The sequence below is a fragment of the Vulpes lagopus genome, chromosome X (genome assembly GCF_018345385.1).
Source record: "Vulpes lagopus strain Blue_001 chromosome X, ASM1834538v1, whole genome shotgun sequence".
NCBI classification, from domain to species: Eukaryota; Metazoa; Chordata; class Mammalia; order Carnivora; family Canidae; genus Vulpes; species Vulpes lagopus.
The window spans coordinates 46181533-46252765 of record NC_054848.1 but is presented as its reverse complement, the minus strand read 5'-3'; the positions used below and the strand labels follow the sequence as shown (position 1 = coordinate 46252765).

The 71233-nt window shown below is 45.4% G+C and overlaps 2 protein-coding genes across 2 annotated transcripts; one reads left to right on the top strand and one right to left on the bottom strand.

Moving 5' to 3' along the window:
• The first annotated feature begins 21615 nt into the window (after window positions 1-21615).
• On the top strand, window positions 21616-65588 carry FGD1 (FYVE, RhoGEF and PH domain containing 1). Its single transcript, XM_041740860.1, has 18 exons — window positions 21616-22395; window positions 40520-40693; window positions 40996-41173; window positions 41290-41728; window positions 42946-43035; window positions 43719-43867; window positions 45446-45602; window positions 45708-45846; window positions 56717-56775; window positions 56913-57059; window positions 57412-57504; window positions 57670-57749; window positions 61381-61411; window positions 61923-62024; window positions 62395-62520; window positions 62697-62858; window positions 64155-64298; window positions 64834-65588. The coding sequence occupies exons 1-18, from the start codon at window positions 22089-22091 to the stop codon at window positions 65137-65139; spliced, it is 2883 nt and encodes a 960-aa protein (XP_041596794.1). The 5' UTR covers window positions 21616-22088; the 3' UTR covers window positions 65140-65588.
• A 148-nt stretch (window positions 65589-65736) lies between these two features.
• On the bottom strand, window positions 65737-70415 carry TSR2 (TSR2 ribosome maturation factor). Its single transcript, XM_041740863.1, has 5 exons — window positions 70311-70415; window positions 70060-70150; window positions 67746-67837; window positions 67012-67182; window positions 65737-66788 (listed from the first exon to the last, which is right to left on the bottom strand). Exons 1-5 carry the CDS (start codon window positions 70389-70391, stop codon window positions 66654-66656), a joined length of 570 nt encoding a protein of 189 aa, XP_041596797.1. The 5' UTR covers window positions 70392-70415; the 3' UTR covers window positions 65737-66653.
• Window positions 70416-71233: the final 818 nt, after the last annotated feature.

The following is a 71233-nucleotide window of genomic DNA, read 5'->3' as shown; positions in this document are numbered from 1 at the left end:
ATCATTTGTTGAATTCACCTTCTGTCTGTGTCCTTTATTAAGAGTTTCAAATTTTCTCTTTGGAATTATATGTTTTTACTAATTTAATTCTTAGTTGTTTTTATAGTTTTTGTTACTACTGTGAATATTTTATATTTATTTTTTAATAGATAATATACATACATTTTGAATATCAAGACCATAGAAAAATTATACTTTGAAAAGTGTCACTCTTGTCCATTTCACCCATTTGCCACCATACACATCCCCAGCAGTTACCACATTCTTTTAATTTGTTTTTTATTGAAATATAATTAATGTGCAGTCTTATATTATTTCAGGTATAATGATTCAGCAATTCTATACATTACTCAGTGCTCATCAAAATAAGTGTATGCCTAATCTCCTTTATCTATTTTACCCTTCCCCCCAGCCACGTCCCCTCTGGCAACCTCCAATTCATTCTCTGTATTTAAGAGTCTGGTATATTGTGTGTGGTTTTTTGGTTTGTTTGGTTGTTTTTTGTTTTTTTTTTTTTTTGGTCTCTTTTTTTCCTTTGCTCATTTGTCTCTTAAACATGAATGATATCATGTGGTATTGTCTTTCTCTAACTTATTTCACTTAGCATTATACCCTTTAGGTACATCCATATTGTTGCAAATGGCAAGACCTCATTCTTTTTATGGCTGCATAATATTTCCATTAGATGTGGAATATTTTATAGTTAATATTTTGTCTTGTACTTGAGTTTACTTTCAATAATCAAGACAGACTCTATGAATGAAAAGAGATTTAAAAAACTCAACCTTTTAACACGCTTTTTTTTTTCTTAAGTTTCACTTTCTTTTTTTTCCCCCCCATCTGGTACTTTTTTTTTTTAAAGATTTTATTTTATTTATTCATGAGAGACACAGAGAGAGAGAGAGAAGCAGAGACACGGGCAGAGGGAGAAGCAGGCTCCATGCAGGGAGCCCGATGTGGGACTCGATCTGGGTCCCCAGGATCAGGCCCTGGGCTGAAGGTGGCACTAAACTGATGAGCCACCCAGGCTGCCCCACTTTTTTTTTTTTAATTTAAATTCAATTTGCCAACATATAATATAACACCCAGTGTTCATCACATCATGTGCTCCCTTAAATGCCCATCACCCAATTACCCCATCCCTCTTCCACCTCCCCCCCCAAGCAACCCTCAATTTGTTTCCTATAGTTCCTCATGGTTTTTCTCCCTCTCTGATAACTTACAATTCAGTTTTTCCTCCCTTACCTTATGATCCTCTGAGCTATTTCTTATGTTCCACATATGAGTGAAACCATATAAGTGTCTTTCTCTGATTGACTTATTTAGCTCAATATAACACCCTCCAGTTTCATCCATATCACTGTAAATGGTAAGTATCCATCCTTTCTGATGGCTGAATAAAATTCCATCATGTATATATACAACATCTTCTTTATCCATTCATTGATCAATGGATATCTCGGCTCTTTACCCAGTTTGGCTATTGTGAACATTGCTGCTATGAACATTGGGAAGCAAGTGCCCCTTCAGATCACTACATTTGTATCTTTGTGGTAAACACATAGTATTGCAGTTGCAGGGTCATAGCTCTATTTTTAACTTCTTCGGGAGCCTCCATACTGTTTTCCAGAGTGGCTCTTCTCTTTTTAATAATAACCATTCTAACAGGTGTGAGGTGATATCTCATTGTGGTTTTGATTTGCATTTCCCTGATGATTAGTGATGTTGAGCATAGATTTATTGGCCACTTGTATGTCTTTTTTTGAAAAATATCTATTCAGGCCTTTTGCCCATGTTTTAATTGTATTTTTTTCTTGGTGTTGAGTTGTATAAGTTCTTTATATATTCTGGATATTGACCTTTATCAGATGTCATTTTTAAATATCATCTACCATTCAGTAGTTTGCCTTTTCACTTTATTGAATGTTTTCTTTGTCATGCAAAAGCTTTTTATTTTGGTATAGTCCCAATAGTTTAATTTTACTTTTATTTTCCTTGCCTAAGGAAACTTACCTAGAAAAATGTTTCTACAGCTGGAGTCCAAGAAATTACTGCCTATGTTTTCTTCTAGGACATATATGGTTTCAGGTCTCACATTTTAGGTCTTAATCCATTTTGAATTTACTTTTGTGTATGGTGTAAGAAAGTGGTCTAGTTTTATTCTTTTACATATAGCTGTTCAGTTTTCCCAGCACCATTTGTTGAAGAGAATATCTTTTCCCCATTATATATTCTGCCTCCTTTGTCACAGATTAAGTCACCATATAATCATTATTTCTGGGCTCTCTATTCTGTTCCACTGATCTATGTGCCTGAGTTTTATGACAGTACCATACTGTTTTGATTAAGTTACCAATTTTATTAATTTTTTATTACTCCAGTGATTTGTTTTAATTTTACAAGCATTTTTATTTTATGTTATTTTTACTCTAGTAACACAACAGAGAAACAAAATGTGCCATTTGGGAGGCCCAGGGTTATGCAGAAGAACAAGGAACACTGTCTTCTCTATCACAGGGAATATGTCAGTGGATTTGGAAAAGCTATCAAGATGCCCTTGTGGAGCTCATATACAGTACCCAAACCAGTAAGTTCCTGTGTCCCTTGATCCATGAAGGCTGGAAAAAAATCTATTCCAGTGTTTCTTTATGCAGCTACAAACAAATATAAATGTATCATATTCAATCTCCCCCTTCCTTACACATGTGTATTCTGTTATATATGTTGCTTATTTCTCTTAATAATACTTCCTGGAGGTCTTTCTATATCAGAGCATTAGAGTTTCCTGTACATAGAAAGGCACTGTATGGAAGTGTATAGAGTAGTTATTCAAAATGTCACATTATGTAGACACATAATAGTTTTTTAAATGACTGCAGTCCCCTCTTGTGGATGCTTGGGACGTTTTTAGTCCTTTGGTATTACAAATGGTTCCATAATGAATACACATTTCATACATATGCAGATAATTATGTAGGGCAAATTCAATAATTATATTTGTAACTGGTAGATATTGCCAAAATTTCCCTCCATAGGTGTACCATTTTGCACTTACCACTCATGTATGAGTTTATCTGTTTTAACAGCCTCACCAACAGAGTGTATTGTTAAAGACCTAGATTTTTTTTACAGTGTGATAGGTAAGAAATGGTATCTCATCGTATATTTAATTTACATTTCTCTTATGAGTGAGGTTGAGCATCTTTTCATATGTTTAAGGGTAAATTTTATGTCTTTTTCTGTGAATTGTCTATATCTTGTATTTTTCTATTGGGTTATTGGCCTTTCCTTGATTTCTAGAATGTTTTTCTATAATTGAGAGATTAGACCTTTGTGAATTATATCATTTGTCAGTGTTTTTCCCCAGTTTGTTATCCTTTTGACTTTGTTAATGGATTTTTTCCAGGCAAGTTTTATTTTATATAAACAAATTTATCTATGTATTCTTTTATGGATTCTAGGTTTTGAGTTGTTGTTGGTGATAGATTGCATTAATGACCCCAATTTTTTCATGTGTCTATGTATTTTATTTATTTATTTATTTATTTATTTATTTATTTGAGAGAGCACACATGGTACACACACACAAGCCAGGGAAGGGGCAGAGGGGGAGGGGCAGAGGGGGAAGGAAAGAGAATCTCAAGCCAACTCCCACTGAGCAGAGAAAAATGGTATTTTTTAATGAGTTTATACCAAATTTATAAATTAATTTGACATCTTTATAAGTCTTAATTTTCTTATTTAATAACATGGGATACCTTTCCATTTGTTCCTTCAGAGTGTTATAAATGTTTTCTCATACAGGTTTTGGACATTTCTTATTGAATTTGTTTCTAGGTATTTGCTATAGAGTAAATGTTTGTGTGCCTCCAAAATTTAGATGTTGAAACCTAATCCTCACTGGGATGGTATTTGGAGGTAGGTTATGAGACTAGAGCCTTCATGAGTGGGATTAGTGCCCTTATAAAAGAGGCCCCAGTGGACACAGCCAGAAGATTGCTATCTATGAACCAAGAAGCAACCCTCAACAGACACTGAATCTGTCTGCCTTGATCTTGGACTTTTCAGCATACAGAAATAAATTTCTGTTGTTTATAAGCCACCCAGTCTGTGGTATTCTGTTATAGCAGCCAAAACAGACTAAAACAGTATTTTACCTTTTCTGTTGCTGTAATAAATAGAAACTTCTCTTCCATATATCTTCTTTTGTGAAAAAGATTTTATTTGAGCCCCCAGTGTGGGACTCAAACTCACAACCCCAAGATCAAGAGTCACATGCTCTACCAACTGAGCCAGCCAGATGGCCCTCTTCCATATATCTTCTAACCCAAATGATTTCTATATATTAATTTTATATCCTGCTACCTGATCTTGTTTATAGTAGTTTTTCTATTGATTTGCTTGGGGGTTTGGGCTATGTAATCTTATCTATAAATAATGATAGCTTTACCTCCTCAATTCCAATTTTATACTTCTAATTTTTTTTCTTTTTTAATTACAATGCTTACGAACTCCAATATAATGTTAAATTATAGTGGAAAGAGTAGACATCTTTACCTGGTTTCTGATTTTAGCATATAAATGCTGCTAGTGTTTCCAGGTTAACTGAAATGCTGGATTGCTGGATTTGGGGAGATATACACACACATATAATTAAATCATATCGAGGAAAAAATCCCTATATTCATCTTATTGAATGTTTTTATAAAGAATGGATATTGGGGATGCCTCGGTGGCTCAGCAGGATCCTGGAGTCGGGGATCAAGTCCCACTTTGGACTCCCTGTGAGGAGCCTGCTTCTCCCTCTGACTGTGTCTCTGCCTTTCTGTGTCTCTCATGAATAAATAAATAAAATCTTAAAAAAAAGAATGGGTATTTAATTTGCCAGATGATTCTTTGGCATCTCTGAAAATGATGATATAACTTTTATCCTTAGATTTAATAATATGTTAGATTATATTAATGGATTTTGTAATATTGAACAATTCTTGTATTCCTAGGAAAAACCCCACACAGTCATGGATTTTTTTGCTAATATTTTATTTAGAATTTTACATTACTATATATAAAAAGAATTTTATATTGCTAAAAAAAGAATTTTGCATGCTATTCATAAGTGAATATTGGTCTATATCCTTTTCCTTTTCTTGTAGAATCTTTGTCAAATCTTGGTATCAATATTATACTCACCTTATAAAATGAATCTGAAAATGTTCTTCCTTTATCTAGACTCAGGAAAATAAAAATGGCATTCAAATTACCTGCTTTTTAGTGGTGGTAGACTTCCCCTGTGAAAGCATCACGATCTGATACCTTTGGGGAAAAGTAGCTCTTTATAGCTTTCTCTATTTCTTCCATGCAAATTGGCCTATATGGGTTTTTCTCTTTTAGAGTCAAATTAAAGTAAATTATATTTTCCTAGGATGTTTTCCATGTGTTCCAGGATTTTAAACAATTGGTATAGAGTTGGGCAAGGTAGTCTTTTATGTTTTAAATGTTGTCTTACTATGGTTATGTACAACTTTTCATTTCCTAATTTGTATACTTGTGCTTTCTTTTTCTTTTTTTCTTTTTTTTTTAAGACAGAGAGTGAGGGGGGCAGAGGGGGAGAGAGAATCTATTCTTTTTAAGATTTCATTTATTTATTCATGAGAGACACAGAATGAGAGAGGCAGAGGGAGAAGCAGGCTCCTTTCAGTAAGCCTGATGTGGGACTGGATCCCAGGACCCTGGGACCACGCCCTGAGCCGAAGGCAGATGGCCAACTACTAAACCACCCAGGAGTTCCATATCTCAGCTTTATGAAAGCTGCTATGCTATTTGGTACAAAAATAGTCATAACTTTATACGTCCATTGTAAATTGTGGCCTTTTGTTCAATTAATGCTTTTTTATAGCAAACTTTCTGTTTTGGAATAATTTTAGATTTACAGAACTGTTGAAAAGTTAGTGCAAAGTTTCCTTCACCTAGTTGCTCCCATGTTAATATCTTGTATGACATTTGTCAAGACTAAGTATTGGTACATTGCTATTAACTAAACTCCAGACTTTATTCAGATTCACCAGTTTTGCCACTAATATCCCTTTCTGTTCCAGACCCCAACCCAGGATCCCATATTGCATTTAGTCATATCTCCTCCAGTATATGACACTTCCTCAATCTATCCTTGTTTTACATGACCTTCACAGTCAGTTAATGCCTTTGGTTCTGAGTTCTTGACTTGTCTGATAATTAGGAGTGCAACCTATGTTTTCTTTATTTGCATTTAACTGGTATACCTTTGTCCTTTCTTGTATTTTTAACCTTTCAGAATCAATTTGTTTTCATTGATTTTCTTTTTTTAAGATTTTATTTATTTGAAAGAGAGAGAACACACACAAAGCAGGGAGGAGCAGAGGGAGAAGAACAAGCAGACTCCACCCTGAGCACAAAGCCTGTCACCAGGGCTCTATCCCAAGACCCCACTGGAGACCATGACCCTAGCCAAAATCAGAATTCTGATGCCCAAGCAAATAAGCCACCCAGGCACCCCTTAATTGATTTTCTTTAATACACCGTTTGGATTTTACTCAGTAATACAATGGAAAAAAATGTTTTTCTTAAAACAAATGAGTTAAGGCCATGTATATTTATTGATACAAAAGATGTTTGATAGTAATGTCTATTAAGTTTTCCTTTAAGTTTTCTTTTCCTTTTTCGCTATATGTTTATGTATTAAAAGTATTTTACTATGTAGTCTGTTTTGTTTAGTATTTTTATAGTTACCCTGATATTTAGAAAAGCTTACATTTTAGCCTAGTGACTAATTTTAGGTATCTTATTTTTAATTACATTTTTTCTACTTGTTTATTGCTAATATAAAGAAATACTAGAAGAAATACTCTTCTGTACCTAGAAGAGAACACAGGCAATAATTTCTGTGACATCACCTTAGCAACATTTTTCTATATATCCTAAGGCAAGCAAAACCAAAGCAAAATTAAACTGTTGGGACCATACCAAAATAAAAGACTTTTGCACACAAAAGGAAACCATTAACAAAACAAAAAGATGACCTTCTGAATTGGAGAAGATATTTACCAATGATATATCTGATGAGGGGTTAATATCCAAGTATATAAAGAACTTACACCAAACCTATGGAAAGATGCTCAACATCACTGATCATCAAAGGAATAGCAAATCAAAACCACAATCAGATATCACCTCACACCTGTCAGAATGGTTATTATCAAAAAGACAATAAATAGGGATGCCTGGGTGGCTCAGTGGCTGAGCATTTTCCTTCAGCTCAGGGTATGATCCCGGAGTCTGGGGATCGAGTCCCACATTGGGCTCTCCTCAGACAGCCTGCCTCTCCCTCTGCCTATGTCTCTGCCCCCCTCTCTGTGTCTCTCATGAATAAATAAATAAAATCATTTTTAAAAAGACAAGAAATAACAAGTGTGGAGAGGATGTGGAGAAAATGGAATCCTTGTACACTATTGGTGGGAATGCAAATTGGTACAACCACTGTGGAAAACAGTACAGAGGAATCCATCAAAATCCTAGAAAACACAGGCAGCAACCTCTTTGACCTCAGCCACCGCAACTTCTTGCTAGACACATCTCCAAAGCCAAGATAAACAAAAGCAAAAGTGAATTATTGGGACTTTATCAAGATAAAAAGCTTTTGCCCATTGGAGAAGGACAAACATTTTATGGTCATTCATTTGGGGAATAAAAAATAGTGAAAGGAAATAAAGGGGAAAAGAGAGAAAATGAGTGAGAAATATCAGTGAGGGTGACAGAACATGAGAGACTCCTAACTCTGGAAAACGAACAAGGGGTAGTGGAAAGGGAGTGGGTGGGGGGATGGGGTGACTGGGTGACAGGTACTGAGGGGGGCACTTGATGGGATGAGCACTGGGTGTTATGCTATATGTTGGCAAATAGAACTCCAATAAAAATATACAAAAAATAAAATAAAAAGCTTTTGCACAACAAAGGAAACAGCCAACAAAACTAAAAGGCAATTTATGGGATGAGAGAAGATATTTGTAACTGTCTTATTAGAGAGAACTTAAGAAACTCAACACCCAAAAAATTAAAAAATCCAGTCAAAACATGGGTAAAAGACATGAAGAGACATTTCTCCAAAGACATACAAATGACCAACTATGCATGAAGAAATGCTCAACATCACTGGGCATTAGGGAAATACAAATCAAAACTACAATGAGATACCATCTCACATCAGTCAGAATGGCTAAAATTAACAACTCAGTTAACAACAGATGTTGGTGAGGATGCAGGAAAGGGGAACACTCCTACACTGTGGGTGGGAATGCAAACTGGTTATAGCCACTCTGGAAAATAGTATGGAGGGTCCTCCAAAAGTTAAAAATAGAACTATCTTATGACCAGGCAATTGCACTACTTGTTATTTCAGCCATCAAAAAGAATTAAATCTTGCCATTTGCAATGATGTGGATGGAACTAGAGGATATTATGCTAAGCAAAATAAGTCAGTCAGAGAAAGATAAATATCACATGATTTCCCTCATATGTGGAATTTAAGAAATAAAACAGATGAAACATAGGAAAAGGGAAGAAAAAAATAAGAGGAAAACAGAGGTAAACCATAAGAGACTCTTAACTATAGGAAACAAACTGAGAGTTCCTGGAGAGGAGGGTGGGAGGATGGGGTAACTAGGTGTTGTGCATTAAGGAGGGCACTTGATGTAGTGAGCAGTAGGTGTTATATGCAACTGATAAGTCACTAAACTCTATCTTTGAAACTAATAATACACTATATGTTAATTAAATTGATTTTATTTTTTTGAAGACTTTACTTATTCATGAGAGACAGAGAGAGAGAGAGAGAGAGAGAGAGAGAGGCAGAGGGAGAAGCAGGCTCCATACAGGGAGCCCGATGTGGGACTCGATCCTGGAACTCCAGGATCATGCCCTGGGCCAAAGGCAGGCGCTCAACCACTGCACCACCCAGGCTTCCCAATTAAATTGATTTTAAATAAAAAAAAGTAAAAATACAACTACCATATGATCCATTAATTCCACTACTGGGTATTTACCCAAAGAAAAGGAAAACAGTAATCCAAAAACATATATGCACCACTATGTTTATTGTACCATTATTTACAATAGCCAATATATAGAAGCAACCTAAGTATCTATCAATGGGTTAATGCATAAGGAAGATGCGGTATATATACACAATGGAATATCATACATACAGCCACAAAAATGGATGAAATTGTGCCATTTGAGACAACATAGATGGACTCAGAGAGTATTATGCTAAGTGAAATGAGTCTGATAAAGACAAATACCACACTCATAAATGGAATCTAAAAAATGAATAAGCAAAAAGCAGAAGCAGACTTTTAAATACAGAGAACAAACCACTGGTTGCCAGAGGGGAAGGGGTGGGAGTGGGGCAAAATGGGTGAAGGGGAGAGGGGTATACAGGCTTCTAGTTATGGAATGAATAAGTCATGGGAATAAATAGCACAGCATAAGGAATACAGTCGCAGTTGGCTGGGTGGCTCAGTCTGTTGAGCATTGGTTGCTTGATCTCGGCTCAGGTCTTGATCTCATGGTCTTGAGTTCAAGTCCCATGCTGGGCTCTGTACTAGACATGGAGCCTACTTTTAAAAATTTAAAAGAAAAAGAGGAGTACAGTCAATGATATTGTTATAGCTATGTATGGGGCAGAGGGTAGCTATCTATACTTGTGGTGAACATAGAATAGTGTATAAACTAGTCAAATTACTAAGTTGTATACCTGAAACTTATGTAACATTGTCAACTATACTCAAATGAAAAACGGGGAAAAAAGAAATACTATTGATTTTTGTAAGTTGGTTTTATACCTGACCTCCTCACTGAACTTGAAAAAAATTCCAATAGTATGTCTGTTGAGTCTGTTGGTTTCTTCTCTTCCAAACTTAGACATCTTACTTCTTTTTCTCCCATTGTACTATCGGCCAAGACTTCCAGTTCTATGTTAAACAGTAGTTAGAGTAAGTATCTAGTCTTATCCTCAGTCTTCAAGGAAATGCATCTTAAGTTTCTCCATTTGGTATGAAGTATGTTGTAAGGATTTGGTATGTAACCTTCACCAAGTTAAATTTGCTTTCTGGGGTGCCTGGCTGGCTCAGTTGGTAGAGCATGTGACTCTTGATCTTGGGGTCATGAGTTCAAGCCCCAAGTTGGGCGTAGAGCTTACTTAAAGAAAAAAAAGAAGAAATCTACTTTCTCTTCCTAGTTTTCATCATAAGTGGAATGTAACATACTTATTCTATATTAATTGAGATAATCATATGAGTATTCTCCTTAAGTCTATTAATGTAGCAAATTTCCTCAATACATTTTCTGAGGTTGAACAAGTTCTCTTTGCATTCCTGGAATAAACTCCATCTGATTGTGATGTATTATTTAACATACTGTTGGATGCAATTAGCTAATATATATATTTTTTAAGATTTTATTTATTTATTTATTTATTTTTCTTATAAATTTATTTTTTATTGGTGTTCAATTTGCCAACATATAGAATAACACCCAGTGCTCATCCCGTCAAGTGCCCACCTCAGTGCCTGCCACCCAGTCACCCCCACCCCCCACCCACCTCCCCTTCCACCACCCCTAGTTCGTTTCCCAGAGTTAGGAGTCTTTCATGTTCTGTCTCCCTTTCTGATATTTCCCACTCATTTGATTTAGAATCTATGCATCTATATTTATAATTGAAATGACCCTATAATTTTCTTTTATTATCCTTGTCTAGTTTTATTTTTTTAAGATTTTATTTATTTATTCATGAGAGACACACAGAGAGAGGCAGAGACACAGACAAAGGGAGAAGCAGGCTCCATGCAGGAAGCCAGATGCGGGACTCGAGCCTGGGACTCCAGGATCATGCTCCAAGCCAAAGGCAGATGCCCAACCGCTGAGCCACCCAGGCATCCCACCTTGTCTAGTTTTAGACTCAAGGTTTGAAGATTGTACTAGATTAAGAAAATGAGCTGGGCAGCTTTCTCTTCTTTTCTATTTTCTAGAATAACTTGCATAAGAAGAGAAGTAACTATTCCTTGTGAGTCTGGCATAACAACACCTAAACTTATCTGGGCCTGGATTTGGCAGATGGGATGTCCTTGCATACCATTTCAGTCTCATTAATGGCTCTGTGTGATTCTGTCGCTTTGGATATTCATGATTATATATGAATATGTGCACTTTTATAAATGTGTGTGTTTACACATGATGCTCTGGTGTGTTTCTATTTATATGAAAATAGACCAAAAGAGAACAATTTTTCAAAGGGAAATTAGCTGGATGATTCTCTGTGGAGCTATTCTTCTGTGTCTGTTTGAATGTGTCCCTGAGCTGTGAGGGGATAATTCCTTGGGTCTCTCAGTGTCTCTGTGTATGTCTGCATCTCTGCCAGTGTTGATTCATCGTGTGTGTTTTTTCCATGTCTCAGAGTATCTGCAACTATGAGGATTTGTGATATTTTTTAAAGATTTTGTTTATTTATTCATGAGAGACACAGAAAGAGAGAGGCAGAGACATAGGCAGAGGGAGAAAGCAGGCTCCATGCAGGGAGCCCAATGCAGGACTCGATCCCAGTACTCCAGGATCACACCCTGAGCTGAAGGCAGACGTGCTCAACTGCTGAGCCACCCAGGCATCCCAGGATTTGTGATTCTATGTGCATCTTTATGTCTCTGCACACGTCTGTGTTTCTAAGTGTATGTGTGTGGGCGGATTCTGTATGCATCTTGTGTTTCACTGTAGAAATATATGCATGGAGTGCACATGCTACGTGGCAAGTTCAGACTCTCCAAGTCTGGAAGAAACATTACAACAGGAAATGCTCTGGATTCCAGCTTCCGGATGGAATTTCACTCAGAAAAATACCCCTTCCTGGTCCTCCTAATAACTGCAGCATTCTTTGTCCTTTTTCAAGAGGCTGAGTTGAGGGGGTTTATGCTAACCTTGACCTCAGAAGCCTTGTCTTTCAGGAGGATTTGGCAGAGCCATGAAATTCCACACCCTGCCACTTGCCTCTTGCCAGGCCTACTTCTTCCTCCTAAACCCTTTTATAGCTCCATATTATCTACGAGACCAATTCTGATCCAAATTGTCCAGAGAGGCCAGGGAAAGACACAGAGAGATGAGGACAAAGAAACATAATACAATTTTTTAAAGTAAATGCATAAATAAGGATTAGATTTAGGAAGAGAGGAACAGATAAAGAATAACAGGAGATAAAGACAAAGGGACAGACAAACAAGTAGGGCCTGAAAGGTGGGAACAAATAGAAATGGGGAAAAATCAGGATGGGGACAGAGAGATATACAGGGAGATGGAGTGAGCAAGGTAGAGAAAGTACAGAGAAGTGAGGCAGGAATGCAGGAAGAGAGAGAGAGATGACATCAGAGAGGCAGCTATGTAAAAGTGAGGACAGGACAGCCCTGGTGGCTAAGTGGTTTAGTGCCACCTTCAGCCCAGGGTGTGATCCTAAGACCCAGTATCAAATCCCATGTCCGGTCCCTGCATGAAGCCTGCTTTTCCCTCTGCCTGTGTCTCTGCCTCTATCTCTCTGTGTGCGTGTCTCTCATGAATAAATAAATAAATACTTTTTTAAAAAGTGAGGACAGAGAGGGACACAGAGATGATAACAACCAGATATATAGGTAGGGGGTGATTGGATTAAATAAAGACAGCAAGAGATAGGGATGAAGATGAGTAGAGAGGTTGATGATGTAGCAGCTGACATTTTTGAGCTTTTGTTATGTCTGAGGCATGGCCCTACAAACTGTGTGTGTATTTTGGCACATTTAATGCTCATAGTAATGCTGTGAAGCAGGTGCTGTTATCAACCCTATTTTACAGATGGGGACACTGAGGCACAGCAAGTCAGAAACCCAACTAAGATTTGAATTCAAACCATTTAGCACCAGGGACTTTACTCCTGACTACTCTGTCAGTGACAAAGAGAGACAGAGGAATGGGAAGCTAGGGACAAGAGAGGAAACAGAAATAGGTGAAACCCACCTAAGACAGAGATGGAGACAAGAGACAGGCCTATGAGGAAAGCAACCCAGTAAGAGAGATGGTAAGCGATAAAAAGGGGTAATAAAGGATGGGGAGAGAATCAAATAGGGAAACAAGGGCAAAAAGACCAAAATAGAAGTGTAACAGAGACAGAGAAGAAGAGTATAAATATTATGAGGAGGAGGGGAGACGAAAAAATGGCACAGGAAGGTAAGAATAGAGAAAGATAGGTGGGGATGAGAGACACATGACTGCAGCAGCACAAACAGAAAGATGAGGACTGTGAAACAACCAGAGAGAAGAAGGGACAGAGTTATGGAGACAGAAATGCAGATGGTAAAGAGGCCAAGGAGCCAAAGGAAACTGAAAGAGAAATAGAAAAGATAGAATTTCTGGAGCACCCAGAAATTCAGAAACAGATGAGGTAGAGCAATGTGGTATTTTATACATGAGGACAGAGACTCAGACCAAGATAATAACCATAAGTTAGATAGCCTATGACCGGATAAAGACAAGGCAATCCCTAACACATAAAACATGAAGAGAATGGAGCAAGAAGAGGAGAGAGATGGAGAGAGAATAGGAGAGACAGGAAAGAGAAACCATCAGAGAGATATAAACAGAGAGACAAGAGAAAGCAAAATGTAGACAGAGATGGGGATGTGTCTGAGAGGTGGATAACAGCGATGGTGAACTTGGGGGGGCAGTAAAAAATAAAAAAGAGAAGTAGAGACAAAGATAAAGTCATCTTGATCCAACTTACAAGTTTCTTGGATATATTAGGGCTGGCACTGGGCAGTGTGGTGCCCACTAGACTATGAGCTTAGGAAGGCAAGGCTTCCATATCCTCTGTCCACAATATAGTCCCAATCATATGTGGGACTACTGTTTGTTAAAGATTAGCTCCCAGAAAATGTGCATGCATTGCATGGATTTTGTCATTCAATCCTTACAACTCTGATAGAGCAGGTATTATTATCACCATCCCCAGTTTGCAGATGGGGAAACTGAGACTCAGTGTGGAGTAACTTGCCCAAGGTCACACATAGGAACTAGGAGTGAAACCCAAGCAGGGTCCAATAGCGAAATTATTTCATGAACCAAGGAATAGGATGAATCTTTTCCTGACCATGCACTTGAAGTGCAAACAAATTCTAGTCTGCCTGATTCCAAGGTCTACATGTTTGACCACCATCACAGACTGCTTCAGTGAAGACTTGCTGACACTGTCCTAACTCCTCACCCTCTGGCGCTCCCTCCATCCAGTGAAGAAGGCTAACATGGCCAGCTCAGAGACTTGAAAAAGTCCTAAGAGTGGCAGGAATAAATTTCCCGTGGAAGAACCCCAGCCTGGGGCAATCAAAGAATGCTTTCTGGAGAAGGAGGAAGTTCAAAGAGGCCAGAAGCAGATTTACACAGAAGTCAGTGAAGGTTCAGGATCCCTTCTAAGGCCCTGCTTAACAATCAGTGAAAAATCAGAGAGTACTAGGATTTGTTACTTTGCAAGAAAATTGAAATGCCCTAACATCTTACAGCTCATATATGAAAGAAACTAAGCAGAAGTTTTCCCAAATTTGACAAGCCCTAAAAATGTACATTATGAAGCTGAAACTTTTCTAAACTATCAATAGTAAAAATACATTTCTATCAACCATGCTATTAAGAAAGTCTAGGGCAGCTCCGGTGGCTCAGCGGTTTAGCGCCGCCTTCAGCCCAGGGCCTGATCCTGGAGACCAGGGATTGAGTCCCATGTCAGGCTCCCTGCATGGAGCCTGCTTTTCCCTCTGCCTGTGTCTCTGCCTCTCTCTCTCTCTCTCTCTCTCTCTCTCTCTCTGTATCTCTCATTAATAAATACATTTTTTATTTAATCTTTTTAAAAAAAGAAAGTCTAATATTTTTATTCTTTCTGTAGAAAATGGCCTTACCTCATGCCTCAGTGACAAAACAGAAGCCATTGGACATCAGGAATAGTTACTAAGCCCTCGTCTTCCCACTGCCAAATCTCTAAACCTCCCAGTGACTGTGTTCATCCTTGTCTTGCTCCTACCAGTTACAGTGAGGGGCCTGAAGACCTCTTCTCCTTTTGGAGGTTCAATGCCCCAGATCCCAACCCCTCCTTTCCCTTTCTCTTCTGCATCTTTGTTTTCTCCCTCTCTACTATTCCCAGCAGCAAACAAGCATAGTCTAGAATCTCCCATCTTTAAAAAAAAAATCATTCTTTGACTCTCCTACCATTACCTTATTTCTCTGGGCTCTGTTCCCATTCACAGCCAAGTTTCTCAGTGGAATTGCCTGTACACCTAGCCCTACTTCAATGGGGGTGAGGGAGGTGTTCTGTTCCCTCTGACCTCAGGGAGGGCCCTGTAACAATTTACACTCTCACCAGCACTCTATACAATTATTCCTGTTTGTTAAATGAATTTTATTTAATTTTCATTATATACTTCATATATTTTAGAATATACATATATAGACAGTTTGAATAAATAATAAATATCTATATACCCATCACCTAGCTTCAAAACCAGATCATTTCCAATGACAAAACCCTCTGGGTAACCCTCCCCAGTCACATTTCTTTCCCCTTCCTAAGGTAACTAGTGTTCTGAATTTTTCATTTTTCTTTTCTTTTTAAGATTTTATTTATTTATTCATGAGAGACACAGAGAGGGAGGTAGAGACATAGACAGAGGGAGAGGCAGGCTCCCTGCAGGGAGCCTGATGTGGGACTCCATCCCAGGACCCCAGCTTCACAACTTGAGCCAAAGGCAAATGCTCAACCACTGAGCCACCCAAATGCTCCAGTTTTTCATTCTTTGCTGTATAGCTTTATAACATATGACTGTATCCATATATTGCATAATTTTTCATGTTTTTCAACTATACATAAACATTTGTATAGTTTTTTCTCTTTTTTTTCTTCCATGACTTTTTGAATCAGCATTAGGTTTTCTGAGCTTCATCCATGTTGATACGTGTAAGTAGAGTTCATTCTTTATTTCTTTATAGTATTCATCATATAAATATGTCTGAATTTATTCATCCCATGCTCTTATTTCCATTTATCGATGTTACGAACAGGTTTTGGTGAATATTCTTGTAGAATTTCCCAGTACACATGTGCAAGGATTTCTCTAGGGGAGCAATTCTCAAATTTTTTGATCTCAGGACTTCCTTTACATTCTTAAAAATCACTGCAAGATAATTAAATAGATCTTTTTTAAGAAAAAGGGGGAATCATGTGGGTGGCTCAGTTGGTGAAGCACCTGACTCTTTTTTTTTATAATAAATTTATTTTTTATTGGTGTTCAATTTGCCAACATACAGAATAACACCCAGTACTCATCCCGTCAAGTGCCCCCCTCAGTGCTCGTCACCCATTCACCCCCACCCCCCGCCCTCCTCCCCTTCCACCACCCCTAGTTCATTTCCCAGAGTTAGGAGTGTTTATGTTCTGTCTCCCTTTCTGACATTTCCCACACATTTCTTCTCCCTTCCCTTATATTCCCTTTCATTATTATTTATATTCCCCAAATGAATGAGAACATATAATGTTTGTCCTTCTCCGATTGACTTACTTCACTCAGCATAATACCCTCCAGTTCCATCCATGTTGAAGCAAATGGTGGGTATTTGTCATTTCTTTTTTTTCTTTTTTCTTTTTTTTGTATTTGTCATTTCTAATGGCTGAGTAATATTCCATTGTATACATAGACCACATCTTCTTTATCCATTCATCTTTCGATGGACACCGAGGCTCCTTCCACAGTTTGGCTATTGTGGACATTGCTGCTATAAACATCGGGGTGCAGGTGTCCCGGCGTTTCATTGCATCTGTATCTTTGGGGTAAATCCCCAACAGTGCAATTGCTGGGTCGTAGGGCAGGTCTATTTTTAACTCTTTGAGGAACCTCCACACAGTTTTCCAGAGTGGCTGCACCATTTCACAATCCCACCAACAGTGTAAGATGGTTCCCTTTTCTCCGCATCCTCTCCAACATTTGTGGTTTCCTGCCTTGTTAATTTTCCCCATTCAAGCACCTGACTCTTGATTTAGGCTCAGGTCATGATTTCAGGATTGTGAGATCAAGCCCTCTTGAGATTCTCTCTCTCCTCCTCTCCCCGTCACTCACTTGATCCTACTCTCTCTCTCTCTGAAATAAATAAATCTTTTTTTAAAAAATCACTGCAAGACCTCAGAGAGTTTTCATGAATGTGGGTTATGTCAATCGATACTTGCTGCATTAGATATTAAAACTGCAAAAGCTTAAATATATTAATTTTAAAATAATAAATTCATCATAGTCAAATAAATAACATAGATTATGAAAGATAACTATTTTCCAAAACAAAAATAATTCAGTGAGAAGAGTGGCATGGTTTTACGTTTTTGCACATCTCTTTACTATATGGCTTAATAGAAGACAGCTGGATTCTCATATCTACTTCTGCATTCAATCTGTTGTGATATCCAGAAAACACCACTCTACAATCTCAAGATAATGAGAGTAAAAGAAGCAAATAACACCTTACTAGTATTATGGTTTTGCTCCCTGCTCCTCACTTCTCCCCCCAGGATAACCCAGACCACACAGTGAGAAGCAATGCTCTAGGATATATACCTTAAAAGCCTGGGTCATAGAGTATATGCATCATTCAGCTTTATTAGAAAATGTCCAGCCTTTTCTAGAGCTGTTGTATCAATTTACACTCCTACCAATTGTGTACCCATTCCCTCTTCGTTCATCCTGGTGTTCACCCCTAATATTCCACCAAAACTACTATCAAGGTGACTACCAATATCCATGTTGCCATTTCCAATAAACCCTTTTCAGTCTTCATCTTACTTGACTTCTCAGTACTCTTTTTAAAAATTTCCAACACAACCCTAGTTATGTACCTATCTCTTTATTTCTTTCTCAGTCTCCTTGCCACCTCCTGTTCCTTCACCCAATCTCTAGAGTTGGAGTTCCTTGGAGCTTAGTCAAGGATCCTCTTCCTTTCTCTTTGCTCTGCTTCAGACTGACCTCTTCTCTCATGGCTTTTAATGCCAGCTCTATACTGACAACTCTCATTTATATCTGAAACCCAGACCTCTCCCCTGGGGTGTATTACCTGCTTTGACTTCTCCATTTGATTATCTTAAGGGAGTGTAGGACTGAATCCTTGACATTTCCCCTGAAAACCTGTTCTTTCTGTCTTCCACATCTCAGTAATGGACCTAACCCACATCAGCTCCCTCCTACCCCCAAGCCACAACACCAACCCCTTTCAATTCTAAATATCTCTCAAATCTATGTCTCTCCATCTCCACAGCCACTTACCATTATCTCTGACTGCAGCAGGCTTCTAATCTGGCTTACCTCCAATCCAATCCACAGAAACCAAAGTACTCTTTTTAAATCATACCAATTTGGGATTGATGATCCCAAATTAAAAACGTTTCAACATAGCATATTTCAGTATTTGGGAAATTTGAGTTATCTACAAAAGAGATACCATTTCATCATGTTTCAGTTCATATGATATAACCTGAAACAAAAGTTTCATGAAACAAACTTACCCTTCCTACATATTCTATGATACATCGATATTTTCTATTCTTTTCTCAACTTGATTTCAATACCTTCTGCAGTGTGACTCACACTTAAAAGCACTGCTTCAATACCTTTGCATTGCTCATAGAATAAGACCAATTCTCCTTACCGTGGCCTTCTCCGATTGACTTACTTCACTCAGTAAAGCCTACGTATAAAGTATACGCCCTACGTAGTATGGCTTCTGCCTACCTCTTTGACCTCATATCCCACTCCTCTCGCTCTCAGCTCACTATGCTCCAGCCACAGTGGCCTTCCAGCAGTATACCATTTCCCCTTCTCCCCAGGGCCTTCCTACTTGCTGTGTCCTCTGTGTGAAATACTTTTGCCTCCACTCATCATCTGCTAATTCCCACTCCTTCACATCTCAGCTTAAATGTCAGGCCTTGCCTGACCCCTCAGACTTAATTGCCCCCACCCATTATTCTCCTTCCTATCACCTTGTTTTATCTCTTTATATAGCCTTATCACAATTTGTAATTATGTGTGTATGTGTTGTAATTATATGTTTGTTTATTTACTTCATGCCCTTTCCAGCACCAGACCATAAACTCATGGTCTTGTTCACATCTGTCTTATTCACTGCTGCATAGCTAGTGCCTTAGGTGGTGCCTGGTCCGTGGTATGTGCTCAAAAAGAAATTCATCAAATGAGCAGAGATCTGAAGAACAAATGAAGTGGGATTGAGGAAATGCAGAGTTTCACACAGAGGCAAGAACATATGCAAAGACTCAGAGGCTAGAGAGACTTAAGGAATGGTCTAAGACTTTCAACTTAGGCTCCAGAATGAAGTCTGGAGAGGCTGTCAGGGGTCAAATAAACAATCGAGGGCGCAGCTTAATCTTCTTTGTTGAAGAAGGTAGGTTTCCTGTTGAGCCAGTGGGGACTCATTGAAGGGTTCTAAACATGAGAGAAATATGAGTTGATTTACCTTTTTTTCAAAAAGACCATACTGACTATGGTGTGGAAAAGGGATTCCAGGGAAGAAGACTAAAACAGGGAGGCTGTGACAGTATTGCAGTTTAGATGGGTGCTGACCTACACTAGGGTCATGTCAGCAGAAATGAAGAGACTAAATAAATAAATTTGGGAGATATTCGGGAAGTAAAAATGACGAGATTTGGTGATTGCATGGGGGTGGAGGAGAGAGAAGAGTCAGGGGTGTAACTCCGGTTTCTGCTTCGACTGAGATCACAAAAGTAAATGTACAAAGAAGGACACACAGGTTGAGAGGAGGATGCCTGGAGGTGGTAAAAAGCTGAGGTTTTAGGTGCTTCTGGAGTGCTCGGGTAGAGCTGCCTAATAACCAGTTGAATGCATGGGTCAGGAGAAGTATCTGGACTTGAGCTATCAATTTGGGAGTCATCAGCAAAGAGATGATAATTGAAGCCATGGGAGCGAATGTAATAATTGAAGGAAAGAGTATAGAGAGAGAAGACAAGAGAGCTCAGGCCAAACCCCTAAGGAGCACCAACATTTAAGAATTGGACAAAGGGGAGCCTGGATAATAAAGAAGAATTTAACCAAGGCAGTAGGAGAAAAATGAGAGTGTGGTGTCATGGAAGTGATTTAAGGAGGAGGGAGTGGTCACAAGTGCCAAATACTACCAAGAAGTCAAGCTGGATAACCTCTGAAAAGATTCTATTAGATTTTGTGACATAGGACATGGCAGACCTTGATGAGAGAACAGTATTAGGCAAGTACTGGAGGCAGATTGGAATAGGTTGAAAAATAAGTGCAAAGTGGGAAAATGAAGACAGTCAAGTATAGGCAACACTTTTGAGAAGTTTACAGAGAGGAGAAGAGAAGGTACCTGGTTGGAGAAGGAGACTTTTAGGCAATTGTTTACTTGTTTTCAGATGGAAGAGATCTGGATGTGTTTAGATGATGATGGGAAGGGGCAAGGACCCTGTAGGTTGGGTGGCAAGAAGTCCAGAACTTCCTTTTAGTGACTTCTGTTTACTCTGTAAAGTAGGAGGTCAGGTCATCTGCTGAAGTTTGGGGGCTGATGGAGAAGTTGGAACTTTGAGGAAAGGGCAGGTTTGAAAGGGCTGTTGTGGAGCATGGGGGAAAGAGCAGCCAAGGGACACAGTAGAGTTGTGGGTCAGTACCGAGGGCCTCATAGATGCTGGGGACCATGAGTTTATAGTGGCACAAATCTGCGAGAGTGAATAGTTTTCTCCAGCGGTGTTTAGCTGCCTTTGTGCAGGCATGGAAAAGGCGGACAGTTGGACTGATCCAAGGTTGGGATGTTGCCAAGCGGATGCAACAATCCTGAGAACTGAGGCTATTGGCAAGAGAGTGGCGAAGTTAAGGACCATAAGGTCTGGTCGGAGCAGAATGAAGTGTATCAAAGACAAGTCTTCTATGAGCCAAGCACTAGGGAGACTCTGGAACCTGTGGAAAGGTTTCTGGAAAAGAGACTGCAGGGCGAGCAGACAGAGGACGACCTGGGAGAGGGACGGAAAGGCAGATGAGGGATTTGGGCCCAGAGACTTGCCTGTATGGGACCACGGAGGGATGGGGAACGAAGGCCGAGGGGAATGTTTAAGGGGGAGGAGGGCCTTTGAAGGCTGTCGCAGGGAGAAGCGAAGCGGGTCCGAGTCAGGGGGCGTGGCCAAGCGCAAATCCCGGGCGAGGGGGCGGGCCCGAGGAACTGGGTCCCAGCGCCGCTGTGGCTGCGGCTGTCTCAGCAACGGCTCCCGCCTCCCCACCCCCCTTCTCCGGCTCCTTCCTGCCCGCCGCCGCGGAGACCTAGGCCTTAGCTGTTACCCTGCCCCCGCGGCTGAAGCACGGTCCAGAGGGATTGGCTGAGGGCGAGCCCCGCAGCCCAAGCGCGCGACGCACACGCGCGCCCCCCGCCAGAGCCATCCCCTCCTCCCTCCCTCCCCTGCCCTGCCCTCTCTTTCCCCTCCCCTCCGCCCCCCCAGCCTCCGCTGCGGCGGGAGGAAGAACCCTTTCCGACCAGTCAGAAGAGCCCAGATCGATTCCCATTCGGGGAGAAAGAGACCCCGCTCACCGAACAGACTGACCGCTAGCCCCGGGGCCACGGAAGTGGCTCGCCTCCTAGGAGAGATCCCGCGCGGAGCGCAGCCCCCCGACTCTAACCCAGCCGCTACCGCTTAGACAGCGCTCCTCAGCGGGCCCCCGGCCCCGCCGAGCCCATTCCCCGCGCAGGGCCCGGGCCGGCGATGCCTGGCACGGCAGCGGCGGTGGCTGCGGCTGCTGCTGGTGCTGCCACTGCTGCCACGGCTGCTGGCCCGGGCCCGGGCCGGGGGCTTGAATCTCCGCAGTGGGGCTGAGCCCGCAGCCCCGCCCCCCGAGCCTGAGGCCGCTGCTCCGCCGGGCGCCGGGCCTCCTCCGCCCGCGCCTCCGCCCCAGGATCTGGAGCCAAGCGGGGAGCCCGAGCCCCGCGCCCAGGCCCGGAGCATGCATGGCCACCGAGCCCCGGGGGGCGCCGGGCCTTCCGAGCCCGAACACTCAACCACGAATGCCCCCGGCGCCGCTCCACCGGTCAGTGCCGACACGGACACTGGAGTCTCCGAGCCAGGACTGCCGGTGCTTAGGGGCTCAGGCTCGGCTCTCGGCGGCACCCTGGATCCTCAGTTTGCCGGACCCTCGGACGCCAGCCTGGGCGCTCCTCCAGGCCCCCGGGTCTTACCCTGCGGCCCCAGTCCACAGCACCACCGGGCCCTGCGCTTCTCCTACCACCTGGAGGGCTCACAGCCCCGGCCTGGTGAGTGATCCAGAGAGCATGGGAGCCCGGGCCACGGGCCTGGTACTGGAAGCGGGTTCTTGTTTTCGGGCCCTCTAAGCCCCACCTCGGAGCCGGCCCTCTCACCGTCGGCCCTTCTAGTCTTCTCAACCCCCACCCCCTTCGCTCGCTTCTCTTCCGTCCAGTCCTTCCAACCCCTGTCCGCGGTCTCTCTCTCTGTCCCTTTGCCCCCTCAACCCTTCCCACCCCCTTCTCTTCTATCTGCTGAGACTAATGGGAGAGGGAGAACGCCCAGAAAAACGGGCAGAATTGCAAGGCAGTAAGGGGAATTTGGTTGGGGGAAAGGAGTTTGTTTGGGGAAAGAAAGTCTCTCATTTGCCAAGCGCCTACATTGTGTCAGGCACTGGACTGGATGCTTTATGTGGATTCTCATTTCATCTTCAGGAACCTTGTGAAGTAGGTATCATTAGCCCCATTTTGTAGGGTGGGAAACTGAAGCCCAGAGAAGTTAAATAACTTGCTCAAGGTCCCACAGCTAGAACGGAGCCAGGATTCAAAACCAGATATATTTGAGTCCAAAGTCTGTGGTCTTTCTCCTTCCCCAAACTGAGGTTGGAGACCATAAAAGTAATGCCAAGCCTTCTGCTTATGTGATTTTCTTCTCTACTGTTCAGCAGCTCTGGAGTATGAGTGGAAAAAAAAAAAAAAAGAGGGACGGTGGATTGATCCAAGGCTGGGGTTTTGCCAAGGTGTGTGTGGCGGGAGGACAAGGGAAGGAGGGAGTAGAAGGTGCTGATGAGTGAGATAGGTGGAGGAGGTGGGCCTTGGGGGTCAAGCTGGAGAGGAGGGCTGGAAGGGCTGATAGGTAGGGAGACAGCAGAAAGGGTGGGGGCCAGAAGCCAGTTGTAGCGGAGCTGTAGAGCTGTAGGACTGCAAGGATGGTTGTGAAGAGAAATCAGGATTCTTGAATTTGGATTTGCAGAGGTGGAGCAACTCTATGTCAGTTTGGGGCCACAGACTGCTGCCTGGAGAGGCATTTGCATTGCACAGGCCTGCGTGTATGAGGAGTCCAGCAGGGCCACCCCCATCTGAGGACATACCTATGTGGACCTGAGCCCAGGAGCCACGGAGAAAGAGCAATGTATTTCTGGTCTGCCTTGCACTGGGCAATGCTGACAGAACTGTTGAGCCTCTAGGACACCCCGCCCCCCACTCCTAAGTGGGGCTCATATCCCCAAGATCCATAGGTCTCTGGGACTGTGACCTAGCACAGTTAGCAGTAGTGAATCATAAAGTCCTGGCAACATGTGCACCTTACTGCTATTGTGACTTTGGGCTAGTCATGGAACCTCTGGAAATTTTCAGGGGCTCCCTCAGTGTGGGCTGTAGATATCCAGCTGACAAGAGGCCTTTAACACCCTGCTCTGCATGTTGCTCCTGAAGGCTTTCCAAACACCCCTTGACAGACACTGTGTGGAGCAGGCTACTTGCACACCTTACTGCAGCACCTTCTCTCAAATCCCAAAACATGCCTCAAGGACTCTCACCTCAAGGTCTTTACATCTGCTTTTCTCTCTGCCTGGCAGCTCTTCCCCTGCTCTCCACTTGACTTGTTCCTCATCTTTCAGGTCTCAGCTCGGATGACACCTCCTCCAAGAGACCTTCCCTGACCACTTTGGAGTGGGGGAGGGCCACTTGTGAGTCTCCGTCACAGCTTCCATCCTGGCCCTTAGTACAGTCTGAAATTATCTTATTGTATGTGTCTACTTGTTTATTGCCCATCTTCCTCCACTAGAATGTGAACTCTGTGAGGGCAAGGGTATTGTACCTGTTTTGTTCCCTGTTGTATCCTCAGTACCACAGTGCCTAGCACACAATAGGTGCTTAATAAATTCTTACAGAACAAATGCTTGAATGGATACAAAGGGAGCACATAGTGGCATCCCAGTAACTATTGTCTAAGAGAAGGACAACTGAATTCCTGCCCTCCAGATGCTCTTGGTCTGAGTCAGTAGCTGGGCATTGTCTCCACCCCTGGTCTCTAGCATCTGATTGATTACATGGTAGTACTGCCACTGCTGCTACCCCCATGCTAGTGATTCTGAGTTGCCTTCCCACTCTACCAATCCTTACAAATTACCAATCACAATACCTATCCTGAACTACTCCCCTACTCCCCAAAAAAACAAATCAAAGTTCCCAGGATCCTTTTTGCAAAGTCCCTTTGTCTGTAATTGATGGCTGTCTTTTTAAATATGCATTTTTGTATATATACTCCAAGATAGGGATTAGGAATAAGAAGAGTGTGAGGGAAAGACCTGGCTTCCTGTCCAACCATTCCTAGCTGACTCACTGTGTGACCGTGGGTGAGCGACTTCCCTTCTCTGAGCCTCAATTTCCTCATCTAGAGAATGCCATGAGGAGTCTATGAGATACTGCTGGTGAGAAGCATGCAGAATAAAACAAAATATTTTTAAAAATAAAGGAAAAACCCTCTGAAGAGGAGGTGGAGGAATTACTCAGGCCCTGGCAAAGCAGGCACTGGGCGGTGTGATTCACAGCAGCATGGGAAGTAAGAGGCCCGCCTCCCCCACTGCCCAGCCAGCCCAGGGGTAGGCACAGTGACTTGCTTCTCTCTCCACAGGACTTGCCTATAATTGGCCCAAAGAGGGCAGGGTTGGTGGTTGTAGGGTGTGTGTATGTGTATCTGTGTGTGAAAGAGAGAGAGAGAGAGACAGAGAGAAAGAGAGTCCTCTCAATTAAAGGGTTGAAACATTTTACTCCACATGTTAAAATTGTTGTGTGCCTGCTGACTTCCTCCCTCAGACTGATGAGGCCTTTATTGAATCACCATCCTTAGGGACCAGTGGCCCATCCTGGTTGGGGGGGGGTACTTTTTAAAATAGTACAGTTAATACTTGAACAATGGGGGAGTTAGGGGTATGAACACCCATGCCCCTACTTGCACAAAAATCTGAGTATAACTTTCAACTCCCCCAAAACTAACTACTAATAGGCTACTTTTGACCAGAATCCTTACCAGTAACAAACAGTCAGTTAACAAATCATTTTGCATGTGTAAATATACTTTATTCTTAAAGTAAGCTAGAGAAAAGAAAATTTTGTTAAGGCAATCATAAGGAAGAAAAGGGATGCCTGGGTGGCTCCGTCAGTTAAGTGACCTTGATTTCAGCTCAGTTTGTGATCTCAGGGTGCGGAGATTGAGCCCCACGCTCATGCAGAATCTGTTTAAGGTTCTCTCTCTCTCAAAAAAAAAAAAAAGATTCTCTCTCTCCCTCTGCCCCTCCCCTCACTTGCATACTCACTCTCTCTCTCACTCTGTCTCTAAAATAAATAAACAAATATTTTATTTTTTTAAGATTTTATTTATTTATTCATGAGAGACACCGAGAGAGGCAGAGACACAGGCAGAGTGAGAAGCAGGCACCCCACAGGGAGAAGCAGGCACCCCACAGGGAGCCCGATGTGGGACTCATCCGAACTGAGATCACGCCCTGAGCCAAAGGCAGATGCTCAACTGCTGAACCATCCAGGCATCCCATAAACAAATCTTTTTTTAAAAAGAAAGAAAATCATAAGGAAAAGGAAATACATTTATGGTATTATACTATATTTATCGAAAAAAAACACACATATAAGTGAACCTGTGCAGTTTATACCGTGTTGTTCAAGGGTCCACTGTAGTTATATACTATCCATGTGAAAACCCTTCAGTTGCTTCAGAGTGTTTTCTCTTTTAGTTACCTTGATTTCTGCTGAGGGGTGCGATCCTTTTTATACCCATTTTCCAGTTTGATAAAACCTGGAAAGCGATGCCAGAGAGGGCTTTGAGAGAGTCAGAAAGGAGTACCCAGCTGTAAGTTTGCTCATAGAGATTTGAGGGAAACCCTATTCTATTTCTCAGTTTTGAGGCCTAGAATATCTTTCCAGATGCTGGATGGGGAGTAGCCTGGGGCCTGTCTCAGTCGAAATAGTTGTACCTGACATAAGAGTCTTTTCATGGGTAGTAGGAGAACTGAGCCAATTGAGGAGGCAGCAAGAGGGCTGGGTCCCTCTAATTTGGAGCCTAGGGCATCATCAGATACTTCAAGAGTTAGAATGGGAGCTGGAAAGGGCCCTAGACACCATCTGGTTCTGGGTTTCCCAAACTGGGTGAACATCAGAATCCCCTGTTGACTTTGAAAAAAGCAAGTGTGGGCAGTCCCGGTGGCTCAGCAGTTTAGTGCCACCTTCCACCCAGGGCATGATCCTGGAGACCCGGGATCGAGTCCCGCTTGGGGCTCCCTGCATGGAGCTTGCTTCTCCCTCTGCCTGTGTCTCTGCCTCTCTCTGTGTGTCTCTCATGAATAAATAAATAAAATCTTTTTTAAAAAATGAAAAAAGTGTGATTCCCAACTCCACCTTGGAGCTCCAGAATCTTGGGGTTGCAATCCAGGAATCCCCAGGTGGTTCTGATGCACAGCCTAGAATGGGAACTGATTTTTAGTTGGGGTAGTGGAGGCTCAGAGAAACAGTTTACTCATGGTCCTACAGTGAGCCAGCCTGATTAGAGCCAGGAGAATACATAGGCCTCCACTCTAAGGCCCTCTCCTCAGGACCCTATGTGGGCCTACCACCCTCTCTCCCAACCCCAAAGGAAGGCATGAGAATCTAAACTAAAGGGAGCAAGTCATCCCCTCACTCACATATGCACAATCACTGGCTGCCTCAATTTACCATCTATGCCTAGCTCTTGTTAATGGCTGCCATTTGGCACTTCAAGTTGGAAAGCAATTGCAACTCTGGGACTCTAGGCAGAGGACACCCTGGCATCAGTAGCACCCACCACAGGGCCTGGCCCAAAGCAAGGGTTCTAAAGGGTGTCAGCAAGCTTTAAATGCTAGGAGGAACATGGAGTGTGGTTCAGGTAAGAATTTCTGTGGGAGCAAGGGCACTGAGACATGGGACATCCTGGGAACTGGGAGTGGTTTTGAGAGGAGTAAGGGAGAAGGCTGGGAAAGGGACTTTATCCTGAGGGCAAAGGGGTAACTATTGAAGGGTTTATTAAGCAGAGGAATGATGTGCCCAGATGTGAGTATTTGGGAGATCCCCGTAGCTACATGTGGAGAGTGGATGGTGGGGATTCAAGAATAGGAGCAGGGACACAGGCGGGTCGAGGTCATGGTCTTCCCAGTGACAGGTGATCATAGCTTGGGTTACAGTGATGGCAGTAGGTGAGGATAATAAGATCTGAGAGATATTTAGGGGCTAACATGGACGGGCCTTGGTGGTGGCTTGGATGTAGAGGCCAAGGAAGAAGGAATAGTCCGGGATGAGTTTGGGTTGTTGTCTGAAACCAACTACAGTGACCCAGTGGATGGCGGTGGGACCATCTACCTGCAAGAGAAGGAGCAGGTTTGAAGGAGGATACTGAGTTTGAAAGGCCTTGGGGGACATCCAGGTGGAAGTGGCCAGCAGGCATCTGGATGTAGGGTTGGAAAGCTCAGAAGAGAGCTCTCTGGGCCAGAGATGCTTCGGAATTCTCACCACCAGTGCATGTCAGGGGTCACAAAGCAGCTCATGGGGAGAAGTTGTATGTGGTTCTGGGGGCCAGTCCCATCCCTGAAGACATAGATAGTGAGGTCAGCAGAGTCACACTCAGGTGGATCATTCATGATCTGCCCAAACTTTTCCTTAGAAATGCCTTGGGGAGGGAGGGCAGTTTTTTTTTAATTTATTAATTTAAGAGAGAGCACAAGTAGGGGGAGGAGGAGGAGCAGAGGGAGAGGGAGAAGCAGGCTCCCCACTGAGCAGGGAGCCCGACATGAGACTCAGTCCCAGGACCCTGGGATCATGACCCAAGCTGAAGGCAGACACTTAACCCACTGAGCCATGCAGGCACCTCTGAGGGAGGGCAGTTTTTAAAGCACATTTGCATAAAGCTGAGACCCATTTTACATATACCCGGGGTAGTGGCTGATGCCAAGAACCAAAGCAATCCTCCTGAAAAGCAAATCAAACATTAGTAAAGTAAATTCTTGTGGCTCCCTCAATGTTCTCCCTTTTGAGGGCATCCCAGAGAGGTCATAGAGGGAGGTCACTCATGGAAAGAAAAGGGGGCTCATGACAGGAGAGGGTGGTGGGCTCTGCCGGGGACTTTTGGAGAGCAGCACTTTGAGATCCTGAGGGAATGTCTGGGAAAAGACCCAGATTTTGTTCAGTCAGTTGGGGCCCTCCAAACAAACACAACAGCATAGAAAGACTCTGGTTAGTGGGGGGGGAAAGGACTTTCCCACACAGGACTAAAGGAATGGAAGTTTCCAAGTTGCAGATGGCTGGCACCCCTGATACTGAGCCCTTTCAGGTGCCTCTGTCCCTGTGGGAGGGCCTGGTTGGAGCTACCTGCTTCCTCAAGGGTGAGTGGTAGCTGTATCCCAGACAGACTCCAAGCATGGCTTTCTGGGGGCCAGTTAGCTAAATGCCTTAGGCAGATGTGGAACTGGCCAGATCCTGGCTGGGTGGGGCCAGGACCTGTCTGGAATGAGGGCAGGAAGCACAGTCTGCCATTGGCTGGCCCTGCAGAGTTATGTTCCCTCCTCTGGGAGAGAGCAGACATCCTTGGAGCAGTGAGCCCAGCCTCTCTGGGCTCCAATACTCAGTTTGTTGGACTTGGGAGGCATCACATCTCCCAAAGGTGCTTCAAAACATGCATGGAACTGGAGACTAGGATGCAAGGCAGTAGCTGCAGGAGCCTCGGTGCTCCTGGCTCTGCCACTGGCTCACTGTGCCCCCAGGCCTACTTTCCCCTCTCAGGGCCTTAGTTTCTTCCATTTATAACACTGGGACCTGATCATCACCTTTGTCTGGCATATAACATGGCATCAATAAATACTTGGAAACAAATCCTTGGCAGATAAGGGAAGGGAAAAGGGGAAGAAGAAAGGCATTTCTTTATTCAATGAATGTTTATTGAGGACATACCCTGTGGTTGGTCCTGTGCAAGGTGCTTGGTGTGCAACAAGACAGGCACAACCCTGCTCACGGAGCTTCTTTCTAGCAGGCAAGAGCTGCATGGAGAAATTCTAAGCACAGATGCAGCAGGAACATACAAGGAGGGGGGTAAGTAGGGAAAAAAGGACACTTGAGTTGAGACTCCGGAGATGAATAGGAGCCCAGAGGTAAGGCAAAGCGGAAGAGCCATTCAGGCCATGGGAACAGCATGTGCCAAAGCCCCAGGCGGAAGAGAGCACTTTCGAGGAACAGACAAGAGGCCATTGTGGCTGGAGGGTGGGGGCAGGGAAGTGTTCTTGAGCTGGGCCTCCCTTATTCCCAAGCTCAGGAGGTTGGAGTTCACCCTGGAAGCAAGGGGAGCCCTTCGCAGGGCTGCAGGAATTGAAGCCAACTGTGTTTTCATAAGCTGGTTGTGGTGTGGAGAACACCTTGTAGAGAGGATTGGAGGGAAACCAGTTAGAAGCTGGAGAATGGGAGAGAGCCTATGGATTCTAAAGCTAAGAAAGTCTAGTGTGCGAGAGCTTGGGGTCTGGCTGGATGTGTGATTTGAGGGACAGGGAGGAGACATCAGAGAAAACCCAGCCTCTGGCTTGGGGGACTGCAAAGATGGATGTGCCACTCTTGGGATGGGGAAAGAAGGAGGAAGGAGGAGCCACTAGGCCCTGGATGTGGCTTGGGATGCACTGAATCTGAGGAGTCTGAAGACAGGGGATGGGGTATTCACCTGGCTGTGCCCAGTAGGCAGGCATCAGCTGTGCCCACCTTGGCCCCAAAGTTAAGAGCAGGAGGGCGAAGGGCACAGGTGTGTGGTTGAGGTCCAGAGGGAATGGGAGGCTCTTCCTCATGCTGACACCTTTAGGCCCTCTGTGGTGCTTTCCTGTGGAGCCCGCTCATGGAAGGGGTTAAGTCACAGAGGGAAGGTGCTTGTAGAAAGCGGGGAAAGGCGGGACTGGCCTCAGGGAGCTGCAGCAGCCTTAGAAGCCCTTCATTTGGACCTGGTAGGCACACAGCAGCTGCCCACACTGCTACCTTTGCCTTCCCCTTCACCTTCCCTGCTCCCCCCCCCCAACTTCTTCCCAGTTCCCCTAGGTAGGGCCTCCCTGCCTAATGCATTCCAGGTGTTGACACAGCCCCAGGGGTGGCAGGGAGTAGGGCAAGGAAGGTGTGGGTCTTCCTTACTGTGCATTTCTTAGGGGCTCCAGTCTCTTAGCCTCTCTGCTTCTGTTCTCTGGAGAATTCCTTCAGGGATCTCTGGGTCCTGAGTCTCCTCCTGCAAGGTCATGCAGTGGGGAAAACACTGCCCCCCACCCACAGACCCAGCTTTGCCTCTTTTTAGTTCTGTGTGACCTTGGGCAAGTTTCTTCACCTCCCTGAGCCTCTGTTTCCTCATCTGTAAAATGGGGTTATCATGCCCACCTCTTAGTGTTGTCTTAAGAATTTGCCACAGGTAAAGAAATCCTCACAGCACTCATTGTAGCCAACATTCCACAAATGGTTCTGCCCTTTTTGTTTCTGCCCTTTTGCCTCTCTGGGGCTGCATCCCTTGCTGTCCCTGGCTCCCTTCTGCCGCGCCCCCCTTTTACAGCTTCCCTCTCCAGCTGTCCAGCTCTCTGCAGTCTTCATTTCAGTCTTCTCCCTCCTAGTCTTGGTTTCTCTCTCTCTCTCTCTCTCTCTCTCTCTCTCTCTCCCCTTGCCTTTTTCCCTCATGATCTCTCTGTTACTAACTCTCAAATTTGACCAGGCTTCTGGTAAAAGGGGAAGGGACATGGGTAGATGTTGGGGTCCTTGGGGTCACATACAGCAGGGGTCAGAGGGGCCATCCCCTACTGGCTTTGTCCTCACAGAAGGGAAATCCCAGCCAGCGTGGCAGCCCCAGCACTGGGTAATTATGCCCCAGTGCTCCCAGCTGCAGCTCCACTCCCTTCCCTTCCTGTCCTCTGAAGTCCCCAGCCCCTCCTGGAGGTGGAGCAACCACCCTCATCTTTCTCTGGCCTCAGGTCCAGAGACACAAGGAGGAGGTGGCCAGACCCTTCCAGCAATCCAGCAACTGCAAGAGGGATGGGCTGCCTGTGCTCCCATGTGGCTGTGTGGTGTGTGTGTACATGTGTGTGCATGTGTGTACGTGCATGCGTGCACATGTGCCTGACTGCTTGGCTGTCTTTGTCCCCAAGGGTATGTTCTGTATATATCGTAATGTTCTTCTTTTGGTGTATCTGTGTGTGTTTGAGTGAGTGTCTGTATATATCTGCGTGTGTCTGTGTGTGTTTTTGGGTCTGCATTTGTTTTATGTGCCTGTTTGCCTGCTTGTGTGTCACCTTGATTCTGTCTAAGCCCCTGGGAGTTTCTAGATGTGGATTGCTGTACGGAGGTCTTGTGTGTGCGTATGCGTGCATTGTGTGTGTGTGTGTGTGTGTGTGTGTGTGTGTGTTCCTGTGCCAATGTCTGTCTCTACTCCCTGTGAGTTCTGTATCTTAGTTGTGGTGGTGGCTGATGTGTGTGTGGGCGGGGGTGCCTGTCTGTCTTTTGGCCCTTCCTGCCCGTTGCTCCTGTTCTGGAACGTTTTTACAAACCCAGGACTCTGTTCATTGTGCCCTTCATTTTTCCACCTAGTATTCACACCTTTGCTCATTTTCTTCCCCTGCCTGCAGGACCATGCCATTCTGGATGGCTGAACTCAAAAACCACCTCCTTTAGAAAGTCATCCCCACTCCTCCCTGCAAATGTGATTTCTTTCCCAACTCAGCAAACATTGGCTGAGGATATGCTGCTCTGTAACTCTGGACACAGACATGCTTGGGATCCAGTCCCAGCTCTAACTGTGTATCCTCAGACAAGTGATTTTGCTTCTCTGTGTCTCAGTTTTGTGGCCTATAAGGTGGAGCTAATAGTACACAGAGTTGTTAGGAAGATGCCATACAGGAAAGCATCAACACAATGCTCAGCCCAGAGTAGGTGCTTAACAAACAGTTAAACCCCACATACTTTATATCCTCCACTAAACAGTGAACACCTTGAGTTCCAGAGAGTTCTGAAGGTTCTTGAAATCCCCTAGTCTCTTCTCCAGGTGTCTTGCACAGGGCAAAGTGTGAACTGGAGCAGGTGGAACAAAAGGCAGATTCTGGTTCAGGGAACTGCTGACAAGTATTGCATGAGCCTGCTCAGGCCTAGAGAAGATTGGGCCCTAGCAGTGGGGGTGGAAGAAGGGACCTCCAGGGCTGCCACCCAAAGGCAAGAGCATGTCAGATAGGACAGAAGGTAAATGGCGGAGGTGGAAGGGGCCTTAAGGACCATTTACTTCAGATACCACAAAGTAGTGGCCCATAAGTTGAATTTGACTCACAAATTTTGTTTGGCCTACCCACCATTTTCAAAATTAGGGGATTCCACGTAGAATTCTGCATTTCTGATTCTCTTGAAATATTGGAAGATCTGAAAACACAGGGCCCTGTTCCTGCAAAGTGACCATTAGATACAAGGGAGGAGCTACTACCCCTACTTCAGGTGAGACATGTGGTCTCCAGTTTACCCCAGTTCTTACCATTCCCTCATGCCTAATGCTGTCCCAATTTACAGAAAGGTCCTTACTTTACATGAGGGTACACATGTTATAGAAACATCCCTCACTTTACAGAAGGGGACTCACTCTACAAGAGACTTCTTCCATTTTACAAAAGAGTCTTCTGTTTGGCAGAGTCCTTCATTTACAGACAGGTCATCCATTTTACAAAAAGGTGTTTATAGAACTCTCCTCACTTTATAGAATGTCCCTCCATTTTGAAGAAGTCTCCTCTGCTTTGTAGAAATTTCTTCCCTTTACAGAAAGGGTATTCTTTTTGTCAAAGAGACCTCCATTTTATAGAAAGCTTCTCTATTTTGCAGGACAGAACATTCTAGGAAACTCCTTACTTGCCAAAATGGTTTCTACTTTCAAAAATGCCTTCACTCTGCACAAGGTGCCTCTGTTTTTCTGCAGAGTCCTTATGTTCAGAAGACCAGTCCAGTTCAGGGAAGGAACTTTCAAATCTACCCACAGGGTTCCTGTAGACAGCTCCTCCTGCATCTCTCACCCTTGACTGAGCTTTGTGTTTGAACTTTCTGAGAGAACATCTGTCAGGCCAAGCAAGGCCTGAGTTAGTCTGACCCCAAAGGTGTAGGCCAGGCAGCCCGGGTAGCTCAGCGGTTTAGCGCCACCTTCAGCCCAGGGTATGATCCTGGAGCCCGAGATTGAGACCCACAGTCAGGCTCCCTGCATGGAGCCTGCTTCTCCCTCTGCCGGTTTCTGCCTGCCTCTCTTTCTGTGTCTCTCATGAATAAATAAATAAAATCTTAAAATAAAGGTGTAAGCTGGACCTCACATTCAAGGGGGAGATGGGAAGAAGTGGAGCAGTTAGGCCTTTATCCCCTGCTTTTTTCTCAAACTGAGGTACACCCCTCCCCCTCTGCCCGCCCTCCCCTCACCCCTCACCCCTCCTCTCCCAACAGAGCTGGCTTTCCAAAAGACACTTTCTCATTTGCCTGTTGTTTTTTCTTTCTACTCTCTCTGTTCCCTTTCTCTACCCCACACCACCCCACCCCACCCCCAGGAATTCCAACTGTCCCTGGGGCCTACCTCTTAGCCTAGAGAGACTGAGGTCTAGGGGTTATAGGGAGAAGCATGCAGTGGGGGTCTGGAGGATTGAGTGCTGGGACCAGCTTCTGCCCCCCCTAGCATCTCACCAGGTCCTCCAAATGATGAGCACACACATATTCTCCCCCATTTTGCAGATGGGGAAATTGGGGTCCAGAGTTGTGAAGCAACTGCCCAGGTCACCATGGAGTTAATGGCTGAGGTCCAGTCCGAGGCCCTATTAGCTGACTTGAGGTTAAGCCAAGGCTACAACTAGGAGGTGGGAGACAGGGTGTTGCTGGCCAGGGAGGGGAATGCTGGAAGCTGAAATTACCAGAAAGAGGGGAAGGAGAGGCAGGGTCATTCCAGTGGAAATGGACAAATGAAGGAGTCCTTATCTTCCAACAGCTAGAGGACAGACCTGCTCTGCCAGGGGCCCCAAAGCATGTACTCAGGGCACCTGCCAAGTAGGGGCATGTAGCAACCAGAAACAATTTTTGGAATGATTTTTTTATTTCAATAACAGTAAGTTGTCATGGAAAAATCCAAAACTCTATTATGCTTCTTAACCTTTATTTTACAGTTTTGTATTTTCTTTTTTTTTTAATTTATTTATGATAGTTACAGAGAGAGAGAGGGAGAGGCAGAGACATAGGCAGAGAGAGGAGCAAGCTCCATGCACCGGGAGCCCGATGTGGGAGCCCGATGTGGGACTCGATCCCGGGTCTCCAGGATCGCCCTGGGCCAAAGGCAGGCGCCAAACCGCTGCGCCACCCAGGGATTCCTGATTTGTATTTTCAATTGAATTTGAATTGAGTGTGAATTGCGGGTTGGGGCACCATTGTCTTTTCTTTGCCATGCCAGCTCTAGTAGGAATCCTGCCCTGATCTGAGGAGCTGTTGATGAGAGTGGAGCTGGATTCTGTGTCCATCTCTGGCTGGGCTAGCTATGTTTCTTGGTGTGCCAATAGCTTTGTGTTAGATTACAGCCTGTGGCCTGTGGGTTTATGTATCTGTGTGCACAGTTTTGTATCTTTGTGGATGTGTGGTTCTGTTGGCTTTCAAGTTTAACTCACATTGCTGTGTTTGGTGGGGGGCATTATGCTCTTTCCCTTCTTTGTTTTACTGGCTCCCCAAAATCTGGGGGCTATGATTACTATCCAATTTTACAGACAAGGGAACTGGGGTTCAGATAGATACAGAGGTTTGCCCAGGTCACACAACTAGTAGGGGGGGGTGTTGACTCTGCATGACTCCTGAGCCAGATCTTCCTTCTTTTTTTAAGAGAGGGAGAGAGCAGAGGAGGGACAGAGCAAGAGGGAGAGAGAACCTCAAGGAGGCTCCACACCCAGCCTGGAGTCCATTTCAGGGCTTGATCTCACAACCTTGAGATCATGACCCAAGCCAAAATCAAGAGTCAGACACCCAACCGACTGACCCACCCAGGCACCCCCAAACCCACTCTTCCTAAGGAGGGTGCCACAACACCTCAATACACACAGTCCAGTCAATGAGTGCAGCAATCCCACCCCTCTTTGGGATAGTCATATACCACAGATTCTAAATGATTGACCTTGTTTTTTAATAAATAAGACCAGATCCAAGGTTATCCCTGAAATAATGTCACTGTCATGAGCATTTATGTGCTCATTGCAGGGAAATTGGGTAGAGCCCACAGCTTGCCAGAGGCTTAAATGGACAAGAGACTAGGGGGCTCTCGTTGCCAGGTGCCGCCTCAGCGGTCCGGCTCTGCCTCATTCACTCTAAGCCCTCCTTGACTTAGGTTGTGAAAATTTGCTCAAATAAAGTACAGGTAGATTTGAATTTCAGATATTCAACCAACAGTCTTTTAGTATGGTGTAATAAATTTTTAGTATAAGTATGCATAAGACATGCTTATACTAAGAAATTATTCATTGTTAATCTGAAATTCAAATTTAACTGGGCATTCTGTATTTTATCTGGTCACCCTGTCCCCAGCCTCCCCTCCCACCCTGAGCTTCTCCAGTACCAACAGGCTGACCCCCTTGTACTTCCTGAGCCCCACTTAGCTTTTCCTGAATGACACTTTCTTGTCTTTGAGACTGGGAGCTCCCTGAGGGTTAAAATGAGATTACCTTTTGCCTGCTGAAGGCTTGTTGGGACTGTATACCCCCGCCCCCACAGGAAGACCTGGGACAGGTCCCAGGCACTCCTGGGGGGCCCAGGGTATGCTTCCAGTCAGTTGCAGGAGACACCAGAATGGCAGCAATGGTTGTATGCAAGCATAATATGCTGAGCGCAGGGATCCCTGGGTGGCGCAGCGGTTTGGCGCCTGCCTTTGGCCCAGGGCACGATCCTGGAGACCCAGGATCGAATCCCAGGTCGGGCTCCTGGTGCATGGAGCCTGCTTCTCCCTCTGCCTGTGTCTCTGCCTCTCTCTCTCTCTCTCCCTGTGTGACTATCATAAATAAATAAAAATTAAAAAAAATATGCTGAGCGCATTACATATGGATGTGTGAACAACTTTGCAGCTCTCACTAGGTCGTTGAGGACTATGCATTGTCAATGTGTGGCTGGGTACATTTTCACCAAGTATTATAAAATTTGGTGAAAAAAAATAAAAATACAAAATAAAGTTTGGTGGTGTGACTTTCTGTGAGTGGGGTGCTGTCCTTTGTGGCCTCTGCTCTGATGGGCACTGGGGACTCTGGTAAACCCAGTAGTGGAGGGGGCAGTGCTGGTGGAGGACTCTGTCAGATGTGCAGGTGTGAGTGCATGAGAGATAATGCTGTGGGTTGTCAACTATACAAAATGGGCTGGAGAAAACCAATGCAGGACCTAGCCAGGTGGGATGGGATGGGGCCGTGGGAATGGCTATGGTATCCAAAAAATGGAGAAGGCCTCCTTGAGGAGCTCCCTAGGGGCAGAGATGGAATTTTCACATCTTCCAGTAGTGAGTCTACTGGGCTCAGAACAGGGCTCAGAAGTATCTGGGAGAACTGAACTAAGCCTAGGGAAGCCAGAGAGTTGCATGGGGCTGTGAGGTGCCATGGAGACCTAGCTGAGAAGTTCCTATTTTCCCCATGGGCAGTGGGAAGTCACAGAAAGCTCTTGTGCAGATAAATACCATGACCTAAGCTGGAGGTCCATCTACCCACCTGGAGGGAGCAAGACTTGGGGACAAGGGGGCCACTGAGGGAAAACATAGGAAGAGACAGGGAAATGTAGGCAGAGGAACAGGCATGAGGAGCTCTAAAACAGGAAAGGGAGGGATCTTGAACCTTCTTCCTTCAGCAGAGCTTCAGCTGGTTCTTGGCCAGGCCTAGGAACTGGAACCCTGATGTCATCTCCCTGTAGGTGGGCATAGAGGTATTGCACTCACTAGCCACACTGCAGCTCATGACTTTCTGAAGCACTGGGGTGCAGCCCTGCCCCTCCTGCTTCTCTTTTCCAGCTTCCCCCGGAAGAGCAGGCTTAAGAAAGGAGTCCAGTGTAGGACCAATCTGCTGAAGCTCTTCCATTGACTTGCTGTGTGACCTTGGGCCAGTCACTGCCCCCTTTCTCTGCCTTCATCTCCTCATTAGATACTGGGTTCACAGTCCCTGCCCCCTCTCTTCTGGGAATCAAGAGTGTCCCAGAATAATTGAATTTTATCCAGCTTCCCATTCTGCAGGGCAGCCTGCAGGGAGGCAGAGAGAAAGAAGAGCAGGCCCATTGGTGGGCTCCCAGGTGAGGTGGGTGAAGAGGGAGTGGAGGGTGGGCCACAGCAGGGCCACAAAGGATGATATGGTCATCCTCTCCCCAGAGCAAGCAATGGAGCCAAGAAAGAGAAGACCAGCCAGCCCCCCCCCCACCTAGCTGCTCTGTAACAGACTGGGTAGGGGGGACTCCCCCAGGGAGGCTTGCCTGCTTTGAGGGGTGGAGACAGGACTGGGTAGAGCCCTGAGGAGGCAGACAAGGGGCATCCGAGACCCTTGCACCTACACATGCATCTCTGAGGGGTTGGGGGTGGAGGTGTCTGCACAATGAGGTGCCTGGCTTTGCCTCCTGGATCTCTGACACTGTCAAATACTCTGTTTTGCTTTCTCTGGCCATGTGTCTCTCAAACTGTGTCTCTTTATGTGCCACCCTCCAAGTGATTCATCCTCTTCAACCCCACACTCAGGGGAATGCAGGGCAGGATCAGGCCAGGAGGTGCTGAGCAGGGCAGGCTAAACTGAACTGAGAGGAGCACTTCCTCCCTCCCAGTCAAGGCCCTGCCTGCTCAGGTAGGAAAGGAAGTGAGGAAACTGCACCCAAGGCAAGATACAGGGTGAAGGAGTGGGGCTTGGCCTGGGGGCACGTGTTCCTGCAGGGCTGGGAGGGGCCCATGGCCTGAGTTCCCTGGGGCCTACCTGGCTGGAGTAGGGCCAGACTGGGGCCAGAGACCCAGGGAAGCTGCTGGAACGCTGTGGGTTGGGCTGTTCCTTCCCTACAAGACTGGAAGACCTAAAATTCCCTGTGACTTTTTTTTGCCCATGTGACCCTGTAGAGTGTCTCTGCATGTTGTATCTGTATGTTTTTGCATCAGATGGCATTATTGACACCACAACCATTCAGACCAGTAGGCACATGTTAGGTGTGTATGTATGCCTGAACCCCTAAGACCTAAGGACACCTTGGACATGTTTGTTTCATGAGTATGATGGAGTAGTAAATCAGGGCATATGTCTGTGATTGCTTGTGTTCTGGAAACATGGCAGTGTGTGACTTTGTGATGTCATCCCGTTGTATGAGGTTGTATTTAATGTGGTATAATGACCCTGTGTGGTTATAGTCCTTGTGACCATGTGGACCACTTGTAGGCATGTGAACATGCAACACCATATTATGGTACGTATGACACACCAGGGCCCTGTGATTGCAAGACACAGTATAAATTACACCATATATATTTGTGACTCAGTGCAACCATATTTGAGGAGTATACATGATGGGAAGTAGTTGGGAAATTATTGTATTAAACTGTATAAAATGATAGGCTTGCCACTGCATGACTGTCTTTGTGACCGTGCATGACTGTGCATGTGTATGGGCTACCCTGGGGCTGTGTGGGTTTTATGACTGTGGGTCTCTGTGACTGTGTGTGACTGGGCTTTCAGGAGCATGATGACGTGTGATTAGATATTAGAATTTGTGAGGTCCAGGGACGCCTGGGTGGCTCAGTGGTTGAGCGTCTGCCTTCAGCTCAGAGTGTGATCCCGGGGTCCTGGGATCGAGTCCCACATCAGGCTCCCTGCAGAGGGCTTCTCCCTCTTCCTGTGTCTCTGCCTTTCTCTGTGTGTCTCTCATGAATAAGTAAATAAAATCTTTTTTAAAAAAAAAGGATTTGTGAGGTCTTGCATTTGTATGAAACAGTCTAAATAACTCCATGTGGCTCTGTAACTGAGTGGGCCCTTTTGTGACTGGTTGGTATGAGACTCTGTAATGCAGGGTAACAGAGTCTGTGGCTGTGTGTGGCTGTGGCTGTGTGTTGCCCTCCCTCTCTGTCCCCCACTCCCCCCCCCCACACACACACACTGACTTCTACAACTCCCTGCCTAGCCAGGCCCACCTGAGCCCCACGCTCCTTCCCTTTGGGACATGTCATCCTGGAGGGTCCCTCATTGCCTTTCAGATGGAGTCTTCTGTCCCAACCATCATCTCCCCTAGGACCAAAGATAGAGGTGGACTTCGGGAGCTCACAGTAGGGAAGAGGGATGGTGCAAAAGACCTCCCATTTTCTGTATTTGTTGCCTGTCATTTTAAAGCCATTCCTGCGACCTGAACTCTGGGTGCTGAGTGTGTGTGGTTGTGTGTGGGTGTGGAAGTAGAAGAGGTCAGTACAGATTAGTGAGAGCCTAGGATTTTAAGAAGCAAAACTTTTGCTCATGAAATACAGTTTTGTCATTTTTTAAAAAAGATTTTATTTATTCATGAGAGACACAGAGAAAGAGGCAGAGACATAAGCAGATGGAGAAGCAGGCTCCCCACTGAGCAGGGAGCCTGACGTGGGACTCAATCCCAGGACACAGGGATCATGACCTGAGCCAAAGGCTGAGCCAGGTGCCCCTACAGTTTTGTCATTTTTTAGCACACTCCACTATATAAAATGGTAGACAAGGAAGTCCAGATATCCTCAGGACCTTTAGAAGAAGAATGAAGAAGGCTTAAAGCTCAGCATACTCACTGTGGCTATATAAGCAAGGGCTGCAAACACGTACACAAACTGTAGGGTGCTCACATCCACCCCTAGCCTGGCTAAATGCCCTAAAAATAATGCCTGCTGACATACAAGGAATCAATGTACAGATCACAAAGAACTCTTGTCTATTGATGCAAACAGCCAGCCACATCCCTGGGCCTGGCCCCCCCATCTGAGGGCTGTGGTAGAGGCTTCCCAGAAAGACAGTGTGCTCAGGAAAGTTCAGGGAAACCCAATACACCCCAATACCTGCTAAGACATACAACCCCAGGCCCCTTTGAGGTCACATCAATTGCTTCACACCCAGCTTCTCCTCTTCTGTAGGGCTGCACCAGGGAAACCGGATCCTGGTTAAAAGTTTGTCCCTTGACCCTGGCCAGAGCCTTGAACCTCATCCAGAAGGTCCACAGAGGCTTCGTTCAGACCCAGGCCCCCCCACTGAAACCCCCAGCCAGCGTCCTTCACCTCTAAAGCGGACACCAGGCCCAAAGCCACAAGGTAAGTGGTTCCAGAGGTGGGCAGAGAAATGGCCCAGGAGAGGGGATGACGGAGGGAAGAGGTTGACCAGTGGCAGAGGGGTAGTCCTTTTAGAAGGGTAGGAAACACCGTGGTCTAGTGGCAAAGGGCTGTGACCTAGGGCTAATGGGTACATACTGGCATTTTGCCTCAGTCTTGCTCTGCACCTGCCTGGGGCAAAGGTGCAGCCTGGGGTGGGGGATGTGGAGGGCCTTGTGACATGACAGCTACCTCTAAACTCAGCTCAATGGGATCTCCCCTCTCTTCCCTGTCCATTTCTCCAGTCCCCCCAAAGCCCAGCTACCTGCAGATGCCCCGGATGCCCCCCCCACCTGAGCCCATTCCCCCTCCACCATCACGCCCCCTGCCTGCAGACCCCAGAGTGGCCAAGGGCCTGGCCCCCAGGCTGGAAGCCAGCTCCAGTTCTGCAGCAGTATCCTCACTGATTGAAAAATTTGAAAGGTGAGTCTGGTCCCTGTCGGGGTGAGGGTGGGCCTGGGATGGGAAGGAAGGCTATGAGACAGGACTCTCAGGCAAGCTAATACCCTGCCTCCGTGTGTGTCCACCATCCGCCTCAGAGAACCTGTGATTGTTGCCTCGGATAGGCCAGCCTCTGGCCCCAGCCCAGGTTCCACAGAGCCTGCCGTGTTGCCACAGCCACTCCCGCAGCCACCAGTGCCCCAGCTTCCCGAGGGCGAGGCCTCCCGCTGCCTGTTCCTCCTGGCCCCTGGGCCCCGGGATGGTGAGAAGGTGCCCAACCGGGACAGTGGCATTGACAGCATCAGCTCGCCATCCAACAGTGAGGAGACCTGCTTCGTCAGTGATGATGGGCCCCCCAGCCACAGCCTGGGCCCTGGGCCCCCTGCCCTGGCCAGTATCCCTGTTCCTTTGGCTGACCCCCACCGGCCCGGCTCCCAGGAGGTTGATAGTGACCTGGATGAGGAGGACGACGAGGAGGAGGATGAGAAAGACAGAGAAATCCCAGTGCCCCTAATGGAGAGACAGGAGTCTGTGGAGGTACGGACCCATGTTCACCAAGAGACAGAACAATGTGGAAAAACGAGGAGCCTGGCTTTTACACTTGGTTCTTCCCTAGCTCACTATTTCTCAAAACAGGGCATTGTTTCCACTCTGGATGTTTGGCTTCCCTGGTCCCCTGGTCCCTAAATATTGGTTGCAAACCCAAACCTCGCCCCCTCCTTCACTGTAACTACCAAAATGACCATGCACAGTTCCATATGCCCACTGGGAAAATTGTTCTACCCTCAGCAGAGAACCACTAGCTGGACCTCAGTTTTTCCATCTTGAAGATGAGTGTCCTGCTTGGGGATCCTTTAAAGTCCCATTCCAGCTGGAAAATCCCAAGACTCCATAGCTATATGACACTAGGCAAGTCTCCACTCCCCTACCACAGCCTCAGTTTCCTCACATCCAGAGAGACTTCCCAGCAGCTGGCCACCAGAGGGGCACAACAGCTAGAGCTCCTCTTCCCCAAGGGACCCGAGGCTGTGGCCACAAAGGCTCTTGGCAGCAGGAAACCCTTTCTGTGCCCAGCAGCCTAAGCCTGCTTTTCAGAGGCTTCCTTGCACTTGTTAGGTTGCAGCCAGAACACCTTCTTCACTAGAACCCAGCTCAAATGTGGGGGCTGAGGCCAGGGACTCAGAAAATACGTGTCTAGCAATTTGGAAACTGGGCAGACCGGCAGAGTTTTTAGACATTTTTGTACCTCTGTGTTTTCTTCACATCCCAGGTACTCGGCAAGCCTTTGCTGACAGTGAACTGAGTAGGTGAATAAATAACACTTGTAGACTACTTAACCTGTAGTCTGCTATGTTCTACTTGTAATAAATCATTTAACTATCTCAATTACAAAGGGACTTAGGTCCTTTTATTATCAGTATATGTAGATGAGATGTAAATACAGAGCAGTTACACAACTTATGCAAGCTGATGGATGGCAGAGCTAGGAGAGAGCGGATGCCTGGGTGCATGAGTGGCCAAGTGAGAGAGTGCATACATATCATCAGAATTGAGGAGTGGCCTTTATGATACACCAGGGAGGCAGGGATTGAAGCTGGGAAGTTTACAGGTCTAGAGATGGGGGAATAAGGAGGGTTATTCCAGGATGGCATTGGGCTTAGAGTAGCATTTGAGCTGTCCTGAGAATTCTGAGGGCTTGGGTGATGGTTCGGGGACGGAGCAATCGATGAGTGGTTGCCTCTTCTCCTTCCCAGTTGACTGTGCAACAGAAGGTGTTCCACATTGCCAATGAGCTCCTGCAAACTGAGAAGGCCTATGTTTCCAGGCTCCATCTCCTGGATCAGGTGAATGGCCCCTCAGGGGTCCCAGGGCCCCAGGACATGGTAGGTGGTTGCCAAGGAAGAAGTAAGAGGGCCTGAGCCCAACCTTACGTTACCAATCTAGAGTTGGTAAGACCACATTCTGACCTTGACCCTCATCCTGTCTCTGAAGTCAGTTCTGATTATGATCCCAAGCCTGATCTTTGTACCAACCCTCATTCCAACTTTGGGTGGGTACACCAGCCCTGACTGCAACTCTGACCTAGATCCTGAATTGACGGCAGCTGTCTACCAGGCCCTGATCCTCATTCTAATCCTGGTCCCATTCCTGACCCCAAATCCACTAGAAGCCCCAAGGGTAGGAATTTTTGCTTGCTTTGTTCACTGTGTTATCCCAGCTGTGTTATCCCTAACAGTGCCTGGTACACGGTAAGCACTTAAAAATATGTGTTAGATGAATGGATCTGACCCCAAATCTAATTCTGACCTTGGCCCTGCTCCTGACTTCTCATCATTCCAATGCCTGCCTCCAGGTCCTACCCTTGATAACTGGAGATCCAGCCCCACACATAAGCCTAATTCCATTCCCTCTCTGCTCAGTCTCAAGATCAATGCTGAGCCCAAAGCTCCACAGAGCTGCCCACAAACACTGCCCTCACCCCCCGCCAAGCCCCAGGCCCAGCTGAACACCCCTGCCCTGCCCACAGGTGTTCTGTGCCCGGCTACTCGAAGAAGCTCGGAACCGGAGTTCCTTCCCTGCTGACGTTGTCCATGGCATCTTCTCGAACATCTGCTCCATCTATTGCTTCCACCAGCAGTTCCTGCTGCCTGAGCTAGAGAAGCGCATGGAGGAATGGTGAGGGACCCCAGATCTAGGTTGCCTGTCCCCCTGTCCACAAGCCTGCCAAGCCCAGGGCATATGTGTGTGCTAGAGTCCACTCTTGCCTGTCCTCTCCTCTTACTGCCTTTCACAAAGAGAATCAGACCAACGCTCCACCCTCTATGACCTCCCAACCAAATGCAAAACACAGACCAGGACTCAGAAAATTACAATAGAACAGCACAGCCCTTAAGAGTATGAGGTTAGGAGCCAGATTGGCTGGGTTCAAATTTAAGCTCTGCCCTTTGCTAGCTTTGTGACATTAAGCAAGTTTCTTAAATCATTATGGTTCAGTTTCCTCCTCTATGTAATGAGGATAATAATAATGGCCTACTTTGTAGGGTTGTTTTAAGGATTTAAATGAGTTGATCCATGTCAAGAGTTTAGAACAGCATCCTGTATACAATAAGTGCTCAATGTGAACAGTTGTTTGTCTTTTTTTATATCAGATCTATGATAGAGCTGAGAATGGGAAGGCTGTAGGAATCCAGACAAATGGACTAAACCTAGTCTGGAGTTAGAGAAAGATTCAAGGAGGAGCTGATTCCTGAGCTGAGTCCTGAGGTAGAAGGAGGCAATCTCCCAGCCACCAGCTCTCCTCTACCAATCTGTCCTTTAAAGTCTGTACCACCTGCCATAACGGTCTTTCAGAAAAATCAGACCATGTTACTTCCTGCTTAAAATCATCTCCATGCTCAGGGTGCCTGGGTGGCTCAATCGGTTAAGCACCTGCTTTTGGCTCAGGTCATGATCCCAGGGTCCTGGGATCAAGCCCCACATTGGGCTCTCCACTCAGCAGGGAGCCTGCTTCTCCCTCTCCCTCTGTCCCCCTCACCCTACTTATGCGCTTGCTCGCTGGCTCTCTCTTCCTCTCTCTCTGTCTCAAATAGATGAATGAAATCTTTTAAAAAAATCATCTCCATGCGCCCCACACCCACAGGATAAAGTATGTCTCCCTCACCAGACTATAACCATGCGCGGCTGGCATGAAGCCAGTTCCTACATCTTCCCAACTGACTGTTACTCCTGAGGGAGAGGCCTGGCCTGATTCTTGTGTGTCCCTCAGCTGCTCATGAGCAGTGAGGGCTAAGCCCAGGTCCTGTATGTCCCTCAGCAAACTGTGACTCCTGAGGAGGATAACCAGGCTTCACTTTGTCTTCCCTATTAGACAGTGACTCTGTTGGGGCTCTGTTGACTCATTTGTGTCTTCAGAATTACCCAGCATAAGGCTAGGCCCAGAATCAATAATAAGTGTATGAAGTGGCCCTTGCAGTGAGGTCAGAGAAGGTATTTCAGAACATGTTATTCCTGGTACTAGAGAAGGGCAAAATTGGGGCAGGTGGCAGTCAGGACCATGGTTTCAGGTCAAGCTGTGCCTTTTGGCCTAATTGGCCTATAACATAAGCAGCAATTCCAGAGGAGCAGACTGGCTGAGAAGTAGATTTCTAGGAATGCAATGAGAATAGCTTACCTGGGACTAGAGACCTAGAACCCTGGGGGAATTCTGGGGGACAAGGATCAGCAGGACCATGCCAGCCCCTGCTTCCACCCCAGGGACCGCTACCCACGCATCGGAGACATCCTGCAGAAGCTGGCGCCCTTCCTCAAGATGTATGGCGAGTATGTGAAGAACTTTGACCGTGCTGTGGAGCTGGTCAACACCTGGACAGAGCGCTCCACCCAGTTTAAAGTAATCATCCATGAGGTGCAGGTAAGCAATGAAGCTGGACAGGACAGCCTGGGGAGGAGAGGTCTGCAGGGACCCAGTGAGGGGTTTATGGCCAGACCTGAGCTGCTCTGCTTCTGCCTGTCACAGAAGGAGGAAGCCTGTGGCAACCTGACATTGCAGCACCACATGCTGGAACCTGTGCAGCGCATTCCCCGCTATGAGCTGCTTCTCAAGGACTATCTCTTAAAGCTGCCCCATGGCTCCCCGGACAGCAAGGACGCCCAAAGTGAGTGCACACATCCGGGCCCTGCCTCGCCCCATCCTCCAACACTTAACTCACAGGGTCAGCCTTCCATTGCAGCATAATGAGATTCCAGGATAGGATCTCCAAACTGAAAGCTGCCTGTGAAAGGCCCACAGAGGCCCTGGAGTGAGACCTCAGGCTGAACCTCCAGGTTGAGATCTCTGCCTGAGTACCCAGACAGAGCACTCAGGAGTCCCCCAGTCTGAAGTCCCCAGCTGGAACCCCCAAGTTTGAAGAGCATGCCCAGAATGCTCCCCTAGAGGGAGCCATCTGTTTTCTAGGCCAAGACCCCAAGACTGAGCCCTAGACTCATCCTCAGATGAAGTTGCCCGGAGTCCAAAGCCTCTGCCCCATGAGCCCAGACCGACCCCTCAGGCCAAGCCCTCTTTACCAAATCTCCATAGCTGAGCTCCCCATGAAGATATTTGTCTCATCGAGCCCCTGACTTTTCCGTCATCCACATTTAGAGCTCCGCTCTGTGTCACCAGCTGCTACCTAGGATGAACCTCATAAAAAACCTCCCAAGTCTGATTAAGGCCCCACAGAATCAACTCTTTGGAACTGAGCACCCCAGGCAGGACCCCATATTTTCTACCTCCAAGATTTGGATCTCTAGTCTGAATTAATGCCTCCTCAGACTGAGTCCTCACACTGACCACTAGAAAAGTATCTCATTCTGATTCCTCCAGTATGAGGCCCACACAAATACACCCCCACCGCCACACCCAGGGTCACATCTCCAAGAGTGCTTCCCCAGAGTCTCCCCAACTTCCTCTCCCAGAGCATCATGTCCATTCATCCCTTCATTAATATAGCAATTATTTACTGAGCACCTTAGTTCTGCAAATTGGTGCTGGCACAGAGGATAAGGGAAGTAAACAAGACAGCAGATAATAAAGAGAACTGATAAATACACAGGAGAACATTAGGTAGGTGCTACATGTAGTTCGGAGAATATGAGGGTGATGTGACAGGGATGGCAGAGGTGGGGGGCTTCCTTTAGGTTGGGTGGCCTCTCTGAATAGAAGATATTTGAGTCAGACCTGAATGACAAGAAGAAGGGAGCCACTCCCCAACTGGGCAGGAACATATTCCCCAGAGGCAACAGCAAGTACAGAGTTCCTGGGGGGAAGGGGTGGCAGCTTGCAAATCTCTGGACCAACAAGAGAGCCAGTATGACTTGAGCATGATAAGTGAAGGTAGAATGGTAGAAGTAGGGTTGGTGAGAGGAGCGAAACTTTAAAGGCCAGGCTAAGGAGATGGATTTTATTCTGAGTGCAGCGGTTAGCCATTGGAAGATTTTGACCAGGATTACTTGGGAAGCAAGAGAGGGAGCTGAGAGACCAGTAAGAAGCCTTTGCAATAATCTTAGTGAGAAAAGTTGGCTTGGATGAGGGGAGTAGAGGTAAGAGCAGTGGAAGTAGTGAGAAATGGTTGGATTCAGGATATATTATATTTGGAAGCAGCACCAAAAGAACCAGGGTGGAATGGGTGTGAGTCTTGGGAAGAAAAGCCAAGAATTACTAGTAGAATTTTTGGCTAGTGGTGATATTTCTTGAGATGAGCTTAAGGAGGTTGATTTTGGACATGTTCAAAGTGAGCTGCCAGGTAGGTACGTAGTCTAGAATCTAGGGAGAGGGATTTGGATGTCACTGGCTCATGGTATTCAAAGCTGTGAGGCTGGCCACAATCAACAAGAGAGTGAAAGTAAATGGAGAAGAAATAGGGGCCAAGGGCAAGCTTAGGGAAGTGGAATCAGCAAAAGACTTAAGAAGGAGCAGCCCTAAAGGTAGGATGAAAGTTAGGAAAGTGTGGGGGGCTAATCAGGAGCAGACACTTGTGTCCACTGCTGTGTCTTCTTCCCAAATTGAGCCCCCTCCATCCTACCACATGGGACACTTTGCTACCAAGCCTGGACCTCTAGAAAGAGTGAGAACCCTAGGACGTTTGACAGCTGGACTCTACAAACAGACATCTGCAGACTAAGTGCCTCAGTCATCTCCCCAAATGAGAATCCCCACTGAAGTGCCAGGAGGAGCTACATAACCTAAATCTCGAGAAAGAGCCTTCCAGACTGATTCCCTGGGAGCAGTTCCATAGGCTGACATCTCCAACCTGAGCCCTCAGGCTGAATCCAGTATAAGGTCCCCATTATAGAATGCCCCCCTCCCCCCCACACACACACTGATTTCCCCAAACTAAGATCTGGGCCTTCAGAATGTTCTTGTTGTGAACTCTGAGAGTGGGTTCCCAGCCCTCAGCCTGAGGTCCCACAGGGAAATCCCCCCTAGAGAACTTCCCATTCTGATCTCCACAGCCACCATTCTATAAACAAGTATTGCCAAACTTAGCACCCCAGATTAACACCCCCATTTACTGTCCCTCAAGCTGTGACATCTATCCTGAGCCCAAAAGATTGACTCTTTTGTCAGGGACAGATCAATGCTATTGACTGAGACACATGAGCCCTCAGACTGATTTCTACAGTTCCCCAAAGGGAACCCTAAGATTAAGCTGCCAAGTCTGAGCTCCAAACAGACTCCAGATTGTGTCCTCCCTAACCTCAGTCCCCCAGACTGCAGACTCCTGTGTTCATCCCCTTCACTGTGCCCTTGGAAGAATGCCCTAGATTTTCTCCCAAATGAAGTCTGATCCTCCAAATCTCATCTTCTCAGTCTTAATTCCCAGACTGACTGCCCACAAAAAGCCCCCCCAAAATTTTCTACCTTGCAGCCTTGAATTCACAGATTGAGATTCCCAGGCTGAGTCCTGCAGAATGAGATCTCCAGACTGGGCTCCGTATTGAGATCCAGGAAGGATACCTCACTGCCACACTGAGTCTCCACATTTTATAACCCTCCAACTGGGATCCCCAGAAGAAACCTCCTGTCTCATTTCTCCACTCAGAGCCCATGGATTCTACAAAATCGCATATCCGCGTTGGGCTTCCAGGACTAAGTTCTTCCATTTTATTTCCACACTGGGCCTCTAGCATGACATTTCCAAACTGAAATTCCTCAAGTGAGCTCCCTGTGATGAACCCCCAAAATGAGTTGCTGGTGTAATATTCCTAAACTGGGCACCAGATGAGTCCCTTTTACCAACTATGTGTTCCTGGGCAAGCTGCTTGGTCTCAGTTTTCTCATGTGTAGAAGGGGCATGATATTGATAACTCCTTCATAGAGCTATTTTCAGGATAAATGAGATAAACCAGGTAAAGCCATCAGCACAGTGCCTAGCACATGGTAGATGCCCAATATTAGCAGTTTTTATTACTGAATTCCCTGGCTGATACCTTTCCTGCTGAATGCCAATTAAATCAGCCCCTAGATTGAGTTCACCTAACTTTGGTTCCTATTGTACCAATCTCAATCCTATCTGAGTCCCCAGAATGAACCTCAGAGCTTGAATGTGCCCAACTGAGCTCCCCATGCTAAGCCCAAAGATGAGCCCAACCCCTGTCCCTCACAGGAAAGAATTTTCCAGTCCGGTTTTCTGAGCTGCTCAGAATGAGAATATCTGAATGAAAGACAGTCCAAGATATGCTCACTATGCTACCCAGCCCAAGATCTTAAGCTGACCTTCCAATTATTTACCCCTCAGACTACAATCCCCAGGCAGAATCCCAGAAAGTACCTTAAGGCCTGACCCCCACTGAATCATATCTCTGGTTCCCTAGACTCACTCTCCCACTTTCTACTTCCCTAACTGAACTCTGAAACCTGGACTCTAGACTGGGTTCCTCAAACCAGGCCAGGTGGAACTGCTGGCCTGAACTGCCTACCATGAGCCTGAGACTGGACTCCAAACCCAGACTGCCAAACCCCACCAAAACTTCCAAGCCAAACCCCTACACTAAGTTCCTTAAACTGCATTCCTTAGTCCAAAGCCTCAAATGAAATTCTAGACTGACATCCCCACATTGGAACCACCTCCCCTCAAGACAGAGCCTATGCACACTGGACCCCTGGAGATACCAGTGTACACTCCACACAAGACATCTCAGGACAGACTTCCTGATAGCAAAGCCTCTACTCTGAGCCCAGTGACCTGCACCAGCCTGAATTTGTATGTCCACAGTTTACCAGAGTCTTTTTCCTGTCCCTTCCCTGGCTACCTCTGACCTCTACCGCCCAACATGGCCCTGCCCTGGGGTGCGGGAGGTGCAGAATGGGTAGGAGAAGGGGCAGATAACAGGGAAGTTCCAGCTCTGATGTCAACTCAGCTGCTTCCCAGGAAGATAAGGCCACCACCTCTTCTCTCTGAGTCTGTTTCCTCATTTTGGACAAACAGTGCACAATCACGCCTATCTTATAGAATTGGTGTGAGGATTGGAAGGATCTCATTTATTCAAACCATCTGATGGGGAGCGCTGGAGACAGGGGAAGGGGGGGACACTGGCCCCATCCTAGGGCGTTCCTCATCTACTGGGGGATGCAGATTTGTAAATGCATGATGAACACACAGTGTGACTAGTGGGACAGAGGGGAGTGCAGAGGAACGTGAGAACTGTGACAGGGTCCCGACCCAGCCTATGAACTCAGGGCAGGTTTACTAGAGAAGGCAAGCTGAATCCAGTTAGCCAGATGAAGCAAGACAGCACATATTTAGGGAGGTACATGTGGAGAAAGTCGGAGAGGTCAGCAGAAGCCAGATCTCCAAGGGCTTTCAATGCCAGGCTAAGGGGCTGCGTCTTTTCCTCTGCAGATACGAGGGAGCTATTGACAGATTGAAGCAGAAGAGTGGCAGCAGTTTGTGAGAAAGATCCCTCTGGCAGCTAGGGTGGAAGAGGAGTTGAAGATTAGAGCCTCTTGAAAGGCCCGATTAAGACAAGGAGTACCAGGACATGGTCATGGAGGGACGACCTCCTAGAAAAGCCAGACTTGGTTTGCCAACCGTATGGACCCTCTTCAGAAGCACCTGTACTCCTCCCTCATAGGCATATTTTCTAGTGGGAAAATTCAGCAGCATACAGACAAAAGTGAGATGTGGTACAGCTGTAGCTGGGCCTCAAGCATGGGCAGGATTTGTTAGTGTGGGGGGATGTATAGGGACTTATTTCAAGATTTTTTTTACCTGATGATACCTGGTCACTATAGGAAATATGGAAATTACAGAAAAGATGAAAGAGGTAGAGAAAAAGATCACCTGTGATACAAGCCCCCAGAGAAGAAGCATAATGAACATTTTGACTTGTATTCTTCCTGTTTTTTTTTTTAATACACATATATTTGCGAATTCAAGATCATTCAGTATATACTACTTGGTATCCTTTTCTTAAAATATCCTGAGCAGGGGCACCTGGGTGGCTTACTCAGTTAAGCTTCTGCCTTCTGCTCAGGTCATGATCCCAGGGTCTGAGATAGAACCCCACGTCAGGCTCTCTGCTCAGCAGGGAGCCTGCTTCTCCCTCTCTGCCCCTACCCCTGTTTGTGCTCTCTCTCTCTCTTTCAAAGAAATAAATAAAATCCTTAAAAATATCCTGAACATTTCACAAATTATGAAAAACTCTGTATAAGCATCACTTGTAGAGGATGTCCAGTATTCCATTAAATGAATGCACATTAATTTATTTAACTGAACTCTGACAGTTGGACATTTTTATTTTTAGAGAGAGAGAGAATGCATGTGGTCAGGGGAGGGGCAGAGGGAAAGGGAGAGAGAGAATCTTAAGCAGTACCGAACAGTGTGGAGCCTGACACAGAGCTTGATCTCATGACCCTGAGATCATGACCGGGGCCAAAATCAAGAGTCAGTCGCTTAATCAACTGAACCACCCAGGCACCCCTACAGTTGGAAATTTTTGTTTCTGGTTGACAGTGGTTGTCAACACCACTGTAATGAAAGTGTACTTACACATAGAATGTGTGTTTTCTCTTTTTTATTTATTATTTATTTTAATTCCAGTATAGTTAACCTACAGTGTTATATTTCTTTCAGGTGCACAAGACAGTGATTCAACCTTTTCTTTTTTAATTTTTTTATTGGAGTTCGATTTGGCAACATATAGCATAACACCCAGTGCTCATCCCATCAAGTGCTCCCCCCAGTGCCTGTCACCCAGTCACCCCATCCCCCCACCCACCTCCCCTTCCACTACCCCTTGTTCGTTTCCCAGAGTTAGGAGTCTCTCATGTTCTGTCACCCTCACTGATATTTCCCACTCATTTTCTCTCCTTTCCCTTCCATTCTCTTTCACTATTTTTTATATTCCCTAAATGAATGAGACCATATAATGTTTGTCCTTCTCTGATTGACTTATTTCACTCACCATAATACCCTCCAGTTCCATCCACGTTGAAGCAAATGGTGGGTATCTGTTGTTTCTAATGGCTGAGTAATGTTCCATTGTATACATAAACCACAGCTTCTTTATCCATTCATCTTTCGATGGACACCGAGGCTCCTTCCACAGTTGGGCTATTGTGGACATTGCTGCTATAAACACTCGGGTGCAGGTGTCCTGCTGTTTCACTGCATCTGTATCTTTGGGGTAAATCCCCAGTAGTGCAATTGCTGGGTCATAGGGCAGTTCTATTTTTAACTCTTTGAGGAAGCTCCACACAGTTTTCCAGAGTGGCTGCACCAGTTCACATTCCCACCAACAGTGCAAGAGGGTTCCCTTTTCTCCACATCCTCTCCAGCATTTGTTGTTTCCTGTCTTGTTAATTTTCACCATTCTCACTGGTGTGAGGTGGTATCTCATTGTGGTTTTGATTTGTATTTCCCTGATGGCAAGTGATGTGGAGCATTTTCTCATGTCCATTTTGGCCATGTGTATGTCTTTTTTGGTGAAATTTCTGTTCATGTCTTTTGCCCATTTCATGATTGCGTTGTTTCTTTCTTTGATTCAACAATTTTATACGTAACCCATTTCTCATCAAGACAAGTGCACTCCTTAATCCCCATCACCTGTTTAACCCATCTCCACCCCTCTTCTCTCTAGTAACAATCCGTTCCTTCTCTATTGTTAAGAGTCTATTTCTTGATTTCTCTCTCTTAATTTTTTCCTTTTGCATGTTTTGTCACTTAAATTCCACATATGAGTGAAATCATATATTTGTCTTTCTCCAACTGACTTAGTTCACTTAGTATCATACCCTCTAGTTCCATCCATGTCATTGCAAATGGCAAGACTTCATTCTTCTTATGAAAAGCATGGCTGAATAATATTCCATCACACACACACACCCCACATCTTCTTTACCATCTATCCATGAACACTTGAGCTGCTTCTAAAATTTGGTTATTATAAGTTGTGCTGTTTTAAACGTTGGCATGCATGTATCTCTTTGGCTTAATATTTTTGTATTTGGGGAGTAAATACCTAGTAGTGTGATTACTGATCCTAGGGTAGTTCTATTTCTAGCTTTTTGAGGAACTTCCAGGCTGTTTTCCACAGTGGCTGCACCAGTTTGCACTCCCACTAACAGTGCACAAGGGTTCCTTTCTCTCCACATCCTCACCAACACTTGTTTCCTATGTTTTGATTTTACTGATTCTGACAGGTATGAGGTGATATCTCATTTTGGGTTTTATTTGCATTTCCCTTATGATGAGCAGTGTGGAGCATCTTTTCGTGTATCTGCTGGCCATCTGTATATCATCTTTAGAGAAATGTCTGTTCATGTCTTCTGCCCATTTCTAATTGGATTATTTCATTTTTTGGCTTTCAGGTTATATCAGTTCTTTATATATTTTAGATACTAACCCTTTAAAAGAGACCACATTTGCAAATATCTTCTTCCATTCAGTAAATTGTCTTTTCATTTTGTTGATTGTTTCCTTTGCTGTGCAGAAGTTCTTTATTTTGATGTAGTCCCAATACTTTATTTTTTTCTTTTCTTTCCCTTACCTCAGGAGATATATCTAGAAAAAGTTGCTACCTCCATTGTCTGAGAAATTATTGCCTATGTTCTCCTCTAGGATTTTTATGGTTTCAGGCCTCCCATTTAGGTCTTTAATCCATTTTTTTAAATTTATTCTTGTGTATAAGAAAGTGGTCCGGTTTCATTCTTTTGCATGTAACTATCCAGTTTTCCTAATTCCATTTGTTGAAGATACTGTTTCCCATTGCATATTCTTTCCTACTGTGGTCAAAGATTAACTCAGCATATAATTGTGGATTTCAGGGTCTCTGGATGGCTCAGTTGGTTAAGCGTCTGCCTTCAGCTCGGCTCATGATGCCGAGGTCCTGGGATTGAGCTCCACATCAGGCTCCCTGCTCAGTGGGGAGCCTGCTTCTCCCTCTCCTTCTGCTGCTCCCCCTGTTTTTTTTTTCTCTCTCTCTCTGTCAAATTAATAAATAAAACCTTTTAAAAAATAATTGTGGCTTTATTTCAGGGTTTTCTATTCTGTTCGAACTATGTGTCTATTTTTGTGCCATTAGCATACTCTTATGTTTACTACAGCTTTGTAGTATAACTTGGAAGTCTGGAATAATGATACCTCCATTTTGTTTTTCTTATTCAAGATTGCTTTGGCTATTCAGGGTCCTTTGTGGTTCCATACAAATTTTAGGATTATTTTTTCTAATTCTGTAAAAAATGCTGTTGTTGTTTTGAGAGGGATTGCATTAAATGTGTAGATTGCTTTGGGTATAGACATTTTAACAATATTTGTTCTTTCAATCCATGAACATAGAATATCTTTCTGTTTCTTTGTGTCATGTTCAGTTTCTTTCATCAGCGTTTGAAAGTTTTCAGAGTACAGGTCTTACACCTCTTTGGTTAAGCCTATCCCTAGGTACTGTGCAATTGTAAATGGGATTGTTTTCTTAATTTCTCTTTCTGCTTCTTCATTATTAGTATATAGAAATGCAACAGATGTCTGTGTATTGATTTTGTATCCTGTGACTTTATTGAATTCATTGATCAGATCTAGTAGTTTTTTGGTGGAGTCTTTCAGGTTTTCTATATATAGTATCATGTCATCTCCAAATAGGGAAAATTTTACTTCTTCCTTACCAATTTGGATGCCTTTTTTTTCCTGTCTGACTGCTGTGGCTAGGACTTCCAGTACTATGTTGAATAGAGGTGAGAAGAGTAGATATCCTTGTCTTGTTCCTGATATCAAGAGAAAAGCTCTCAGTTTTCCCTACTGAGTATGATGTTCTCTGTGGGTTTTTCATAGATGGCCTTTATTATGTTGAGGTATGTTCCCTCTAAACCTACTTTGTTGTGGGATTTTTATCAAGAATAGATGTTGTGCTTTGTCAAATGGTTTTCTGCATCTGTTGAGATGATCATATAGTTTTTGTCTTGTCTCCTGTTGAGGTGATGTTATCACGTTGATTGATTTGCAAATATTGATCCACCCCTTGCATGCCGGAAATAAATCCCATTTGATTGTGGTGAATGATTCTTTTTGAAATTTTATTCATTTATTTGAGAGAGAGCAAGTGAATGAGAGAGCACGAGTAGAGTGAGGGTTAGAGGGAGAAGCGGACTCCCCACTGAGCAGGGAGCCTAATGCGGGCTTCATCCTGGGACCCCGGGATCATGACCTGAGCTGAAGGCAGACAGTTTAACCAACTGAGCCACCTAGGCACCCCATGAATGATTCTTTAAATGTATTTTTGGATTCAGTTTGCTAGTATTTTTTGAGGATTTTTGCATCTGTTCATCAGGGATATTGGCCTACAGTTCTCTTTTCTTGTGGTGCCTTTATCTGGTTTTGGAATCAGGGTAATGCTGGCCTCATAGAATGACTTTGGAAGTTTTCCCTCCTCTTCAATTTCTTGGAATAGTTTGAGAAGAGACATAAACTCTTCTTTAAATGTTTGGTAGAATTTCCTATGAAGTCATGTGGTCCTGCACTTTTGTTTGTTGGGAGGTTTTTTTAAATAAATTAATTTTTTTAATTTATTTTTTTATTTATGAGTGACACAGAAAGAGAGAGACAGAGAGGCAGAGGCATGGGCAGAGGGAGAAGCAGGCTCCATGCAGGAAGCCTGATATGGGACTCGATCCTGGGACTCCGGGATCATACCCTGAGCCAAAGGCAGATGCTCAACCGCTGAGCCACCCAGGCAACTCTGTTGGGAGTTTTTTGATTACGGATTCGATTTCCTTGGTAATAATCAGACTGTTCATATTTTCTATTTCTTCCTGCTTCAGTTTTGGTAAGTTATATGTTTCTAGAAATTTATCCATTTCTTCTAGGTTGTCCAGTTTGCTGGCATATAGTTTTTCACAATATTCTCTTACAGATATTTGTATTTCTGTGATGTTGGTTGTTATTTCTCCTCTCTCATTTATGATTTTATTTATTTGAGATCTTTTCCCCTTTTTTTCAATGAATCTGGCTAGGGAGTTATTGGTTTTGTTGATTAAAATGTGTATTTTCTTAGGATAGATTCCTATAATCAATATTATTGACACAAAGAATAGGTTCATCTCTTTGTTTCTTTATATATGGCTTTTTTCTGATTATAAAAGTAATACATACTCTTTGTCAAAAATATGGAAAATACAGAAAAATCTAAAGAACACAGTGAAAACCACCCATAGCATAGACCCACCACCCAGAGATGGTTAACTCGTTAAATATGGCTATGTTTCTTTTCAGTTACCTATGTAATTATTATTGTAGTTATTTTTAATGGTAATAATAATCCTAAGTTTGCATGTTATTCATTGCCAGTTATTCCATGCAGTATGATTCTGTTATTGTGGAATTAATTGAGATAGTTTCTGATTTTAAGTGATGTTGCTATGGACATCTTTGGGGCTGGTGCTTTCTGGGACAGGGAGGGTGTATTTAGGCCAGGAGGAAGCATTCAGGGAGCAAAGAAGCTCCCAAGAGCCTCCTCTCTGCTAGTTCCCCGTTTGACCTCCCACTCTGCCCACAGAGTCTCTGGAGCTGATAGCCACAGCAGCAGAGCACTCTAATGCTGCCATCCGCAAAATGGTGAGTGGCCCTTCTAGTCCCTGCCCTTCCTTAGCCACCCACCTGTGGTGTCTTTGTACTGGGGAACTTGCTATTTCTGGACATGTAAGGGGCAGCCAGCACCCCAACCCTGCCTTCTGCTTACTGTCTCCTGCCAGGAGCGAATGCACAAGCTGCTGAAGGTATATGAGCTGCTAGGGGGTGAGGAAGACATTGTCAGCCCCACCAAAGAGCTCATAAAAGAAGGCCATATCCTTAAGCTGTCAGCAAAGAATGGGACCACTCAAGACCGATACCTCATACTAGTAAGTGCCAGGTGTGGGGTTGCACACATTGGGTACTCACTCAAGACTATACCTCTTGCTAGCCATTCTTTCCTCTATTAATTCATTGTATTTTCACCAACTACACTAGGGATTTTTTTTCTCTACTTCAGAGGTGATGTAACTAAGACTTGGAAGTGACTTGCCATAGATCACCCAACTAGAAAGCGACTCCCATGCTTAGGCTCTTTCCTCGTGACCATTGTGCTCAATCTGGGCTATGCTTTCTCCATCTGTTGCCTTGATTCCCCAACAATAAAGCTTCAGGAGTCCTATAAGGATAGGGGGCTGGGCCACTCCTCTCCACACACATCCCAAAACTTTTCCTTCGTAGTTCAACGACCGCCTCCTTTACTGCGTGCCCAGGCTGCGGCTCCTTGGCCAGAAGTTTAGTGTGCGGGCACGCATTGATGTTGATGGCATGGAGGTGAGCACCAGGAGGTGGGAGATGGGGACCTGGAGTGGGGCCTTGGTGCTGGGAGGAATAAAGTTGTTCTGCTCTGACCCCAAGTCTTTGCGTGCATGTGTGCAGAGGGTAAGGTCCCTGTGAAGCTTAGTAGTCCTCACAAAGCCTCTTTCTCCCTCCATTCAGCTAAAGGAAAGCTCCAACCTCAATCTGCCTCGGACCTTCCTGGTGTCAGGAAAGCAGCGCTCCCTGGAGCTCCAGGCTAGGTACTTGCCCTTACCTATACCTTCCCTCCAGACCCCTCTTTCGCTTCAGATACAAGGCATTCTAGGCTTTGTGCCAGGCTACCTCCCCAAGGAAGAGATTGTTCCAGAGAAAAGATGGGTACCTTTTCCCAAAGATGCAGCTTTGCTCTTCTGGTGGGTTTTGTTAGAGGAGAGAGAAGAATGAGATATTAGTCCAAGCAGGAATGACAACAACATAGTTTATTGTAGATTCAGAGATTTAAGAGAAATCACAATAAAATGCAATCCTTGGTCCATGAAAGGAGCCTAATTTGAGCAAAACCCTAAAATATATTTGCAAGAAAATAGGAAAAATCTAAGTGTGAGCTGAACAATAGCTGTTGGGTAATTATTGCTAACTTTTTCAGGTGTGATAATGGTATAATGGTTATACAGGAGAATGGCCTTGTTTTTTTCATGTTGCACATTGAAGATTTAGTATCATGATATCTGTAATTTATTTTTAAATGATTTATCAACCAAAAAATACATACACATGTACATATATTCACACACATAAATACATATATACATATACATATATATGAAGTAAATATAGCAAAATATTTTTAAAATTTGCATCTATAGGATAGGCATACATTTAATGAATTTGTGTTATCCTGTCTTTTTTGTACACTTGAAATTTTTTATAAACTTCTAAAAATAGTAGCATTTAAAAATAATGCCTAGCCATTTAATAAAGAGGCTTTCACATCCATCCTCTACTTGGATGATTATAATAATAGCTCACATTTAGTGAAGACTTGCTCTTATGCTAGGCACTGTTTTAAGTTAATTTTAACTTAAACAATTTAAGTTTAAACTGACTAGTTGAATCCTTAACACAACCGTTGAAGTAGCTACTGTTACCATCAATCCCATTTCACAGATGAGTAAACCAAGGCACAGAAGAGTTGTGTACTTTGCCCAAGATCCCACAGCCAGAAAGGAGCAGAGCTGGAAATAGAGCTCATGCTGCCTGCTGAGGGCCCAAGTGATACAGTATCATGGTCAGGGTCAGGGCCAGAGAACGGATGCATATGAGTAGATCATCTGTTTCTGACAGGCTTCAAGGAAGTGAGAAATGAGAGTCAGAAGCCTCATTGCTGGGATTGCATGGAGGCAGGAAAGAGAGATGAATATGGCTAGAAGGTGTCCTCCTGGAGGATGCAAGATAGGTGTTGGCTTTGAAGCTCTGGGAGACTGAGAGATCATCCCTGAGGCCAGCAGCCAGGAAGCAAGAACAAAGTAAATGATGGGCACATCCAGGAGAGGGCTCAGCAGAACCGGAGTGACAAGTCACATGACTCAGCAGTTCCTCTGGGAGGATGGGAGGGAGGGGGCTGCAGAGAGACAATGGAGCCAAAAGGAGTACTGAGCAGTGCAGGGTTTCCTCCTACCGGCAGAGGAAAGTCATGAAGGCTTTGCAATTGCTTTGCAATTGATTGTATTGCCCTTTAAAAAAATTTAATGAAAAATTTCAAATATCCAGAAAATTAGAAATACAACAAACACCCATATACCTACCATTTAAACAATTGGTACTCAACCTTGACAATGCAGGAATCAGCTGGGGAGCTTTTAAAAAATACTGATGTCTTAAGGGGCACCTGGCTGGCTCAATCAGTAGAGCATGTGACTTTTGGTCTTGGAGTTATAGGTTCAAGCCCCACGTTGGGTATAGAGATTACTTAAAATATTTTTTAAAATACCGATGTCTGAGACCCACCCCCAAAGACTGAATTTGTCTGGGATACAGCCTCAACATGAGTTTTAAAAGCTCCCTTGGTGGTTTTAATGTGTGCATCAGGGTTTGGGACCACTACTGACTTAAGTCAACAACAATTGACATTTTGCCATATATAGCTTTGGCCAAATCATTATAAATTAAAGACATGATACTTCACCCCAGGCCTTTCCTCTATTTGCACACACACACACACACACACATACACACACACATTTTCTTTCTATATTTTATTATGAAAATATTCCAGGGCAGGCCGGGTGACTGAGCAGTTTAGCGCCACCTTTAGCCCAGGGTGTGATCCTGGAGACCTAGGATGGAGTCCCACGCGTCGGGCTCCCTGAATGGAGCCTACTTCTCCCTTTGCCTGTGTCTCTGCCTCTTTCTCTCTCTGTGTCTCTGATGAATAAATAAAATCTTTTTTTAAAAAAAGAAAATATTCCAAAATATAGAAAAGTTTAAAGAATTATACAGTGAACAACTGCAAACCCACCATATAGTTTCTACAAGTATTAACATTGTGCTATATTTAATCACAGACCTATCCTTTTATCCATCCACCAGTCCATCTGATTTATTAACACGCATTTCAAACAGTTACAGACATCAATACACCCTCACCCCTAAAGACTTTGGTGTGCATATTATTAAGTAGAATTCAATATTTGTTTAGTGTCTTCTCCTTTTCTTGAGGCCAATTTTCAACACAGGGAAATGCACAGGTCTTAAGTGTGTAACATCAGTGAGTTCTGACAAATATAAACACTCACGTCACATGTTTCTAAACAAAAATGGAAAGTTATGTGTATTTTATATATGTTTTTGCTTAACATATTATAAGCAGCTTTATATACCATTTATGTTGTCTGACAGTAATGATGTACCATCATTTCTTTTTCTTTATCTGATCCCTTATTGTTGGACACTTAGGCTGTTTCCAATTTTTCATAATAAATAGCATTGCAATGGACATTCTTGCAGCTAAATATTAGCTCATAGCCTTAATTTTTCATGAAGTGGTTCTAAGGATGTAGTCAGAATTTCCTATTAGAAAAATACTTTTGATGTCTGGTGTGTCAATATGGAAGGCGATTAGAAGAGACCAAGCAGGAGTCAGCCAAGAAGCTGGGTCCTATTCCTAGTGAGCAGTTTATGGGGCTGTACCAGCATAGAGGCCCTGGAGGCTCCAGGGCAGACAGGAGAGGTAGGAAGGGAAGGAAAAGGAAGAGTTCACTTACACAGATTCAGCACCTAGTAGACCAAGGATTGTGCTGGGCACTTGTATGTCACCTCAGTTACTGCTCAGAACAACCTAGACTGGTAATTATCTCCATGTAAAATGGAGAAGGAAATGGACTAAAGAAAAACAAACTGCCCTCCTCTCTCAAACTTGCCATTCCAACAACAGGGAACTATTTTGGGTTTCTTGTCTGTTCCATACATTTACACACACCCTCTACCTGAGGTCCAGCACCTCCTTGAAGAAACCTTCCTTAACAGCCCCCACTCCAATTCCAGGCTGGGGCAGGTCTCTTCTTCTGGGCTCCTCAGCCCTATTCTCACCGTCATGGCGCTTATCCCCCTGTACTGTCCCTGGCCATCTCCCCTCCTAGACCGTGCACTCCTTAAGGGTAGGGTTCTCTCTGAGTTCCGAGTTCCTAGCACAGGGTCTGGAAAGTATTAGTAATTGTTGAAAAAACAAACTCAGACGGGCTACATGACTTGCCAAAGATCACACAATAAGTTAAAGACCAGAAGATCAAAACCCCGGTCTGACTCCAAAACACTTGCTCTTTACCACTCTAGTTGCTTTTGGTTGGCCTGCCTAACCCAACATTTTTCTTTCCCCCCCCCCCAACCCCCAAGGACTGAGGAGGAGAAGAAAGACTGGGTCCAGGTAACATCCAAGAAGGTTTTGTGGTAGGGGGCTGGAAGAGTATTAACAGATCTCCTTGGGGTTGGTGGACTCTCCCCTAAAACTCATATCAGACCAGAATGGGCCTGGACACCTGCTTTCCAACAAACATTACCATCCCCACTTTACAGATGAGCAAACTGAGGTCCAAAGGTTAAAGGGATACGCAAATTTTTCTTTTAGGAAGCTGGCTCTGCTGAGAGTGTAGCCCCAGTAAATTAAAGCCTGTGAAACCTTAAGCCCAGACAGTGGCCAGGAAGACCTTCTGAGGTTTTTCAACCACTGAATCCCCTCCCCCATTTCACAAATCTAAGAACTGAGACTTGGAGTTGGGATTGGGCTTGCTCAAGATCATATGCCTAGCAAGGAGCAGAGTTTGGTCTAGAAGCCACCTTTTTTGACCTGAGGCTTGGTCATAGGAAGGTGAGGCGAGGGTGGAAACAGGTGAATTGTGAGGTGATCTGACCCTTATTTCTCACAACCCCCTCTACAGGCCATCAACTCCACACTCCTGAAGCATGAACAGACGCTGGAGACCTTCAAACTGTTGAACTCAACAAACAGGGAAGATGAAGACACACCCCCTAACTCTCCAGTAAGAGTCCCCACCCCCTTCTCCTGCAATGGGACCCCTCCCAGGCTTCCAAGTCCCCACTTTATGTTGAGATGATCCATTCCTCTTACCAGAGAGTAAAGATCAGAGAGGCAGTGCATGACCTCAGAAGCCCAGACTTCTGAAGTATGGCTGCAGCAAAATCATTGGGGAAACTGAGGCCCAGAAAGTCAAAATGACTTGCCTTCAGTAGCACAGTGAGGTAGGGACAGAGCAAGGACTCAAAGGCAGGTCTTCTGAATGTATCTGCCACCTCCCAATGATGATCCAAGCCTTGGGGCAGAGGGCAGGGGCTGGCTGGACTGGGCTGGGGAGTAGCTATCTGTGACCTGGGACCTGGCCCTCTCTCCAGAACGTGGATCTTGGGAAGCGGGCACCTACACCCATCCGAGAAAAGGAAGTCACCATGTGCATGCGCTGCCAGGAGCCCTTCAATTCCATCACCAAACGCAGGCACCACTGCAAGGCCTGCGGGCATGTGAGTTTTGGCAGGCAGGGGCAGAGCTAGGGAGGGGACAGGCTGGCAGTCCAAAGGCCCAATTCTGAGTGGGTTACCCTCCAAGTGGGGGAGGCCATGAGTCTACTGTGGGAGTTGATACACTGAAGGGAAAGATCTGCAGGAACCAGGCTGTTTTTGCCCACTTGCCACCCCAGGTGGTTTGTGGGAAGTGCTCCGAGTTCCGGGCCCGACTCATCTATGACAACAACCGCTCCAACCGTGTGTGCACTGACTGCTACGTGGCCTTGCATGGGGTGCCTGGGAGCAGCCCAGCCTGCAGCCAGCATACACCCCAGCGCCGGAGGTCTATCCTGGAGGTAAGAGCCAGGTCCCCAATTAACACTCTCACACTGACCACGTGGGCCCCAGCCACACACCCAGTGTGATTGATGCCTGGGCATCTCTGAAATGCTAGGGTGCCATTTGCATCCACTGAACAAGTGACCCAGGCTTGGAGTGAGTAAAATGAGTGCAAGAATGAAAGACTAATTTTTATTTAAGTGCTTTAGACATTTAATCCTCACAGTAACTAATCTATCCATGCTATTACTATCCCTGTGTTACATATGAGGAAGCTGAGGCCCAGGGAGTTCTTTGCCCAAATTACACAGCCAGCAAGTGGCAGAGCTAGGATGTTTTTTCAATTAACAAATTATCTTTTCTTATTACAAAGTAGAATATGTGTGCTGAAGAATATCAGACAATATACACAAAAATAATAAAAACACCATATTCCTTCTACCTACTAGATTACCACCATTAACACTTCTGCTGTAGCATGCATGCATATACACACATTTTTTGGGTTTTTTAACCAAATTGAGGTATTTATTTTATTTAACACTTAAAGAATGCTTACTCTGTGAGCGCTGGGTTGGCTGTCAGTTAAGTGGCCAGCTCTTGATTTGGGCTCAGATCATGATCTCAGGGTTGTGAGATCGAGCCCCCACAGTGAGCTACTCACTCAGCAGAAGTCTGCTTGAGGATTCTCTCTCCCTCTCCCTCTGCCCCTAACCCCCACTTACGTGCACACACTCATTCTAAAATAAATCAACTTTAAAATAAAAAGAAGGCTTACTCTGTACCAGGCAGTATTTTGAGCACTTTACGTATATTAATTCATTTAATCCTTAAAACAAACCTGTATGCTCTCCCTCCAAGTTGATACATTTTCATCTAGAGCTGGGATTCTGAGCCAGACTGCCTTACCCAGCTAGCTACTCAGTTTCCTTCACCACAATGCTAGGTTGCCTCTTGTTAAATGTAAGGAATGGATTAATGATGAAAGATGGAAAACAGGTGAGGCATAAATGCATAATGACTTGAGGAATAAATGAACTGATGGAAGAAAGGATGCCTGCCCAGCATTTAGGTGCCCCTGCTGAGATACCCCTCCCACCAACTCTTAGGAGACAGCAGCCATGGCAGTTCATCAGACAAGCCTGGCTTTCAATCTTGATTCTAACTCACTGGGGGTGGGAGGTACTGGACATATCACTCCCGCCACCTGAGCTTCAGCTTTATCAATCCCCAAGCTGAGGCGGTGTCAAAGCCAAGAGTAGCTAGGCCAGGCCTTCTGTCATCACTCATGTCCCCTATGTCTCTGGCCACAGAAACAGGCCTCAGTGGCTGCGGAGAACAGCGTCATCTGCAGCTTCCTACACTACATGGAGAAAGGTGGGAAAGGCTGGCACAAGGCATGGTTCGTGGTCCCTGAGAACGAACCCTTGGTGCTGTACATCTATGGAGCCCCTCAGGTGTGCATCCTATTCCCTCAGATCCTTTCAGCCACCTGGCAAAACCAGGCTGTTCCTCTTCCCCTTCAGTCTTTGACCCCTCCTTGGCCCTGGGGGGCTGGGTAAGCCTAAGGGGAAATCAGAGCCCCTACCCTTGTGAAACAAAGACCACCTAGAGACAAGGAGTGATCCTGGGCCAACATGTAGGGAAAAGTGGGGTGAGCTGGTGGGGTAGTTTCCTGGAAGAAGCCGGGGTGGTTAGGCACTGCTAGGTCCGGTTTGGAGCCGGGAAAAACTGTAAATGGAGGCAACAGCCTAGTACAAAGGCCTGCAAACATTATTTGGTATATGCTAGAGACTAGCCCAACTGGTTTTGGTTGTGGGAGGAAACAGGTATTTTAAATGGCCTGCATGCTAGCCTCAGTTGACATTTTCCTATTGCTGTCAGGGGCGCCATGGAAGTTTCCTGAGCAGGGGAAGGAAGAGGGGTTTGGCAGATGCAAAACTAGTGAGAAGCCCAGCCTCCAGGTGACCCCAGCTCTTTCCTATTCCCTAGGATGTGAAAGCCCAGCGCAGCTTGCCCCTCATTGGCTTTGAGGTGGGACCTCCTGAGGCAGGGGAGCGGCCTGACAGAAGGCATGTCTTCAAGATCACCCAGAGCCACCTGAGCTGGTACTTCAGCCCTGAGACAGAGGAGCTGCAGCGGCGCTGGATGGCAGTGCTTGGTCGGGCAGGCCGTGGGGACACGTTCTGCCCTGGGCTCACACTGTCTGAAGACAGGGAGATGGAGGAGGCACCAGTGGCAGCTTCAGGAGCCACTGCTGAACCCTCTGAAGCCCCCCAGACCCAAGACAAGACCTAGAGGGTTCAAAGGGGTAACTGGGGCCCCCTGCCCCACACTCTAGCTGCCCATGTCCAATTGGGGGCCCCAGCCCCCTCCCTCCCAGCTCAGTCAATACTTGAACTCCCATCACGGGCACTTTCAATCCCCAGTGCCGGGTCTTGGGTTTTTTAATTCATCTTTTTCCAAAACATGGGCTTTAAAAAAAATTCCTACAGTGATGTCAATTTTTTTTAAATCCCTGTCCCCAAGGAGGGTGGGAACTGTTGCTAGACCCCCTTGAATTAGGCTGGTTTTGCCCCCATCCCCTCAACACCCTACAGATCCTGCCTCCACCCAATTCCGCCCCACACCCAAAGCACTGGAAGCTGGAGATCTGGATTCAAGTGCCAGCTCTGCCACAGACCCCATGGCCCTGGCCCACCCCTGCCCCCTCAGCCAGTGTCTTCACACACGTTATGTGGGATGGTGACCAGACCCCTCCTGCCTCTCCCATGGCTTACAGCTTTTCCCCAGCCCCAAGCTACCCAGTATTTTATCGTCCAGACCCATGGCAGGGCCACAGGGCAGGACAGGGGAATGGTGAGGGGGGTGGGGAGGAGGACCATGGATACTCTGTTTTGTTTTTTAAAGAAAAATACAGTTTATTTCAGGCTTATGGAAACTTTCAGAGTGCTGCTGTGTTCCACATGTCCATCTGTGTGTTTGTTCAAAGTAACAGGCTGCTAGGGTGCCCAAAAACTGCTCCCTTGCTGAGCTCTGAAGCCCAGCTCCTAAAAGGCTGATTCCAAGGCTCCTCACAGGTCAAGTCACAGATTAAACAATAAGGTACTATTTACTGAGGTTTTAAGCCTCATCCCTGGATTTGGATAAGAATATGGAAAGAAGTTGGAGGAGACAGAAGACAAAGCCCAGGTCCCCCAAGCTCTCCACCTAGCTGAAATCTTCGACTTCCTGAAGAAACCCAGGGCTGGAGGCTAGGCTGTAGAAAGGGAGTGTTCCTGGGAGGTTCCAATTTCTGGGCAGGGGTACAGAGCTGCTGTGTGTATGTAGGGGGAGAAGGAGAGGTACCATAGCTATTTTCATTCACATCTTCGACTCATCTTGCTTCCGGTTTGCATGTTCATCTCATCATTCCTGACCCAGCAGGAGCATTGGTCATCCCATTTGTCCTCTCCCTTCACAGATCCACCTGGCCACTGTCAACCAGTGCTTACCTTCTCCTCCAGTCACACCCTCACCTGCTCATCCCTCCCTCTTCATACTGAATGCACCTGAGAGGCAATGTGCTGGGAAACCGGGCCTCATCATGCAGATAGTAACTTAAGGCCCAAGGGAGTGTGGTGAACCAGGTCACATCACCTAAAGAGCAAGGACCATAGGGCTCTTTTTCCCCTGGAGGAAACTGGACAGGGGAACAGGGAGAGGGTGGAGATGAGGCAACCAATCCAGCAGTCCACAACCCTCCCCAAAACCCCTACAAACAAGTCTTGAAACAACTAGCAAGCAAGGGCCCAAACCATTTCCAACCCCACTCATTTCTTTCTCCGGACAATGGTCCAGCCATCCTCCACTATATCCTCTTCTTTAATAGTCTGGGAGTCTGGACCAGAGGATGCAGGCTGGGGGCAAACCCCATCTGTAGCTGCCCCATCATTCGTATCTGTGACCTGGAGGAGAAATATAGGAGAGAGCTAAATATAACTCCTGGCTATGGCCACTGGAGACCCAGGCTCTCCCTCCCCACCCTGCCCGGATTGGCTGTGTGACCTTAGGAAAGTTCCCTGCCCTCTCTGGATAATATACCCTCCCTATCATTTCCCTGTGAAACTAGCTAATTTCCCAGAAAATTGAAGATATCTGCATTTCCCCACCCAGGGGCACCCCCTTCACCTCCATCTCCTCCATGCTGTCCACATCATCTTCATCCGTCTCTCTGGCTGTTGTAACTGCAGTGGCTCTGACCCTGTACTTTCTCTGGGTGATGTGGGAGGCCATCTCCTTCAGAGCAGCCCCATCACCCCTCTGGAAGTGGTGGAACATGGTCTGTAGCTGCTGGCTCACCTACCAAGAAAACATTCAAACAGCTCGGATTTTTTAGAGAACCTACAATACAACCAGCCTGCGTTTGCAGAAAGAGGAGGGAGGGGCTTGGAATTTTCCAGAAGAGAATAGGGCTCTTTCTCCCCAAGGAGTTTACTAATGAAGGAACCATATATGAAGGACTCAGGTAAGGGCCTAAAGCATGGAAGGAGGGCTTCCAAGCAAGGCAGGCACTAGAACTAGGTTTGAAAGACAGCAGAGGTAAAAGGGAAGGCAATCCCAGCAGAAATTAATGGAGTAATGTTAACCAGAGCAGGGGTGGAAATGTACCTGGCCTGACTTGCCCTTGGGATGGGGGTGAAGAACAGATCTGGTTGAGAATGATGTATGGAGAGAAATAGAAGAGGCAGCATTTGGAAAGACCTGGGAAGACTAGACTTTTTCCTTGAGACAAAAGGGAGTCACAAAATGTTCTTGTGTAGGACTCAAGAAAAGAATGGTTAGACCCAAGAGTCTTGGCCTCAAAACAGGGAGAAGACAGACTGCAGGCAAGAAAATGGCAGATGTGTCCACAATATGCTCACCTGGGGCAGACTCCCATCCTCCACAACTGTATCAAATTCGTTCGTCATGAGCTCCCCGAGGAAGTCTTCCACCTCACCTAGCTCCAAGTCAGCTGAGTAGGAAAGCAAAGACCAGCCAACTGAATCACTCCTGCCCACTACTATTCACTACCTACTTGGTGGATCCACAGCTGATTGGTGGGCAAAGGTCCAAACAGCGGGACTTTTACTCACTGAAGCATGCTGTACTCCAGGTTTTACATGATTTTTAAAAACCAAACAAACACTAAATACCTAATTTCCAATCTCCTGCATCCTACCCATTCCTCTTATTCCCACAGCATCCCAATCAGACTCACCGTCTTTCATCTGACCTATTTTAACTGGCCTCCTTCTGTAACCATGAACAAGTTATATACCTCTGTGCCTCTAATTTCTCATTTACAAAGAGGGGCTAATAGTGGCCTTCTTGAAGGTCTGTTATGAGGAGTCACCTAAATAATGCCTAGCATACAAGAAGCCCATAAACCATGTTAATTTCCATCACTCAGGGCTGAAGTTTTTGAAATGTAGAACCCTTCACAACTGTGGCACCTACAGCAGTGTTTCATATCCTGCTTTTGAGAAATAGCTGTCCTGCTAGTTTTAAAAGAAAACTATCCGGGCACCTGGGTGGCTCAGGGGTTGAGCGTCTGCCTTTGGCTCAGGTCGTGATCCCAGGGTCCTGGGATGGAGTCCTGCATCGGGCTCCCCGTGGTGAGCCTGCTTCTCCCTCTGCCTATGTCTCTACCTCTTTCTCTGTGTCTCTCATGGATAAATAAAATATTTTAAAAGGTAAATAAAAAATAAAGCTATCCATAGAAGCTAATGGGAAACAAAGGAAAACCGACTTTTTGTGGTTCTTATCTTTTCCAAAGCTTTTATTGTTGATTATTTTGACTTCTAAGGAGGAGCTGAAGAAAAGAGCTTGTCTTACATAATTTAACTGGAGAAGCTTTTTCTTCACTTCACATCTAATGGAGCTAGTCTTCCATAGCATGCATTTTGGCAAATGCTGGCCTAATGGACAAAACCAAAGGCATGTAAGGTCTTCCACGTCTTATCCTCTTCCTGGGGCCTCCCCACTCCCCAGCTTCATTCTCTACCACTCCTTACACCCACAAGTGCACACACACCCTTATTCCAATACTGAGCTCCCTGCCACTTTCCAAATATAACACATAATCTTCTCATACCACAGAACTTATTTGTGTTTTGCTGTCTCCCCCGCCTAGTTAACTCCTTTTCACCCTTTAAGACTCAACCCAATCTCTACTTCCCTGAACAATCTCCAAAAGAAGCTTCCTCCTCAGTCTCAGGCTACCCAAGCACCCTGAGCTCCTCCTTATTAGAATATATATCACCTTGAGTGTAAATGCCTATTTACTTAAGTGGATCCATCACTAGATGGTGAACTTCTTTGAGAAAACTCTGTCATCTCCAAAACTAAAAACCTGAATAAAAAATCTTTTTTTTAAAGATTTATTTACTCATGAGAGACACAGACAGAGGCAGAGACACAGGCAGAGGGAGAAGCAGGCTCCCGGTGGGGAGCCTGATGCAGGACTCCATCCTGGGACTACAGGATCACACCCTGAGCCAAAGGCAGATGCTCAACCGCTGAGACACCCAGGGGTCCCCTGAATAAAAAACCTTGCAAAAATCTTAATATGCAAAAGGCCCACTAGAGGATCCCTTATTCTTACATGATCTTCAGGATACATCAAAGGTGTAGATCTTTGCTGTCCAAATGACCAAATGTGGTTACGAGCACTCAAAATGCGGCTAGGCCAAATTGAGAACGTGCTAAAATTGTAAAATACCCACGAGATTTTGAAAACTTAATACTAAAAAGGGATGTAAAACATCTCGTTAATAATCTTTTATATCAATTACCTGTATTTTAGATATATTGAATTCAATAACGTTAATTTCATTTGCTTCTTTTACTTTGTTGAAGTGGCTGCTAGAAAACTTTATATGGCATGATGTGATTCGCACTGCGTTTTTATTGGACAATGCTGAGATACTTTAATACCCATTTTAGGAATTAGGAAACTGAGTCTCAGGTTAAAAAAAAAAAAAAAAACTTGCCCAGAGTGATACCGCGAGTCAATGACACAGCCCGTAAGCCATCTGAATTCAAGATTCTGACTCCAAACCCTGTATTCATTCCACCTCGGCCTCAGGTCCCATCTCGCAACCGTTCAAGAGGAAGCGCGTGCTCTCCAGGACCCGCCACTCCTCCTCCCCGCGCACCCCCCCAGACTTGTCGCAGTGCCTCACGTTCACTCACCATTGCGGAAGAAGTACTCCTCTACTGCACCCCCCAGCCACTCGGCCTTCTCCTGGCTGTGCACGCCCCCGAAGCCATTCTCCACAGCGATCTATGAACACAGGCCCAAGGCCACCACGTCAGTTGGAAGCCGGCCTAGGGAGGCGGAGGACTGGCTGGTAATGCGGCCAGGTGGAGCCTCAGGCGCGTTGTCCAGCCAACTCTGGTTCTGCCCCACACCCTAACCTTTATCCCAGCTGTGCCCCACTCACCTGCAAAGCTGGCCAGGCCTCCAGCGCCGCCCGGACACCAGCTCCGAAGAGCGCCCGTGAATCTTCCCCAGCTCCAGCCATCGTCCTGCCTCGGACCACGTGATGTCCAGGAGGCCCAATCGCTACGCAGCACGGCCCAGGCCGAATGAGCCGAAAGCCGAACCTAAGAACGCAGATTTGCCTTTTCTGCTGACCTGGCAGCAAGACGAGAGCAATAAAAAAGTCTGTCAGAGCAATAGATGACATCACCACAGTTAACTCCTATGGAATAAACCAAAGGAAGCCAGGAGTGGCTGACGCGCGTGGCCGTGGGTTCTTGAAAGATGTGAGGAACTTAATAAAGATACAGATTCCAGGGCTTGATTCCAGAGGAATCAACCTCAGGGAACATAGCCTTAAAATCTGCATTTTTAAAAAAGCATCCTAACATCCATAGAACACTGTACCTGACAATAGAATATACACTTTTCTGAAATGCACGTGGAACATTCTCCAGGACAGACCCTATGGTAAGTCATAAAGCAGGCCTCAATTGACTTAAAAGGATTGAAATCATACAAAGTTTGTTCTCCTTCCACAACGGAGTGAAATTAGAAATCAATAAAGAAATTTGTGAAATTCACATATATGTGGAAATTAAAACACTTCTTAGTAACAAATGAGTCAAAGAAAAAAATCATGAGGGAAACTAGAAAACAAATAGAAATGAATGAAAACGAAACTACAGCACACCAAAATTTATGAAATGCAGCTAAGGCGATGCTTAAAGGGAATTTTATAGTTATAAACACCCATATCAAGAAAGAAGAAAGAACTCAATGACCTAACTTTTCATCTTAGGAAACTGGAAAAAGAAGAACAAAGTAACCCCAAAGCAAGAAGAAGAAAGGAAATAATAAAGATTGGACAGAAAATACATGGAA

Bases quoted from the DNA above. Each gene is read 5' to 3' on its own strand.
- TSR2 (XM_041740863.1), bottom strand. From the start codon at position 70,391: ATGGCTGGAGCTGGGGAAGATTCACGGGCGCTCTTCGGAGCTGGTGTC. The intron at 70,151-70,310 runs GTGAGTGGGGCA...CTGTGTTCATAG, and splicing joins AGGCCTGGCCAGCTTTGCAG to ATCGCTGTGGAGAATGGCTT. The intron at 67,183-67,745 runs GTGAGCATATTG...TTTTCTTGGTAG, and splicing joins AGGATGGGAGTCTGCCCCAG to GTGAGCCAGCAGCTACAGAC.
- FGD1 (XM_041740860.1), top strand. From the start codon at position 22,089: ATGCATGGCCACCGAGCCCCGGGGGGCGCCGGGCCTTCCGAGCCCGAA. The intron at 40,694-40,995 runs GTAAGTGGTTCC...CCATTTCTCCAG, and splicing joins ACCAGGCCCAAAGCCACAAG to TCCCCCCAAAGCCCAGCTAC. The intron at 57,750-61,380 runs GTACTTGCCCTT...CCAACCCCCAAG, and splicing joins TCCCTGGAGCTCCAGGCTAG to GACTGAGGAGGAGAAGAAAG.